This window comes from Erpetoichthys calabaricus, chromosome 7 (assembly GCF_900747795.2).
Source record: "Erpetoichthys calabaricus chromosome 7, fErpCal1.3, whole genome shotgun sequence".
Lineage (NCBI taxonomy): Eukaryota > Metazoa > Chordata > Cladistia > Polypteriformes > Polypteridae > Erpetoichthys > Erpetoichthys calabaricus.
The window spans coordinates 103,791,534-103,863,622 of record NC_041400.2 but is presented as its reverse complement, the minus strand read 5'-3'; positions in this window follow the sequence as shown (position 1 = coordinate 103,863,622).

Genomic DNA, 72,089 nt, shown 5'->3' with positions numbered 1-72,089 from the left:
GTGGTCCTGTGCCTTGACTTGACATGACCCTCTTGTGTCCCTGTCCTTCGGCATGGCTTTTAACAGCAGAAATGCCCATGTTGCCTACATCAAAAGCTTTCTTGCATATCTTGCAGTATGCCTGATGTACATTATCTGTCACATGTCCTATCCAGTCCCTGAACTCAGGATTTATCTTCCATTCCTCCTTAAATGTACACCTCCTTGACATGATTCTACTTTCCCTCACTTCTGTAATTAGAAATACATTCTCTAAATTAACCAATATAGACTACTATTTTTCCAGCAACACTGCCTATTAGTGTCAAAAACATTAAATACAGTAATGTACAAAAATGTAGGCTAAATAGAAATACTGATCCAGTACAGATTTTCTGTAGGCTAACTGTGGTAAACTTAATGTGAAAGCATACCCATATAATTCCTCTAGAGGGAGCTAACGTTCCGTGGAATAATGGAAGCAAGCTAGAATAAGAAGGTGAGCCAGGAGCTGTTAAGCGTGTTCAGTTGTGCAAATAAACGGCACAACCCAAGTAATAGTTATTGTGTGTCGATTGCTCGGCTGCAAGGATATCACACGAACCTACACAAACACACAAGAACAGGCATTTAGATGTAGGCTTCAAGTAGCCTAAGCCCTATTTGTTTTAAATGAAAGCAGTAGCTCTTAGTCTAATTCTTTTTAAGACTGTTATCGTGTTCGTGCTGTTTTAGGTTTGGTTCACTGAATTTATTTGCTTAACAGTGGGACCACGTAGGCCTACAAAATGATTTTAGATTGATTAAGCAATTTCCTCCGGGATCAATAAAGTATTCTGATTCTGATTACCGTCATTAGACAATTAGCACTATGCTAACACCTAATGGGAATTGCCATTAATAGGCTAACAGAAATTAGCATCGCCAATTTACTCGACATGTGTACTATGCGACCTGGGTCCACATCAGATGGTATGAAGTAACAAAACTGTCAGTTGCACCATATGCACTGTGGTCATACTTACAGTCATGCACTCAGCAGAAATTTCAAGTGATGAACTGATGTTCTGTTGTTCTCCTGTCAGCTACTGACAAGCTAGAGCAACGAGGGTCAAAACTCAAATATAATTGCCTATACATGTCTCAGTAGGTGGAGACATTGTGCAGCAGAGGCCACGACCTAGCTCAGCTGTCATCATATCTAGACTTACGAACAGCAAGCTGTTTCAAACAGAAAAATTAAAAAGCGAAAACAGAAATAAAATTTCAGGACAAGAAAGATTATTTCCAGGACATTTGGCCATTTTGATCAGTTTCCAGGTCATTTCAATGAAACATCTTGAATATTTTAAACGAGACAGATGCGCTCAATATATGATTTTAAGTTGGACTATTGTATGCTTTGCGCATATGGAGCTCAAGCTCCTTTTTTGAGATGTTGAGTGAGAGATCCTTTTCCCACTGTACTTGGGAATCTTTGAAAGGGAGGGACTTTAAAATGTTTGGATATATTACAGAAATGCTGGCTGAGTCCTCAAGACTGAACAATATTTTTTCCAGCATAGAGGTAGGTGGGAGGTGAGGGAAATTGGGCAGGTTTCGTTTAACAACGTTTCTAATTTGAAGGTAGTGAAAGAAATGTGTTGCTGAAAAGTTAACCTTGGAGTGTAATTGTTTGTAGGATACGAAGACGTTGTCTATGTACAGATCTCTAAGTGATTTAATTCCGAATGTTTCCTGACATTAAAAACTATGTATGTTTGAGAGGGTGGAAAAAGGTGGTTCTCGTGCAGAGGTGCCACAAATAAAAGTTTCTCTGTCTTAAAATACTTCTTACATTGGTTCCATATTCTGAGTGAGTGAAGCACAATTGGGTTGTTAGTATATTGGTAATAACTTGAACTTATTGGGGTACAAAGCAAGGAATATAAAGAAGTGGTGCAGGATTTTATTTCTATTGCTGAATAAGCCTATGTCTGTTCATCTATTTGTGTCAATGTCCAAGTTTTTCTAGCTTGTATATTCGCCATCAAGTAATAAAATTGAAAGTTAGGTACAGCCGTGCCACCTTCTACCTTAGGTTTTTGTAGGGTCGCCCTTTGAATACGTGGATGCTTTGAATTCCAAACATATTATGTTGTGTGATTGAGCCTAAGTTCTTAAAAAATGGTTATTGATGTATACTGGAATGTTCTGAAATAGAAAAAGAAGCTTAGGAAGGATATTCATCTTGACAATATTAATTCTTCCAGCTAAAGTGAGATGGAGGGTAGACCATTTATGCAAGTCTTGCTTAATTTATTCCATGCAGACAGTAAAATTTTGTTGATAAAGAGCTTAATGTTTATTTCTTATGTTTACCCCTATTTATTTAAACTAATCTGCGATGATAAAAGGGAAAATGTCCAATCTAATATTGTGTGCTTGAGAATTCACCGGAAAGAGCCCACATTTCTTCATATTAATTCTGAGACCAGAAATCTTTTGAAAATCTGTTAGTGCTGTTAGGACTGCAGGCACAATATTTTGTGGATTGGATATATACAGTACCACATCATCTGCATATAGAGAAATTTTCTGTTCAAATCCCCTATATCTCATAAACATTTCAACAGTGAGCTGCCAGTGGCTTGATGCGGACTGCAAAAAGCAGTGGTGACAAGGGACATCCTTGTCTAGTACCATGTCTTAGTTTGAAGTAGTCTGAATTAATGTTGTTAATATAAACTGAAGCTTCTGGACTGGTATACAGTATTTTGATCCATGCACAAATGTACGGGCCAAACCCAAATTTTTCCAATATGGTGAAAAGGTAGTTCCATTCAGCCATATCAAATACCTTTTTTTGCATCCAACGATAATACTATCTCCGGGGTGTTAGACTTTATGGGTGAATACATTACATTAAGCAGGCATCAAAGATTGGAAGCTGAGTGTCTGCCATTAATAAATCCAATTTGGTCTTGTGATATTACCAAAGGAAGCACTTTCACAATCCTTCTAGCTAGGACTTTGGAGAGTATCTTAACATCATTATTCAAAAGTGAGATTGATCTGTATGATGTGCATTGTAATAAGTCCTTATTTTCCATTAGGAAAGACAGTAATTAAGGCTTGATGAAAACTTTGAGATAGGATTTTATTGTCTTTCGCTTCTGTAAATGTTGCCTATAAAAGGGGAGCTAGCTTAATTGAGAATTTTTTAGAAAATTCGGCAGGGTAGCCATTAAGGTCTGCTGCTTTCCCACTCTGAAGTGAGTTTATAGCATCTAGTAATTCTGATAGTGTTTATCCAATTCCTCTACACTGAGAGTTGTGGTATCTGTAATAAATCCAGAAATGCATTAGGTTGTGTTTTGTCTTCTTTAAACTGAGTAGAATATAAGGACTTGTAGTAGTCTCTAAATGTGTATATTTTTATGGTCAATTATTTTATCCTGGTCTGTGTTGGTAATTGCTGGGATTGCATTGCAAACTTCCTGCTTGTGGATTTGTTGAGCTAAAATCTTATTAGCTTTCTCTCCGTGTTCATAGTAATGAAGTCTTGATTTAAAAATTAGTTGTTCTGTTTCTTTAGTGTAAAGAAGTTGAGTCCTGAACCTTTTGTTATGAAGTGCTTCATTTGGACACCTGGCAGTTTTCTGATTTATTCTGGTAATTTCACTGATTAGCTCTGACACCTTTTTTGTTTCCAATTTATTTTTTGGCTAAGGTATGAGATAATCTGGCCTCCTAAGAAAACCTTCAGAGTTTCCCAGAGTATTCCTGCAGAAACCTCAGAGGATGTATTTGTGTAAAAAAAATCGATTTGCTTGGATTTGTATTTTGTATATTTCTCATCTTCTAATAAAAGGGGATTAAGATGCCATCTGCGAGATGAATATGCGGGGCATAGAGATTTTAGCTCCATGATCAAAGGGGCGTGGTCGGAGATAACAATAGCGTCATACTTACAAGATTTAATCGCAGGCAAGAAATTATCTATAAAAAAATAAACAATTCTTGAGATAGCAGTGATGCTCTGATGAGTAGAAGGAATATGCTCTTGAGTTTGGGTTTAGAAATCCCCAGGGGTCTAATAAGTTGTGATCAGTTACAAACTGTGTAATTGTTTTTGCAGTGTTAGACTTCATCGCCCCTGTGGCAGGAGAACTATCTAGATCTGGATTTAAAACACAATTAAAGTCCCCAGCCATTATAATAGTATGCTTGTTCACATTGGGAATGAATGCAAATATGTTTTGAATGAAGTCCATATCATCCACGCTGGGTACGTAGGTATTTATCAAAATCACTTTACAATTAAATAGATTACCCATGACAATCACATATCTCCCTTCAGCATCAGATACTACATCTGTCGCTACAAATGAGTTTGTTCTATGTACAAGAATTCCCGAACCTCTAGTTTTCTTTGTAAAGCTGGAATGGAATATTTGGCCAGTCCAGTCTCTGTGAAAATGAAACTGATCCTTGCTTAATAAGTGGGTCTTCTGTAAAAATATTATTTCAGCATTTAGACCTGTTAGGTGAGAGAATGCTTTCTTTCTCTGTAATTCGTGATTCAGCCCATTAACATTCCAGCTCACAAAGTTAACTGTTTAGTCATGAAGATATTTCTTCTGTACTTTTGTTGTCATTTTGCAGTCTTAAAATAAGATAACTTTGACATTAATTTCCAGTTTTCCCAGGAGTTATTGCCCTGAAGCCTAATGTTACGTTGGCACTTATAATTATAAGGGTTAAAAGGATTGATTTGAAATAACTTGCTCTCTTTCTCCCCCCCCCCACCAGTCCCCCCATTTAGCCTACCACTGTGAAACTAGACCACACTTCACAATGTGGCCTTTATGCAAGTAACATATAAATGTTTTTCATATAAATACCATCACAAAACATAATTACAAACAAAACTTTGCACAATAACTTGGCGAGCATGGAATGCCCTGCTGTTTCGCTGAAGGACATGAGTGGCAGATTGACCAATAATATCCACTGGCAGAATGACGCCTGACCTCTTGCTGCATCCAAACGGTAACAGCTTTCGCCTCGTGCAGCTGTGTTGTTCTTATGTGTGAGTGGACGTTTCTTGCAGGGACGGCTTCTGTTCACTTTCTCCGATGTAGAACCCTCATCCTCATCTGAGTTCACCTCTATTATAGCATGTCTTTATTTGAAAACAGCACTGTCGGGGGGGGGGGGGGGGGGTGAATGTGACAGAGAGAATAAAACTGAAAAAATAGCTAACCTTTACAAGTACCATAAATTTACACTGGCTGTTAAAGGCTCAAATTAAATATATGTTTTTATTCTATAATAGCAACAATAAGAGCAGCTCACTACTCAAAACGGTAACTCTGGTTAGTGGTCAGACTCGAACCTGTGACCTCTTTAATATCAGTCAGCCGCTCTTACTGCTGCACCACCCAAGCCGTCATATCAACATCATACCCTAAGCTGATTTGGTTTTTTTGGTTATATTTTTGAATAAAAGTACACTTGTTTAGTTATACGTGTAAATTTTGTGAAAGTGTTTACTTGATAAATGGACTTCAGCCTTCACACATTATATACATTATGTTAAAATTTTGTCGTTAGTACTGTAACATGAAAAACATTTGTTTTAGGTATGTGTTCAACATTTCTTGCATTTCTCGCATTTCCTTTCATCCTTCATTTACATAGATTGTTGTAGACATGGAACACACATGAAATGCATGTGTTCCAAATAACAATATATTATTTACCCTATACAACTCCAGGAACCTCACACTGAGACAAACAAGACAAGCTTGGAGAACTTTTTGTCTGAATTGACTGTGGCGGTGGGGGGATGGGACAGTAGGCTGCTTGCTGCTTGTGCTGATGATCACATTTCCAAAACAAAAGACGCTAATGGAGAGTTGTTAAGGAATTTAAGGTGGTCCAGTATTACAAGTTTTTTTTTTTGTAGGCTTCAGGGATTCTAGTGTTAAATCATATTAAACTCTTTCAAAAGTGTTTCCAGCATTAGTCATATTTACCTGTTTGCATACACAGAACAGTATGTGTACCTGGTTTCCTTATTCAGTAGAAAAAGTAAGTTTACAATTACTATTCTAGTAGCTGTTATCATTAGAATATTCTAAGAAAGACGACTTAAATGTTTCTGGTGTGCCTCATTTAATGGCCAGAGAGTCCTTAGTACTGAATCCTTCATTAATTTAGGTAAGCAAATGCTATTGGAGGAGAATTGGAAGAACTATTCTCAAAATTATTTATTTCTACTTATATAATTATGAGATATCACTGGTTTCACAGTTTGCCATGTGAGAGGTTTTAATAGTTTCACTGCAACTTCAAAAAATATGAATCTCTAGGAAAACACCAAACACAACTTAAAAACTAATTATGTCAAAATTATATGCACATAGCTAGGATAAAAGGGAATTACAGCTAATTTTCTCTGTTTAATTCCCAAAATATTTAGCCACAAACCTTTAAGAGCAGGAAATATCAACTGTGTGTTAAACTACTCTTATGATAATTCCTTTTTTCTGCAGCACCATACTATTTTAATTATTTCACCAGTGTTCCTTTTTTTTAGAGAAACATAAACTATTAGACTTACTACCCATATTCAAGACAATGTTTTTTTTTAGTTGGTACATAAGTTACTCAGAATTCGCAAATCACTACCTTACATTGGATCTGACAGTTATGATGCAATTGTTTCTGAGGAATATGAAATAAGACAGGTTTAGCCTTTTTGAACCCACAGGTTCACAGAGCAGATCTGCAACCCACACTTTGTGAATGGAGGCACCAATGAGAAAGGATAATGATGGTTGACATTTTTACTTTCTAGGTAAAATACCCAACATTTTTACTTACAATTACCTGCCACAAATCTATCCAAGTATTTATTCTTTTTCAGGTCTCTATGTAATGATTTGGCTGATTGTAGATTATCTGCAAGTCCACCTAGTTTGATAGTACATACAAATCTTACCAACTTGTTGTTTATATTCTTACTGTAAGATCCAATCTAGGAAAGTTAATGTTAAATTCACATAAGTGTCTGCTTACTTAGAATACGGTATAGTCTTTTATCCCCTGTAAGTTAAGATGAAATAGAACATTCTTGGCTATTCCTGTAAAAACATTGTGCTTATTAAACCGGTTAGGAAATAGTTTCACTGCTAGCATGGACTGTTAGATTAGATTACAAATATAGCATTGGCATACAGTTTTGTAACCATGCTGACTGTTCTACATGTAATATGACTGTATGACCAAACATAGAGAGAAGTGAAACAAGATAAGTAAGCCTTAAACAGAATTTTCTATAAACAAGAACTTTCCTTTACCTTTTAATGTAATTTTTTTCTTTAGTTTTGTGTGAACAGTTTGCTTTGAATTTTACTAAAACTTTCAAACTGAAGATATTTGGGTTGTGAATTTATTTGAATCCGTGTCACACTTTTGCGTAAACTGTTCTATGAAGTAAAGTAAAAGCTGCAGAAATTTTGGACAAACACAGCTAAACTTGTCAATATCAATTATATACATTTAAAACAACAGCTGCTACAGAAATGATCTCAGGGAGGAACACTTCTTTTAAAATCACTTAATTCCAATAAAGTTTTCCACACATAACCCTTTACTTCATGTATTTAACACTAAAAACACCACACATTTTTTCAGTACTAAAACCACCAGGGCCAATCCACCTAGCATCTGGATACTTTTGTTCTCAATAATGGCCCATCAGCTCAGCATCCTGATAAAGCAGCCCTACTTACTCGACAGCCTAATACAGCTTGACTGAATATACATTTTTTTTTTCCATTTTTGTCAGACGTAACCCCGGCAGAATAGTTGGCTGTCCAGCAAAATGCCCATCAACTTGTTTCTGAGGGCATTCCAGGGGGAAGCTTCTCAGAACCAGTGGCAGGATGCAGTGGTCACTTCATTTCAAGTAAAGGATGGTCATTGCATATATTTGTCCTCAATGTGTGCCATAGGTATGTTCCATATAGCCCTCTTTTTTTTGTTGGGTCAGTTGCAGGGAATGTCATAACCCTAGAACTTGTGTCTGACCAACGAGCTATTGACGAAGGTCAAATCTTTGATGAAGACACTGTGTCTTGATTATTCATCAGGAGGAGAAGTACATTTTCCAAATAGTGTTTGATCAAACTCCACTCTGATCAGTCCCATGTGCCCCAATCACATTTGGAAATCCTGGGTAATAAGAATGTTAGGCTGATTGTGAGATTCTTCATGGAACTGTGGGTGTTTTTGCCTGTGTATTACCTACTTGTGAATTTCCCATTGGGATTAATAAAGTATCTATCTATCTATCTATCTATCTACCTGCAATCGCATGAAACACCTCTTTTATTGTCTGCACACGCAGGTGTCCAGGAAACACTATGAAAACCCGAAGGAAATATTTCAGAGCCTAACAGACTTTACGAATTGCCTGGCAAACTGCACTTTTAGACAGATTAAAGTATATAAAAAAGTGTCGCTTGCAAAAAACCTCAAAGCAATACATACTGTCTGTGTGGTTGTGAGAGCCCGACTTTGCCTAGTTTGACTTTGAATATAAGGTAGTAATAAATTTTTGAGGTACAACATTCCCCCTTGGCTAAAGCGGTATCTTTCGAAAAGAATTTCCTCCGGGAGCAATAAAGGATCTTGCCGATCATGCAAAACCTTCTCTATATGAAATTCTCTTCTTATAATTTGCGCACCGATATCAATTGGTTGCTCATTCATGAACGGTGAAGCCATGACTGAACGAATTCCATACACGGACACTGATTAAGTGTGTGAGCTAATCCTTGTTTACATAGAACAAACCTGATTTGGATGTGCTGCTATGACAACACATCCAGCAAGAGTTTTGAAAAACCAACAGATCCAGGATCATGCCAAATCGACAACAATTATATCCAGCTAAACGAGTAATCCACGTACGAAAAATATCCCCCAGGACTGTGACATGCATAATGAGGAAATAATTAAAGATTTAAAAACAACTCCAACTGGCATTGTCCGAAGTGTTTCTAGTGTTAAGCTAATTTTAACCCACATACATATTATACCTTGAGTTCCCACTTCTTTGAGTTTGATCGGTAGTTCTCATGGAGTACCTTCTGAAAATATACAGTTTTACAATAATGAACTTAAAATGTTATATGTACTTGGATTTTCTGGCTTGTTTTCTCAAAACAAATACAGTGGAACCTCGGTTCACGACCATAATTCGTTCCAAACCTCTAGTCGTAAACCGATTTGGTCGTGAACTGAAGCAATTTCCCCCATAGGATTGTATGTAAATACAATTAATCTGTTCCAACCATACGAACTGTATGTAAATATTTTTTTTAAAGATTTTTAAACACAAATATAGTTAATTATACCATAGAATGCACAGTGTAATAGTAAACTAATGTAAAAAACATTGAATAACACTGACACAAACACCCAGGCTCCCTGCTCAGCTGCATGTGCAGGCTCTCTCTCTCTCTCTCAGCAGCACGCGAGCCCCCCTCCCCCTCTCCCTCTCCCCTCTCCTCTCAGCTGCACACGCAGGCTCTCTCTGTCTCTCTCTCAGCAGCACGCACGCACGGAGAACAATGTAACATGTGCGGAAATCATCGGCACGCACAAACCGAAAGGGAAATTGGCTTGTTCGTATACCGAGTGTGTGGTCATGAACCAAGGCAAAAGTTTGGCGAAATTTTTGGTCGTAAACCGAGTTGTACGTGTACTGAGATGTTCGTGAACCGAAGTTCCACTGTAAATGCTTATAGTTCAAAAAGAAAAATAAAATCCTTCTTTATTACCTTTATGTGACCAAATTAAAGACATTCTATCATTACAACCTTTTAAGACTGGAGTAACACAAACATTTGTGTTATTTCCAGTGCTTGTTATAAATAAATCTTTCTTTAATAAAATTATTTTTTAATTTATAAAGAATAAAATGCATTTTAAGGCTTTTTTATTTTTTGGACAACCTTATCAGTGTTGAAAGTGCTGTATAGTCTTTTGTTTCATAGTCAAAGTGAACTTTATTGTCATTTCAACCATATACAAGTACACAGATAGACGAAATTGCGAAGCTCAGGGTTAACAGTGTAACAACCTGACATGCAAAAAATAAATTAAAAATAGAATTAAACATTTAAATTTAAGAATTAAAACACAAACAAGACAAGATATTGTGCAAAGACAAGACAAAGAAGTAGCAGCAATATTGACGTGTAGTTAGCAATATGAACATTGATGCAATGTATGGTGTTTGCAATCTAGAAACATAGATATAGTCAATAGACTTGTAATATAATAAATAAATAATAGATATACATAATACAGAAATAATCAGTGTATGATAATAGTTGTTTAAGATGTGTAAACAATGACAGGTCAGAATGTTTCACAATAGAAGGCTATCATAGTGCTAATTTACATTAGACTGGTTTGCTTTACAAAGTTCTTACTGATTTTGTTCTCTTTCAGAGGTTATTAAGTAAATTTTGAATAATTGTATTGGCAAGAATGGGCATTAACATTATACTACAAAATATCGGCAGTGTTTAGAATGTGATGGCTGTGTTTTTTTTATAGAAAAAAATTAAATAATGGAACAGAAAAGGGAGAGAAGCTTCACACTGCACAAATTTCTTACATCTGTTTCTACAAGTGTGATTTGAATATCAGCCTTCAGTGAAATATGTTTTTAGCAGCCTTTTCACAGGCTGTGACAATGAACCTATGCCCCTGCAGTTACTTAGTGAAAAACATCCTCATAACTCAGTTGTGCTGGTTTAAAGAAATACTCCACCCAAAAACTAACATTTTTTAATATGCTACTTACCCCATTCAGTTTGTAGTGATCTTTAAGAAAAACTCTTGCGCTTATGTTTCCTAACAGAATGAGGAAAATAATTTCATGATATAATGGATCCTAATGATGATGTGTGCTGTACAACTGTAAACAATGTGAAATAAATCCACCAAAAAAATAAAAAAATTCTCTCATGTTACGCGTGTCACTTAAGCCATGAGTATGTTATCCAGCCATATGCTCAAAACATGTAAAGTACATACATTTTTTCCTCAACTTCAAGACAGTACTCTTGACCAATGAATGAGGGGAAGAGGCAGAATAATGGGATTGTGTTTTTCGAGAAGTAACAGTTAATAATATTTTAGAAAAACATGCATTTCACACTTTGAGTGTATGACTGAATAACAACATGAGTAGGGTGTAAATTATTTTCTTTTTCTATGGACATTTTTCACATTGTCTGCTATTGTACAGCATAGGTCACCAATAGGATCCATTATATCATCTCGATCATCACTACAAACTACAGTACATGGAGTAAGTAACATATAAAAGAATGTATTTCTGAGTGGAGTATTCCTTTAACAGCCATTTTCAGCATCCATCACGTTGAATGGTTGTCGTCTGATGCAAGTAAAACAATAAACTAACATCAAAATTACTGTAGCCACTTTATGTAGCTAATCTAGCTTCCAAAGAAACAAACCCAGATGCTTCGGTGAATGTGGTTACTTAAATTAAGCCACTTAAAACAGGCTTGTACATTTTCTAAGTCATTACAAATTAGAAACACATTGCTGGCATGTGCATTTTATATTGCTTTTTACTCTTGAATATTCTCAGAGAAAATATAGATCAGAAAGTAATATTTGTATGGGGCAATATGCTTTACTTTGAAGAACAAATCATTGCCTTATGATATCTTCTACTACAGTTTATATTTTCAGAATTATTTTATTGAATGTAACTAATTGGACTCCTACATATTCAGTATGAAATGTAAAAAAGCAGATGATTTAACTTGGCATGAATTCCCTAAAAACAGTCAGAAACATGTTGAACCAACAATACCCAACATTAACTGTCTAGTTTCATCAGAAAATTTGCTGTAAATATGGAATAAATCCAATTATACTTGTATGATTCTTTTTTTTTTTACTACAATAAATACACACGTTATTCACTTGCCACTATAGGTTAAAGACATGCATAAGAAGCAATAAAATTGAAGGGCGGACTGGTGGCTCTGAGGCTAAGGATCTGTGCTGGTAATCAGAAGGTTGCCAGTTCGAATCCCTGTCACTGCCAAAAGAAATCCTACTCTGCTGGGCCCTTGAGCAAGACCGTTAACCTGTAATTGCTCCAGGGGCGCTGTACAATGGCTGACCCTGTGCTCTGACCCCAAGGGGTATGTGAAAACTAACAAATTCTTAATACAAGAAATTGTATAAGGCAAAATAAAGAACAAAAAAAAAAATCATTTTAGAATTCAAGTTTATATTTGTAGCAATTTAAAACCAATGTTGAATGAATCAACTTTATAACATTATTGGATGCTGCCATTGGTGCTGTCTTCTGTGATAATACAGAGACCTGCAGCACCCCTAAAATTTTACAGGCTTTTTGCAGTCCATGGATTTAATTATTCAACAAGCCATCCAGTTTATTAATGTGAGATTAAATGCATATTTGTGAAGACGTGTTAAACAAAGAAATACAAAGAAGTACTGTGTATGGTTTCAATCCAAAAAGAAGTTAGTGCAGAAATGGAATCAATTATATACAAAAAAAATTCTTGACTATTAAGAGCAAATACATTGACAGTTATCAGAGAGGTAGTGCAGATGATGGATGGAACACTTGAATTTAACCTAGCAATGAAAAATGTTTCAAAATTTAAAAACATAAATATTTGCTTTCTTACTTTAACCCGTTAAACAAGTATACCTGGGCAAAGCCTGGTACTTCGGCTCGTATTATATAAATAACAAAATTGTAAAGACAATGAAGTGCCTGATCAAAATGATGATCTAAAACAAAATTAGCCGCAAGGATATGTGGCCATAAAGGTTGGCTGTTGTGGCAGCCCTAGGACCTGTCAGTGGAAAGCTGATCTTAATAGATGACTGGGCAGCCAAAAAGCGGTTCTGGTAAACTTAGTGAATTCTTCATTTGATCAAACACCAGAATAATTAAGAAGAAGAGCTGATGTATTTTACCAGACAAAGTTATAAAATTTCAGAGGTGTAATATTATATTATTAAACAATTAGTTCTTGAGTATAATGTTCTGGTAATCATAAATATTTCAAGCCTACTTTTATTTTCCAGAAGTATTTATTAAACAATATTTTAGTGGAAAATACATGCATTTTGTATGCTGTAAACCTACAACTGGATGACTTGACATGTAGATTATGTGACACAAGTAACGTGAAATTTTTTTTTTTTGCTGTTTTTGGTATCATTTCCTGCTGTCCAGCCTTGACCACTATTAAGTGTCATTCTATAAAAAAACATTGTTATCTCCATTGCCCATGAAAACATGAGATTAAAAATCTTTTTCTCAGCCATCACTGCAAACCATATGGAGTGAGAAGCATATTAAAAGTGTAGTTTTTTGATAAAGCATTCCTTTTATCAAATACTAAATGATTTATTTGAGGTCAGTTCTGGAAATTAAAAAGAAATATACTTATGGCAAAAACAAGTAAGCAGTTCTTCATAAAATGGCCATGGAAAACGGCAACAAATTTCTTGTTCATATTAACACTAGAATAACCAGAGCCTACGAAAAAACTCGTAGATCCGTCCCACCTTAAATCGCTTCTTAAATCCGTTCACACCTCTCCGCCAGCGTTCTTTGTCCTCTAAATGTGCAGATAAAGACAAGCTGCAAACAGCCGACTATTCCATCCCCCCACCGGCTTAGAACGTTCACGAACTTCTCCCAGCTCATGCCTTGATTGATTATCTGGGAGTGAAGTGGAGTTTTAGAGTGGAAATAATAGATCATTATTTGGAACACACGCATTTCATGTGTGTTCCATTTTCTACAGTAGTCTGTGTAAACACATTTTTAAAACAGAAACGTTTTTCATATTCTAGTAGTAAATGACAAAATGTAGGCATAAACTATATAATGTATGAAGCCTGAAGTCCAAATATCAAAGAAACACTTTCACGAAAGCTACAAATATAACAGAACAAGTGCGCTTTTATTTAAAAATATAACTGCAGAAAAAAAAAGCCGCCTTAGTGTGCGACATTGACAGTCATTTACTATGATGGCCCCGTGGCACAACAGTATCAGTTGCTGACTGGGAATCAAAAGGTCACGAGTTCGATCCTGCTTGACTCCCTTTTGAGAAGTGAACTGCTCTTATTTTTACTATTTTAGATATAAAAAGATACATTTGATTTCAGTCTGTGACAGCCGGTGTAATTTATGATATTTGTAAAGGTTAGCTTTATTTCTGGTTTTTTTAATTCACTTTTCTCTCAGTCGCGTTCAGGGTCCTTCCCTATCCCATCTGACACTGCTGTTTTCACATAAAGGCACGCTATAGCTCTGCAGTGTATCACGATACATACGACCGCGTGTTTTTTTTTTCCCCCAATCTTGCCAGTCCCCACATATTGCTGTATGCTGTTTCTTTTGTACTCCAGGATATGCAGAGGAAAGCATAGTAAAGAGCAGTAACTTCAGCACTATATACGCGATCATCAGACACTCCTCATCTGACACTGCTGTTTTCACATAAAGACACGCTATAGCTCACCCAAGGAGCGCCCTTCCTACATTTACGACATGTGTACTTGTGTTGCAGTGTACACACCTCTCTGTGCTATGGTTCCTATTACACTGAACAAGCACCTGTAATTTGCAGCTCTATTCATTATCTTAAAACAAATATATGTGACGTTTTTAAGAAATCATTTTATGACGCGAATAGTACCAATCAGAAAACATCGTCGAAGTAATACAATAATATTTGAAAACGAACAGCGTCAGATTGGGTGTGATTTATACTGGTGCTGTTACTTAGAGTCAGATCAGAAGCTGAATAAGCTGAATAAGCTCCTGTTCTGACTCTAAATAAAAAAGCATGAATTAATCAACAGAAATAACCGCGATCGACATTTTAAACTTACCAACTTATAAATTTTACGTCCGTTTGAGGCTACAAAGAAAAAAAAAAAACACTTCCTCCCCAGCGGGGCATCAAACTCGGGTCTCTACGGCACGTCAAGGCTGCCATGCTCCAAGTCAGCAAATCTCAGCATTACACCACGGAAGGTGTTGTTACAGCCTTGAACCTTTTGTAAAAGTGTTTATTTGATGTTTGGCCATCAGGCTTCCCACATTCTATAGTTTATGCCTACATTTTGTAACATTTATTACTAAAATATGAAAAAGTTTCTGTTTTAACAATGTGTTTACACAGATTGCTGTAGAAACGGAACACACATGAAATGCGTGTGCTCCAAATAACGATCTATTATTTCCACTCTATAACTCCAGTTCAGTCACTCCCAGATAATCAAACAAGGCATGAGCTGGGAAAACTTAGTGAACATTTTGCGATGGTGGGGGATGGAATAGCCGGCTTCTTGATGCTTGTCTTAATCGGCACATTTAGAAGACAAAAAAGAGGTGAGAGCAGTTTTAAGGTAGGCCGGATCAATGAGTTTTTTCGTAGACTCTGGTAATTCTAGTGTTAAAAGTAACCTTTTAGCTATTCAAGCACATTGGGCTAGCTAATAGCCAAGATGTTCCTGTGACTAGCCCAAAAAAACATTCAAAATCATTATTTATTACTTACGTTAAGATTACCACAATCCTTGAAGTAGTGTTCCTAGGTTCTATCCTGAAGGCATGCTTCTTGAATTTCCACAGCTTTCCTTGAGAGCATGATTTAAGTGATAGATCTATTTTATTGCCTTTGAGACCTATCAAGTTCTTGATGAAGTCCTTACTGAAGAGATTTAATTCCATTACTCTTTCAATGCTGATCATATTTTGTTAATCCACAGATGCAGGACGGCTGTTTTTCTCTACAGCAGTTACAACTTTATTGTACTGCTCCAAACAAAAGTGCATACAGTATACTATTTATAGTGTTGCTAGTGCATTACATAAACTGAGCATATCCTTGGATTTATATTTACACTTTTTACAAAATGACAGAACTTTTTTGCCTTTTAACCATCCTCTACATATTACCTAAACGAATGACAATGTTGTGTAAATAAAACATCCTTTGGGTTCATGTTGCTTAGTACTTTCCAATGTTCTACTTATAAATAATGTTTCTTTTGGCAGTATGCAGCACTTTACACTGAACTATTCACCCAGGTTTTCAGCCACCTATGAGCTTCACAGGTTTACTGGTTCTATCAGAATCGTTGTATTTAATAGCAATCTGCCTTAATAAAAGGACAAGTGCTTTGGCGTATCTGTTCAGGGCTATGTCTCTGTTATATGCCATTTGGTATGGGAGTCATAAAAGTGTTGCTAAAGTTTGTGATTTGCCACCTGTTGGAATGAAAAATGCAAGTATTTTATTAGTAGATGCTTAAAAAGATGCATTCCAATAGATGTTGTACTGCAAATGTAAACGTTGAATATGCTGAGGTCTATGCTGATTATTTACATTTCAAACTGTCTTAGATAGGTAGCACAGCTAGTTAGTAAGTAAAACCTAAGCACAGATTCCTGAGGGATTCCATTGATGACTTTACCCCGGTTATTATGATTGAAACCCAAATGGAATGCCCAAAACTGCCAAAACACATTGCTATGCTGTATTTTTATTTCATTTATTAAATAAGTAATCCATATTGGAAAAAAAAACAAAACTGAATTCAAGATCAAACTGTTCCAATTTTTCAATAAACAAAACACTAAATTCAAAATATAAAAAATACAATATTAAATAAGGAACAAAAGAACTAACAATATGTTACTTACTCCATATAGTTTGTAGTCACTTCCAAGAAAAATTCATGTTTTATTGCAGAATGAGAGAACAAATTTCTTATTCCCCAATAGAGAAATAACAAATGCGAGTCTGTGACACAACCACATGTTTGCTTTTCCCATAGCAATTAAGGTTTCTCTCTTAAATTTATAAACTGTGTGTGTTAGATTGACTGGTAATTCAAAAATTGGTCCTGTGTGAATGTGTGTGCACGTGTGCACTGGAATTGTAGCCCATAAATAGTTGGTTCCTACCTTGCATCCAAATGCTGAAAGACTTTGGCCCCAGCAGCTTGAAAAATGGATGATAGTGTTTCTTTCTGCACTACTGATAAAAAAAAAAAATCTATTGAGGTTGTAAGTTTTATTATTCTTCAGCAGAACTACTCCTTGAATCATCTCACACTCTCTTGTTTTAAAATCTTTAAACACAGCCCTTTTTTGTTTCTGCCCAAGGCATTACTTTTTTATTCTTCTTTTGTAAGTGCTTGGGTAAGATTTTATACAGAAAATGCAGTTGTTGACTAAAAGAACATAATAAAATTCAGTCCTATAAGCATTGTTTGAGTTCATTTGAACTTGTGGAACCATTGGTGTGTATGCAGCATATGATCTGCGGCCACTGATTGCTGTTAGTAGTACATAATCAAATTGAATGTCTAGAGTGCATGCTATGAAGCAAATAATCCTCTCTTCAAACCACGACTGAAATCAGAATACCCCTGATTTTATTTGATTGTAAAAGTCAGTAGTTTTATAGGTTATTGTTTGTGTGTCAGCATGTGGGCAAGCATCCTAACATTCTTGTTTAAATAAACAGTTTTCTAATCTTAAAGAGTGGAATTTAGATAAATTAAAATATGGGTAGTTGATAACAGGTCTTCAAGTTGTAATCATGAGAAAATTTTTGCCAGTCTTCTTCAGTAAAGTAAAAACAAACATCCAGGCAAAACAAACTGATGAGAACACATAAGTCAGTTAAATGAGAAGAATGATCCTATTTTCAATTGCACTGTTTAGAATTTCTTACGCCTTGTTTAATTTTGATTCTTGCTGTTTTGCCTGCTCCTTGAATGTAATGAAGTGAATAATAAAATTGCTGGGTGTATGTATTTATGCTTTCCACTGCAATACAAATGTTTAAATGGCACCAAAAGTATAGGAAGGTAAGAGTGGAAAAGGTGGAAACCATTGAAATTAATTGATGGCGCTAGATGGTATGTCCTACAGGAAACCTCAGGAATGAAACTTCAATATTGTAATTTCTCACTAAACATTTCATGTTAAAATGCACAAAAAAAACGTTCAAGTCATTTACGCTAGTTATGTCAGCAAAAAACTTACTGAATGGTGGATGAAGATCTGTATTTTTTAAAGAGCAACACATATTGCATTTTAATATACAGAGAAAAAATGCAGAAACAGTTCACTCAAAAATATAATTAAACTAATAATATAGTAATGCCAACATTATGCACAAGAAAGATTCCAGCAACCTGAAAGCACAACATACTTTCTATTAGCAACTTACAGAACTATAGGAATAGAACCTAGTTTAACGTGGTTCTTCAAAGACACTGTCTTGCTTATTGTAGATGAAATGATTTAATTCCTGACAAAACCTTCAAAAAATTCTTGAACTGTTTCTCACAGAGAGAAGTTCATATCTCCCAGTTTAAGATAATATGCCTAATTAGTGGGTGGATTAGGATTCTTCTAGTTGAGCAATAGGAGTTTTAATGCAATCACTGTAGTGTAAGATACCACAATAGACTTTTCATTCCCTAATGCAATCCCATCTGGTATTCATTCGAATATTGCTATTAAAAGACTGTAAGTGATTTCAGATTCAAGGCTTTACATTCAAACTATTTTGATTTTGTAATAGTTTAAAGATACTTACAAAAACATTTCAGCAAAAAATGATGTAAAGCATTCTCAAAACATATGACTTAGTGAAATAGGCATGTGATGGTACAGTTCAGAATTTGTGTCTTGTCCTGAATACGTGTAGGAAATACAGATTTTTGCTGTATTTGGCATGATTTTCAAAGGTAACAGAAGAATTAGTTCTGTGGATGTTTGAATTACATTCCTTATCTACATCTCTGATTGAAAGATCCCTTTCTTATTATACTCCTAAGGTCATCTAAGGATATATTTAATGAACTTTTTTATTAGAGTTTAAAAATAATGCCTGTATCTCCATCAAAACTAGTCAGTTTTACTTCAGAAATGATTACTAGATGAATGTGGAGAGAGATAGACAGATTACTTTTGAGAAATTTTCTACATTGTGTATAAAAAAAACAGTGTATTGCTAGAAGATTATATTAAGATAAAGATGTTCTAAAGGCACATACACATTATATATAGAGATCTCCAAAAGACATGGATACTTATGTGATATCCATACTATATAGGTTAACAAAGGCTACAATATTTGATTGTCATACAGTGGGGTAAGGGCAGCACAGCAGTACAGTGTTACCGTTGTTGCCGTACAGTAAGGAGACTGGGTTTCACACTCCATGTCCATATCCTCCCTGCTTGGAGTTTGCATGTTCTTCCTGGATTTCCTCCAGTGCTCCAGTACCCTCCCACAGTAAGGTTAGATGAAATAACGATGCTCAATTGGCCCTAGTGTGTGTTTGATGTGTGGGTGTGTGTTCGCACTGAGATGGACTAGTCCCCTGTCCAAGGTTTGTTGCTGCCTTGCACCTTATGGTAGCTGGAATAGGTTCCAGCATTTCCTGTGACTCTGGTCTGGATTAAGCAGATTAGAAAATGACATGACTTTGGGGCAGCTGGTAAGCGCATCCTTGTCTTAAAGTATATCCTATAATGTTATAACAATTTAAGTGTGTGGACCACTGAGTTTATGATAAATTGATGGTAATTGGTGCTTACTAGAGTACAGAAAAATAATTTCAAACTCATATTTTTATGCAGATTGGAGTAAACAAAGTTTCTAATATGAAGGCCAGTTCTGGGCAACAACTAACGAGATCAAAAACTTCCATGAAAAAACTTCACGATACTCATGTTATATAATCAACATATCAAGCCAATTGTGTACATATGACTTATCAAATTAGTCATAGGCTCATAACGTCCCAAACATGTACTTTTGCTAAAATATAGCTAAATAAAGCACTTAAGATTAATATTGATACCTTTATTGTCACTGTGCAATACAATGAAATATCATTTGGAGCAAGCCTATAGATACCTTAGAGCAGTGGTCCCCAACCTTTTTGACAGCAAGGACCACTTTACTAGAAGCAAATTTTTCCAGGCAACGATGGGGTGGGGTGGGGTGGGGTGGGGGTATTGGGGGTTGAGGATTCGGGACAGGTTCGTAGGGCAGTTTTATACACAATTTACATTACATTTCTATTATTTTTATGTTATTAAGCAGTTCACATATGTTTTCAACCCGAGATTTTTCTTCTTTGTTTGCATATAACAAAGACATATGCGTTGCATTTGTCATTCCAAAAGATTGCACATCACAAACATTAACACTGTTATCGTTTTTTCATGTCTGCCGTTTCTATAGGAGGGTGACAATGAATTAAATTCCAGTAGATGTTTTTCAAATGTTGACAAGCAATAAGCAAAAGGTATAACTGAAAACTAAAGAAAACAAAAACAGCAAAAAAAAACAGTACGAGGAAAGTTCAAAGAAAGAATTTTTTTTACAATGTTTCTGTTTGGGGATTGTTGTGCAAATGTGCACAACTGAGCTGTGACCACAGATCTAACTGCTCTGTGGATGATTCATTCAAACATTTCAAGGTCACTTCATTGTAATGAAAGTATCTGCTGAATGTACTTTGTAGTAACGAGATTTCTATAGACTCGTGTCATATGGGGAAACTGTCGGGACCATAAAAATACTTTGTTGTAATACTCTCCCACCTTGGTCTCTCTCGTCTCTCTGCGCCGCCCACCAAGCGTTCTGAAAAGTCTGAGTGAGTCCCCGTTGCTGGCAGTTCTCTCGCTGCCCAGCTGTCAGATGGCTGCTGCCCGGTAGTGTGCCGCGGACTCGGGGTGTGGGGACCCCTGCCTTACATAACCTCAGATAAAGGTATATAAGAGTAGACATTAACACTAGAATTACCAGAGCCTACGAAAAAACTCGTATATCCGTCCCACCTTAAATCGCTTCTTAAAACCTTTCTCACCTCTCCGCCAGCGTCTTTTGTCATCTAAATGTACTGATAAAGACAAGCTGCCAGCAGCCGGCTATTCCATCCCCCCAACGACTTAGAACGTAAACAGGCTTTTCCCAGCTCTTGCCTTGATTGATTACCTGGGAGTGAAGTGGAGTTTTAGAGTAGAAATAATAAGATTGATATTTGAAACACACGCATTTCATATGTGTTGCATTTCTACAGTAATCTGTGTAAACACATTGTTAAAACAGAAACGTGTTATATATTCTAGTAGCAATTGACAAAATGTAGGCATAAACTATATAATGTATGAAGCCTGAAGTCCAAATATCAAAGAAACACTTTCACAAAAGGTACAAAAAAAAGCCACCGCCAAAAAAACCCGCCTTAGTGTCAGACATTGACACACATTAGCTATCACTGCTTCCGTGGCGCAACAGTATCAGTCACTGACTGGGAATCAGAAGCTCATAAGTTCGATCCTGCACAACTCCCATTTGAGAAGTGTTCTTATTTTCACTATTTTAGAATAAAAAGATACATTTGATTTCAGTCTGTAACAGCTGGTGTAATTTATGATATTTGTAAAGGTTAGCTTTATTTTTTTAAAATTCACTTTTCATTGTCTCAGTCGCGTTCAGGATCCATCCCTACCGCCCCCCACCTGACACTGCTGTTTTTACATAAAGACGCGCTGATTTAGTGTGCGCAAGAACATGCAGGTGGCCAGTTGCTGAGTGCTACAACGCACATTTTAAAAAAAGAAAGAGACAAATATATGTGACGTTTTGAAGAAATCATTTTATGACGTGAATAGTACCAATTAGAAAACATCGTCGAAGTAATGCAATATTATTTGAAAACGAACAGCGTCAGGTTGGGTGTGAAGTTATACTGGCGCTGTTTGAGTCAGATCAGAAGCTGAATAAGCTGAAAAAGCTCCTGTTCTGACTCTAAGTAAAAAAGCATGAATTAATCAACAGAAATAACCGCGATCGATATCACCAAGTGTGATCAAGAGTACTGGTTCGATCCCCACTCACTCCTATATTTGCCGTTTTCAGTAGTAAGCTGCTCTTTTGTTAATATTATACAGTACACACATGCACTTGATTTGTGTCTGTACTTGCGCTGTTACTTAGAGAGTCAGATCGGGGGAGGGGTGATATAGAGCGGGTGAGCTTATTCAGTGCTTTTTCTTTCAGTACATGTGCCTTCCCTGTTTTTTTGTATATCTCTGCCCCGTCTGTCTCTGTATTACGCAGTGCTCTGTCTGTCTGTGTGTTATGGATCTTGAAAAAAAATAAGTTATAAGGACGGTTTGCTGACTTGGAGCACCACTGCCTTACTGTGCCACAGAGACGCGAGTTCGATTCCCAGCTTTGAAGAAAGTTTTTTTTTTTTTCCTCAAACGGACATTGAATTTATAAATTGGTATGCACTGTAAATCGTTAACTTTAAAATGTCAATCGCGGTTATTTCTGTTGATTAATTCATGCTTTTTTACTTAGAGTCAGAACAGGAGCTTTTTCAGCTTATTCAGCTTCTGATCTGACTCAAACAGCGCCAGTATAACTTCACACCCAACCTGACGCTGTTCGTTTTCAAATAATATTGCATTACTTCGACGATGTTTTCTGATTGGTACTATTCGCGTCATAAAATGATTTCTTCAAAACGTCACATATATTTGTCTCTTTCTTTTTTTAAAATGTGCGTTGTAGCACTCAGCAACTGGCCACCTGCATGTTCTTGCGCACACTAAATCAGCGCGTCTTTATGTAAAAACAGCAGTGTCAGGTGGGGGGGGCGGTAGGGATGGATCCTGAACGCGACTGAGACAATGAAAAGTGAATTTTAAAAAAATAAAGCTAACCTTTACAAATATCATAAATTACACCAGCTGTTACAGACTGAAATCAAATGTATCTTTTTATTCTAAAATAGTGAAAATAAGAACACTTCTCAAATGGGAGTTGTGCAGGATCGAACTCATGAGCTTCTGATTCCCAGTCAGTGACTGATACTGTTGCGCCACAGAAGCAGTGATAGTTAATGTGTGTCAATGTCTGACACTAAGGCGGGTTTTTTTGGCGGTGGCTTTTTTTTGTACCTTTTGTGAAAGTGTTTCTTTGATATTTGGACTTCAGGCTTCATACATTATATAGTTTATGCCTACATTTTGTCAATTGCTACTAGAATATATAACACGTTTCTGTTTTAACAATGTGTTTACACAGATTACTGTAGAAATGCAACACATATGAAATGCGTGTGCTTCACATAACAATCTTATTATTTCTACTCTAAAACTCCACTTCACTCCCAGGTAATCAATCAAGGCAAGAGCTGGGAAAAGCCTGTTTACGTTCTAAGTCGTTGGGGGGATGGAATAGCCGGCTGCTGGCAGCTTGTCTTTATCAGTACATTTAGATGACAAAAGACGCTGGCGGAGAGGTGAGAAAGGTTTTAAGAAGCGATTTAAGGTGGGACGGATATACGAGTTTTTTCGTAGGCTCTGGTAATTCTAGTGTTAAACTACAAGAAGCACAAATTTACAAGTAAACATTAAGTATGAGAAGCACAATTACTATAAACAGTTCCAAATATGCACAGAATAAAAGTAAAGTTAAATATGTAGTAAAATAAAGGCAAATATGTAAGCATAAACAGATAATAATAAATGAAGTCACAGTGAGAATTACAGACAATGTAATGGTCATTATTTCCACATGAGTCACATATAAGCGTGTGATTATGTGTGGCTGATGCAGAATTTCAGTTTAATCAGTGGTGGTTTCTGTCATAGGAAGGGGCAGTGATTATTCTGCATTTAATAGGATGATTGCTTTGGGGTAGAAGCTGTAATGCAGGCGGGTATGCGGGGCTCTGAAATTCTACGGATTGGGTGAGTTGGATCCCTACAAATGATTTTTACTTTTTACTGCAGAAGGTAGTGATGATACAGTATCTTCCAGTGATGGTAGTGGACCACCACTAATTCTCTGGCCCGTTTTGATGATACAATACAGGACCTTCCTATTTTCAGAGGTGCAGCCAGAGTACCACACTATAATACAGTACATGATGACAGACTCTATGGAGCACCCGTAGAAGTTAAACAGCAGCTGTTTTGGGAGTTGTGCTTTCTTCAGGTTCCTCAGAAATTAAAGCCTCTGTAGACCTTTCTGGGCCATTGTTGTCGTGTTTGTTTGTTTTCCATGACAGGTCCTAGCTGATGTGGACTCCCAAGAATCTGAAACTCTGGACTGTTTCCATCATCTTGCCGTTAATGCTGATGTGGTAGTGACCACTGTAATTCAGTCAATTGAAGTCCAGAATCAGTTCCTATGATTTCTTAGAATTGAGTGCAAGGTTGTTGTAAAAAATGTTGCGTACTCCCGTTTCCATGCTCAAATCTCGATGTATAAAACCTAAACTTGGTGTAAAGCCACACACATTTTCACGCTAGCTCAAACCCTGGCATGCGCAAGTTCTGCACTCGGTTTTGCAAACTGGCGGCACCCAGCGTCAAAGCAGTGCTTTTGTTCCAGTGTGGTTTCCCTTTCTTTTTTAGATCCACATCCCTGACGTGGCTTTATCATATACACTGAAATTAACCGCCACAGCAGATCATCTTTTTTCCATATTACTCTCACTGCACCACTCGGAGTATTTATATCACTGTATCTGAGTGGGGAATCACAGCTCTACAGCAGCTGATCGGAAAGAGAATTATCAGTATACAGCATCAAGCACACGCTGCCTCAACCATGCTGCCTAAATGAACTGCTCTCATACAACAAACGTTTCAGAGTCTTTCCTGTAGGGACATCGCGGTTCAGAAACAGTTTCATCCCAAGAGCTCTAAACACACTCAATCAGTCCATCAAGTGGTCCTTGTGTAAATGCCGACCCCTTACTCAGCCGGCAGCTACACCTCCAAGACCTGTGGCCTGGATAATTTACTGAGGTTAAATCTAACTATCAAGCCGTACCTCTAACAAATTAAACTTTTCCCCCACAATCGACGGTGTAAATATAAGCACACAAAAGCAGATATGTAAAATTAAATGACTAATTATATTAAATGAAATAACAAGACAAGTGCAAAATAGAAATATATACATATATAAATATAAATATCCCTCCACCACAGCAACAACGAGACACCACTATATATACTGTAAATACAACAAACCCTCCCTTGCCCCTGTAACATATAACAGACAACGAACAACAACAATGAATGATATACGGAATGAAAGATCGTGAATTTGAGTCCGGTTATAAAACAGTCCTGAATACGGATGACTGAACTAGAGATAAATGAGTTGTTTGATTTTCCCGGCAATTGGAGCAACCTCACCGTGATTCCTCGGCGTGTGGTGGATGACGATCCGACCCCGGGGTCTCTGCAGATGAGGGATGGAAGACAGTCCGGCAAAATGAAAAACAAACTGGTGCAAAGGCACGATGTGAAAAAACAGCAGGTAAGTTGAATCCGTGGTTGAAAAAATGGTCTCCTTTCTCCTTTCTCCTCTCCTCTCCTCTCTCTCCTTCTCTTCTCTCCTGATTGCTTAAATAGTCCTGTGACGGCCGTAATTGATTAATAGTGAACAGGTGTTTTCCAGGTTTGGAGTTGCGGTCTCCTTCCATCATCATTCACTGATATACACATAAACAGCAAACGGGACAATGGAAACAAGACGCACTCAGTACTAACATTTGACAACACTATAAACTATGTAGCCCCGCTACATTCGTAGAACTGTTTGTACTTATAAGTTCAATCACCTCACTGTAAACTTAGCTGAGCCACTTTATAAAGTGCATATTTACATATGATGACAGTATCATTTTTAAGATGAACTGCAGCAAAATATGTTTATTACATTATGCAGATAAAATGTTAACATCATTTAAATAATCTATATTTTTAATAATTAAACATGTGAGGACATGGTGTCGCAGCACTAGCAAGGAGCTGGTGCCTCATTCAGGGATTGTTCCTGCCTTGTGCTGTATTCTTGTTGGGGTTGGCGCGACACTGGAAGGACACAGAGGATAGATGGACAGAATAATTAAACATGTACTACAAAGATATTTCAAAGTTCCTTAAGGGTTTTGAAGAATCTGAGTTCTAAGTTTACAGATGGCTTAACATCTATTACAGAGCTGATTGTGTGGCGATTGGGTACTTGCAGAAAGAAAAGGAAGGACAGGAATTGGGGGTTAGTACATTTGAAAGAGACAGTACTACTGCAATAAATTATTTCATCAAAGGTCACGCACGGCACAGCAAGCATCTTGTGGGAGGCAGGAACAATCTCTGGATGGGGCGCCAGTTCGTCACTATCACTGCACCACCGTGTTTCCATGTGTAATACATGCTTTAATTGATATGATATGAATACTGAAGTGGTATCATGTATACATCTCAGTATTTAAATTATTCAGAGAACTGTAATATTACAAATGTAATGGATTCTGTGTCCTGTCGGAGGAAGAGAAAGCCTTTTTAAGAAGCACGTGATTCACACACATAGAGCACATAGAAGAACACATACAAAACAAAGCATTTAACGTGCTACTTTAGTTACAATGGTATTTGAGAAACTAGTAAATTAAAGGATTTTAAGATTAAGTTTATGATGTTCTGCTTTAATAACCAAATAAACTACGTGATTAAAGTGTAAATTTCGAGATTAAAGTTGAAATTTTGAGCTTTTTTCCTACTGTGTCCCTATTTTTTTTTTTCTTTTCTCTGTACCCTAATAAGCTTTCATATGACACTCAGACAGTGGGCTGCGTGTTGCCTTTTCACGCCGACTTTGATATCTGACAACTTCTTTTTTATTTCAGGCACTGTGTGACTTTGTGAACTTGAGCTTTTCATGTTTCTCCGACACTCTATGTCATTCGATCAACTTCCTTTTGTTGTTAAACCAACAAATAGTATGTTTTTCCTTGCCTCCACTTGGTATTCTCTGAAATTCTTCTAATTTCTCCTGTGCTTTTGCCATTGCCTTTTCACAGAACACTGAGCTTAAGGGCTATTTATATTGATTTGCATATTCAAAGAGGCGTAATTCTGGGAGGAGTTGGGGAGTGGCAGAAGGCATGTGCACATGCGTTACTTTTCACGCTGACCGGGATTTATGTAGCGGAAGAACGTGGAAGTTGCCGTTCACACAGATTTATGCATCAGGATTTTTTTGTGCGTACGAACATTTCCGCACAGCGTTATGCATGAGGCCCCAGATCCTCATCCTCTTCTCTATAGGCTGCTTCATCATTATTGCACATCAGGCCTATCACAGTGGAATTGTTTACAAACATTATTATGATTTTAGTAGCATGGGTAGATTTGCAGTCATTTGTGAAGAGGGAGTAAAGGAGAGGGCTCAGCACACAGCCCTTTGGTACCCCAATGTTCCGTATCATGGATGAAGAGAAGTGCTTACCCATGAGCACAGTTTGTGGTCTGTTAGTGATAAAATCCAAAATCCAGTTGCATAGGTGTGGATTGAGACCCAAGATGTTTAGTTTAATAGCCAGCTTTTTGGGGAGGGGGGGTGTTAAAGGCAGAGCTGTAGTTGATGAACAGCATCCACACATAGTTGTTTCTCTGTTCCAAGTTAGACATGGCAGTGTGAAGGGCAAGTGAGACAACGTTAGTTGATCTGTTTGCCCTGTAAGCGAACTGGTATTGGTCCAGGGAGGAAGGGATGTTGCTATTAATGTGTGTAAGGACAAGTCGTTCAGAGCACTTTATAACAATAGGGGTCAGGGCCACCGGGTAAAAATTGCTTAGGGACCTCACCACTGCCTGTTTTGGAACAGAGTCAATTGTAGCGCTGCTGAGTCATGTGGGGACTGCTGTTCTAGAGAGATGTTAAACAGGCTGGAGAACACTGCTGTCAGCTGTTTCGCACAATGCTTTAGGACCCATCCTGGAACCCGATCATTTGCATTCTGGTGTCAAGTCAAAGAAGATTGATCAGACCGGCCCGGGTGAGAGGAGGGCAACACTGTGTATGCATTCACTACATTACAGTATACGTGATCCAGTGTATCATTCCCTCTGGTTGGGAAATCAACAAACTAAGAAAATTTGGGGAGCACAGTTTTAAGGCTGGCATGAATAAAATCGCCGCTAAGATAAACATATCATCTGAATGAATATTTTGCAGACTGTTTGTAGCATCATGCAATGTATTCAACACCACCTTAACATTAGCTTCTGGAGAGATGTAAAACGACTGTAAATTCACTCAGCAAATAGAAAGGGATGCACTTCAGCATTAAGAATTCTAATTCCAGGGAGCAATATGGTTCAGTGATGACCGTGGAGGTGCACCAAGCATTATTTACATATATGCACATACTTCCACCTTTGTCCTTACTGTATTTAGCAGTCTGATCCGAGCGGTAACCAATCTGGCCTGCAAGCTTAAACGCTGTATCAGGGATATTAGCATTCAGCCAGGTTTCAATGAAACAATGATGCGCAGCTCTTCATTCTATGAGAAGAAATCCTCAATCTCAGCTTATTGATCTTGTAGACTATAGACAAGGTTTTCGCGATGAACAGACTGGGTACATTTGGCTTGTTTGGGGAGTTTTTTAGTCTAGCATGGAAGCTGGCTCTCTTACCCTGCCTTCTTTTTCCTCTCCCGTCTCCACCTGCATCACCTCCTTGTTGGAGTAGAAATCCAGGCAGGCACTGATATGCTGAAAAGCACTTCCAGAAAATCCTTTTGTGAGCAAAAAATGTGCACAAGCATTTGAATTGGAAAACCACCTCCCATTGGTATATTTATATTCACAGAGGTGAGAGACAACTAGAGTACCTTGGGATTATTTAGCGAGTGTGTGACACTGCATGGGTGAATTGAACTTCTTCCTGTTGAAGCATTCCAGATATGCACAAGTACAGTCCATATTCAATTCCTGATAAAGTCTTCACTCATTCTTCTTTAACTGTAAGGTTTAGTTTTACAATTCTCTCAATGCAGTTTGCAATGTTATTAGGCTGGACACCTGACCAATGAATGAGGGAGAGGTGGATTCTCAATTCAAGTGCTTGATGTGTTGCATTTTGATTCTAGAAGTCATTTATTTAGTAATAACTTTGCAAAAATACAAGTGTTTGGCAGTTGTGAGTCTAGGCCTGGATGGTTTGACATATTGATTATTCAGCATGAGTATCATGAGATTTTTTTATAGTTGTTTTTGATATTGTTTGTTATTGTCCAGCATTGGTCTCTAATCCATCAGAAACTTTGTTTTTTTTAATATTTTGCATGAAAAATTGAGATTCCTTGAAAAAGAAATATGATTGATAGAAAACAAGGTTTATAAGGATGGCAGTATTATTAAGAGCTTGCTTCACCCCCTGACTGTGCATGCAATTTGGACACCTGCCTGATTTACCATGCTAATATAAGCAATAAAGAGAGCAGTTCCAAAAAAACTGAACAAACCATAACCTTAAACATAGATAGATAGATAGATAGATAGATAGATAGATAGATAGATAGATAGATAGATAGATAGATACTACTTTATTTATCCTCAAGGGGAAATAAAGACTTTACATTCAAACACTCATCCATCCATTATCCAACCTGTTATATCCTAACTACAGGCTCACGGGGGTCTGCTGGAGCCAATCCCAGCCAACACAGGACGCAAGGCAGGAAACAAACCCCGGGCAGGGCGCCAGCCCACCGCAGGGCGCACACACATACACAACCACACACCAAGCACACACGAAGGACAATTTAGAATCGCCAATCCACCTAACCTGCATGTCTTTGGACTGTGGGAGGAAACCGGAGCACCCGGAGGAAACCCACACAGACACGGGGAGAACATGCAAACTCCGCGCAGGGAGGACCCAGGAAGCGAACCCAGGTCTCCTAACTGCGAGGCAGCAGCGCTATCCACTGCGCCACTGTGCCGCCCACATTCAAACATTTTATATAAAAACAAAGAAATTGAAAAAGAAAAAGACATACTCAGAAATACAGAGGAAAAAAATATTTAAAAGCATAGGCATTCTTAGAAAAGGTGTCACTATTTTTGCATGCAGGACCTGCTCACAAAAGATGTCAAGATTTTGTACTGACTGCTGATGTGGACTGTTTTGTCTAAGCATTTGCTTACAACTGCTTTCATATCCACAGAAATATGTGTGCATGGATGTACATTTTAACTGTGCCTAGCTAATTGAAATATGTTGCTTTGCTTTTCACCAATAAATATTAATCCATAAATACAATTGTCAGCTATTTGTTTGTCTGTCTATTTGTTCACCAAGCATGAGAAAATGGCTGAATTGATTTCCATGAAAAATTGCATGTACATATCTGTTGGTCCAACATATAGGCTAAATACCTATAGGGGAAAGGAGCTGTAATGGGAGGGAGGTAACCCAAAAACTAGTGCCAATGCTGGGACTTTATTTCCCATCATGCAGCAGGAATGCACTTGGGCTGATGGGAGGATATCTTCATCAGCATGCACAATCTTTCCTAGCATCTAAGCCCACAAGTACTGATTTTACTTCTCAAATGATTTGGCTAACAATTTTATTGTCTCACTGGATTACATTTTTTGTCTAAGAGTACGTCTTTATGTCTCCTTTTGGGATGTGTATAGCCATGTGGAAATTGTAAAAGACAGTTTTTCCACATTTATTTGTACATGGGCAATGCTGGGTACTTCGGTTAGTAAAAACAAGTTTTATATCAAGCAGCATGATTATGGAATTTTTTTTTTAATTGAAAGTGTATGCTGACATTTTAAGTGAAAAAATATGCAAACAAGAGCCTGTATTTCAGGAAATACTTATGCTTACTCAAGCTGTGTCAGGCTACCTATGGTGTTTGGTGGAGGAGTAATAGGAATCCAGTCGCTATCTCTTATGAGTTTGCAAATAACTTGCAAGTGGCAGTTGACTGAAAAGCAAAAAAAAAAAAAAAAAATAAGACCAAAAGAAGAAACAAAATCCATGGAGCAGGCAGAGAAATGTCTTGAGCGATTAGCTAACATAAAAAGTTCCAAGAGGAAATCAAAAATACTCATAATCAAAAGTCAGGAAAAAATAGGTCATATTCACAGTTAGAAAAACAAAGCCAGTTATTCTAAACTATAAAGACAATGTAAATTGGGATATGCATGCTTTCTAAAAACAGAATTATGTGTAATGGCACAATTCATGTGATTGGTAAAGGGTGTCATTGCCACAAATGAGAGAATCACCCTCATAAAACCTTTCTGCAAAATGGTAGTGTCCATGACAAAAGAGAATAAAATGGTGCCAGGCCATCATTGCCATTATAATATTAAAAGTTGGTAGTAATAATAATAATAATAAACATTATTAACAGAATACTTAATTTAAGTCCTAGTACCCATGTCAACATTTACAAACTCCAAACATTGTCATTAAATAGGCAATAGTAGTGCAGTGGTGATATGGTAAAACTGTCTACTAAATAACTCTTCAATATAGTTGCCTACTTCTTATATACCATCTTATCAAATAACTATTTTCTCTTTTTATTAGGAACAAAAATTACATCCTAATGCAATATTTCTCATTTTTAAAATAGAAACACTAAAACAACCTCAATTCTTCATGTATGTTTCCAGGAACTTGATAGTCTCTCATGCACTATTGTATGACACATGTAAATGTCATGCAAATTACTCAAAGGTCTTCCTTCATGTATAAAATACACTAACTAGGCCTTCTAATTTTTTAACAACTTTTAGTTTCAGTGTCCTAATTCCTTTTTTACCACCACAAACATTACTTCTCTGAACACTGTTGATACTTATTTAAAGGACTCATACTTTTCCAACGTTTAGAGTATATCCATTTCTGGATTCTTTCAGTCATTAGAAAGGTATAATTGGTTCACACCCTTACTATTTTCTTCTTTCATAGCAGTTTTTACTGCAAAATCACCGGTGTTCACGTAGGGTACTAGGACTTTTAAGTGTTCTGACACCTAGGAGAAAGTGTATTTTTTCCTTCCACCAAGGCATTGTACTTGACGTGTACAAATGATAAATCAATGATTGTGTTTGTGCCTCCTCCTGCTCCAGAATTCTGCTTCAGCAACTTATCAACCACTTCATAAGTGTCAATTCATCTCTAAGGTTTAGACTCAATTTATTTTTAACCACTGTACCATTTCACAACATAAACCTTTCCCTTGACTTAGTAGGAGTAGCAGTATATTGTTTATTACAAACCCAATGACTCACACAACTTTCTTCATTTTTACTCCTTTTTAGCCTAGACACATTAAAATCTCTCATCTGTTATCATATTTCCTCAGTGTCAATTACTTCTGTATTATAAGGAAGCATTCAGAATAAAAACCTTCTTTAAACAACAGAGGCTAACTCCGTACATTGTGGATTGAGTACTCATTTAAGAGAGTAGAAGACCCCACGATATTCACTCAAAGAAGATTATCCTCAAATTCTTTCTCTTCCACCAATCAGTTTCCAAGTTTTACAGCCTACTTCTTGCATAGAAGGGAATATTCGTATATTCTTCTAATGGACAATTTTAACATCATGAAATTTGAATCATTCCTGTCAAAAAATTACATGTCTTGAATATAGTGTTTCAAAATTTACAGTGTACAGATTTATGGAACAGTTCAACTACTTTATGCATTTTTATAGTGATGTTCCCATTTTTATCCTTTCATTGTTTTACAAAACACCTTTTGAAAAAGCAGAAGAAGCTAAGCTAATTCTTACATTTTTATCAAACATTTCCCCAGGAATGAATGTCTTTCAAGTCTTTTCGTCTCAACTTTCATCAACCCTAATGTTTGCTTTTCACCCCCACACTGGCCTTTCTCAATTATCTCGCTCCTGTCTTGTTGCTTTCTCCTTTCCCCCTTTCCTCTTATGTATCTTATCTTGGTCCTTTTCAGTCACATACCTGACAAAGACTCAATAAATAAGTAGGAAAAGAAAAATGAATTTCAAATTGCCCCCTCAGGGGCAGTCATAATACTGTAGGAAAGGAGGAGAGATTTAACTCGGTTAATCAACTGTTGGTCTTGCCTTTGGTAATGCCAGTAATTGATTAAATTAGTTGTTAAGTCTTCTACTTTATTTACAGTGCATCTGGAAAGTATTCACAGCGCATCACTTTTTCCACATTTTGTTATGTTACAGCCTTATTCCAAAATGGATTAAATTTAATTTTTTTTCTCAGAATTCTACACACAACACCCCATAATGACAACATGAAAAAAGTTTACTTGAGATTTTCGCAAATTTATTAAAAATAAAAAAATTGAGAAAGCACATGTACATAAGTATTCACAGCCTTTGCCATGAAGCTCAGAATTGAGCTCAGGTGCATCCTGTTTCCCCTGATGATCCTTGAGATGTTTCTGCAGCTTAATTGGAGTCCACCTGTGGTAAATTCAGTTGGTTGGACATGATTTGGAAAGGCACACACCTGTCTATATAAGGTCCCACAGTTGACAGTTCATGTGAGAGCACAAACCAAGCATGAAGTCAAAGGAATTGTCTGTAGATCTCCGAGACAGGATTGTCTCGAGGCACAAATCTGCAGAAGGTTACAGAAAAATTTCTGCCGCTTTGAAGGTCCCAATGAGCACAGTGGCCTCCATCATCCGTAAGTGGAAGAAGTTCGAAACCACTAGGACTCTTCCTAGAGCTGGCCGGCCATCTAAACTGAGCGATCGGGGGAGAAGGGCCATAGTCAGGGAGGTGTCCAAGAACCTGATGGTCACTCTGTCAGAGCTCCAGCGGTCCTCTGTGGAGAGGGGAGAACCTTCCAGAAGGACAACCATCTCTGCAGCAATCCACCAATCAGGCCTGTATGGTAGAGTGGCCAGATGGAAGCCACTCCTTAGTAAAAGGCACATGGCAGCCCACCTGGAGTTTGCCAAAAGGCACCTGAAGGACTCTTAGACCATGAGAAAGAAAATTCTCTGGTCTGATGAGACAAAGATTGAACTCTTTGGTGTGAATGCCAGACGTCACGTTTGGAGGAAACCAGGCACCGCTCATCACCAGGCCAATACCATCCTTACAGTGAAGCATGGTGGTGGCAGCATCATGCTGTGGGGATGTTTTTCAGCAGCAGGGACTGGGTGACTAGTCAGGAAAAAGGGAAAGATGACTGCAGCAATGTACAGAGACATCCTGGATGAAAACCTGCTCCAGAGCGCTCTTGACCTCAGACTGGGGAGACAGTTCATCTTTCAGCAGGACAACGACCCTAAGCACACAGCCAAGATATCAAAGGAGTGGCTTCAGGACAACTCTGTGAATGTCCTTGAGTGGCCCAGCCAGAGCCCAGACTTGAATCCGATTGAACATCTCTGGAGAGATCTTAAAATGGCTGTGCACTGACGATTCCCATCCAACTTGATGGAGCTTGAGAGGTGCTGCAAAGAGGAATGGGCGAAACTGGCCAAGGATAGGTGTGCCAAGCTTGTGGCATTATATTCAAAAAGACTTGAGGCTGTAATTGCTGCCAAAGGTGCATCGACAAAGTATTGAGCAAAGGCTGTGAATACTTATGTACATGTGATTTCTCAGTTTTTTTATTTTTAATAAATTTGCAAAAACCTCAAACTTTTTTCATGTTGTCATTATGGGGTGTTGTGTGTAGAATTCTGAGGAAAAAAATGAATTTAATCCATTTTGGAATAAGGCTGTAACATAACAAAATGTGGAAAAAGTGAATACTTTCCAGATGCACTGTTTAAGTTACCTTTCTCTTTTGTGCGAGATGGGTCTCTGGCCATTAGATTTATATAAAAGTAACTCAAACTTAGTCATTTTAAGAAACAGAATAACACAATTTTTTGATAAACACAAGGATTATAGAAATATAATAACTGCATATATATGTTGACGTATATGACATGACACAGACTAGACAGACAAACGTATAATACAGAGAGGCTGGATTTATTTTGGCAGAGATAAATAGTCTTTAAAGGTGATGTCTGTCTAGGGTTGGTGCTTTGTTGTTGTTTCAATTGGAGGATTCTTCTTGCATTGCAGTGTACTCCTTCTCTTTGGTGTGTGATCCCTTTGTCCATGGTGTGCTGATGATTTTTTCAGTTAAGGTCTTTAGAGTGTCATCTGCAGCTTTATAGTGAATAGCATTACTCCTTCTGGCACAAGAGTTTAAATGCTGAAGTTTCCTTCTTGAAGCAACACCTGCTTCTAAGACCTTTTCAGACTGGGTTTAGTGCTTGGTTTGGCAGATTGGATGTCAGCATTAAGCTCCTCAAAGGTGCAGCTGTTCATCAACTTTCTGGTTGCAGAGAGCGGGGTTGTTTCATAGATTTTCAGTCATTTTTGGAGAGTGTGCTCAGAAGTAACCCTTGGGTAAAGTGCCCCTGGTCACTTCCAGTTACAAAATCAGTGTCTCATAGGCAAATCCTTATGTCCATCCCTGTTGTCATTCCTTGAATTATAGGTCTTTGCTCTTCCTTGAGCCCATTTTGCTACTTCTGGCTCAAGACGTCTGCAGTGTATCTGCAAAAGTGTCAGTTCAGCTGTGATTTTCAACTTTGTTATCAGATGAAGTACAGTGTGGATCCTGGTACAAGTTGGTGTTCAGTCACTTAGTTTGTAATGTAAGTGGTTGCGCAGCTGAATGTTTGCTTAACCTGCTGCCTTAAGCTTATATAGGCCTGGTGTGCCACTAACGCCTAGTAGAATAGGCAATGCCCACTTTGTCCTACGGCAGATACAACTTTGTATCTGTAACCCTTTTATTTTTCGGCATGATAGTGATCATTTGCAAAAACAGTTTTGGTCTTTATTGCCAGCCACTATATATTTTCACTGTTTTCTCTGTCTGTGATAAACCACCATTTCTATGATTAAATCAACATTCATTTGATTAAGACATTGATTATTCTCTGATGAGATTAGTTGAAGGCATTTTGAACACCTTTTATAGGCATTTCATATCATGTATGCAAATAAAGCAGAATCTGCAGCTTTAAATAAATGTCAAGATTTCCCTAACTTGGTGCAGTTTTTTTCTGCAGCTGTGCATTTGGCAATTTTGGAGTTTTGTCTCCAACAGAGATATAAAAATCCAGTAGACTGCTATTGTTTATCTTCAGTTACAATAAATGATGTTCTAATGGACTATTTTTAAAATAAAAGCAACACAAAAGTTTAAAATCATGCCAACATAAATATACTTAGAATGTTTTGTTATAAAATGTAATTTTACTTTATAAATAGTGATTAGAAAAAGAGTGTATGTTATTCACATTTATTATATATCTTGTTCTTTTTAGTAATGATCAACAGATATGGGTATATGGAAGAAAAAGAACTCCTATAGTCAGGAAGGTGTGGCAACAGGGGGGAGAATTCATGTCATACCGGTGCAGAAAGAGAATTCACACTGGGGTGGTAAACCTCGTTACTGTGTTTGATTCACAAGAAGGTCAATAGATGGGGGCACCTGAGAACCAGAGAATGAGAAACATCTTAGATAAAAATAACATTCTTCTATCACTAGACGACTGGCCATTCAGAAGTTTTGAAGAGGGCCTGATTTTCTTTATAGAAAAGGAATGAGGCTGCGAAGATGAAAGGACTTTTTAGGAGATGGAGTGTAGCACATGGTGGTCCCACCCTGGCGAAAAACAGGTCTGACTCTTTTAAAGGTCAGGCTAAGAGAGAACTCTCCTTTTAAAAGGACTGGGGTGGTGAGGCACTATATGCTCATAAAGATTGCTGCCCATGCTACAGAATTAGTGCTGCCCCGCCTCTGTAAGAAGTTCCAAAGCATAGCCAGATCTGACCATTGGACAGCTATAAAAAAGAGAAGCCACCATGTCCCACTAGGAAAAGCTTTGCCTAATAAATAAACTGGAGCCACACAAGGCTTAAAAATAAAGGAAACTTTGATTGTTCAACTGCTTTGAAAAATGAGTAAGAAAGCTAAGTTGGGGTGAAAAAAAAAGTGAAAAACCTCTAACAGTTTGAGCAAAGTCTCCAAAACCACAGGTTTGACTTCCAGTTTTTTGGGCTGTAGTTTAAGTGAGGGTTTCAATTGATGTGGCCTAACCGAGATTTCCAGTCTGAAATATTTAATCAATTAAAACAATAGGTTTGCTTTTCATAGTCATTATATAGTAAACTTTGGATAGTTTATGGATTCTGTATAAAATTAAAATGAAAAGTAAATAATTACAATGGTTAACCATATAAGGAGATGTATTTTTATATATTTCATGTTAAATAAATATATTTAAATATATATATAGGGATGTATTGAAGTTAGATAGAAAACACGCAGTCTCTAGTCAAACAAGATCAGGATCAGCTACCCTCATGCACAAGTCTCATTTCTCACAGTGATAAAAATTTTTGTAAGTGATTGATTGTCTGTTGCAATTGGCTTTACCCATCTGAGGTGCTTGCATCTTCGAATGTCACCATGCAGCTTGTTGTCCTGCCCCTCTACAGGGGGACATCTCTTTAGAGTTTGCCTTTAAATTCTTAAAATTTCCGGTTGTGACAAAAGGACTGAAATTGCATTGAAAATTAATTAGGTTTGACTTTTGTTTTGAAATAGAGTTTAAGTTTTATTTGTTCAACATGACCCATTACGTAACAATATATATATTATAATTAGGGGTATGGATAAAAGGAAGGACTAAAATTATTACAAAATCACCCCAGAAGAGAATGCCCATTTAAGGCTAAAGATAGTTGAAACCAAAAAAAAAACTTGGCCATAACTTAGGATTAAAAAAGGGTATGGGAATGGTTAAGTCAAGCATTCTATTTTTGAAAATGCATGAGAATTACAGATACTCTGTCAGTAACATGTTAGTAAATAAAAAGGTAGCTCCAGCACAGATTCTGGAAAAGTACCTTTCACATAACTCATGTTTAAGCCAATTTTGCACCCATATATACACTGCCTTGAATTCCCACTTGTTTTAATTTGAGCACAAACCTCTCGTGTGGGTCTTATGAAAAGATTTCTCAAAATTCAGGTAAATAATATCATTTGCACCTCTTAGCTAGTATATTTTTTTGCTGCTTTCTCCTAGAATTCCACCATATTGGTGATCTCCTCCGTCTGAACCCATGCTGACTGTTTACCATCATGTCTGTTTTTGACATGCAATGCTCAATCTTGTTTTTAATAATTGCTTCCATTTTAGAAATTGTTTAATTACTATTTAATAATTGCTTCCAATTTACCTGTAATACTAGTTACTTGGATCAACACAGCCACCTGTTTAGAAGCTAGCAAATTTTATTCCATTATTTAATCAATAGGAATTTCCCCTGTGTGCAGTGATTTTTTAAGGTGCCAATGGTTTATATATCCTCTCACTAATGTCTTTAAATACTGTAAGATAAATGTTACCTCATCCTGGTGATTTACTGCATTTAAGGCTGTTTAATCTTTGCAGCCCTTCTCCTTCTCTAATTTCCAAATCATTAAGTACTTCCTTGATAGTCCTCTTTACTATGAGGACTATTAGATCAGATTCTTCACACATATAGTATACACTTTGCTGTTTCTGTTACACATTGCATCGTCATTGATTGTTCTTTTTCTGTTAAAATAATGAAAGAATCTCTTTGAATCATCTTTTGTCTTTTTCAATAAATTTTCTCTCTTAACTGCCTTTAAGCTTTCCAGACATTCCTTTTAATCATTGCTTTTGTAAGTCGTATAGGTGGTGGTGGAATTATTTCCCTTGTACACTTTATACAGCTGTTTTCTTCCTTTGTAAATTCCCTTTTGGCTTCTTATTTATCAACCATGACGTTTTCTTTTCTATTACTGCTTTTAAATATCATGGTTAACTTGTCCCATGTTGTATGTAAAAATCCACCCCTGGACTGACTCCATGCTCAAATGTTTATCCTAGTATATCCTTTTTTAGACTTTACCACATCTAATTAAAAATTACCCAATTAAAATTAAACTTGAACAGTTTTTATTTTTGAATTTGCACTCGTCCAAAACACTATTAAATGTATTATACAATGTTGACTAAATCATAATGGTTTAATTACATAGGCCTTCTGAATTCTGTCCTGATTATTGCAAAATAATAAAGCTAGACTGGCTTCCCAAGTTATAGTTGCTGAAAAACAGTCACTGATTACCTCTAAAATGTGCTCTGTTATTTGTGAGGTTCACTCAGTTAATATTGTGTTTTTAAACTACCCCAGGACTATAATATCCATGTCCAAACTTTCCTTTTAGAGTTAAAAACATCCATAATGACCCTATGATCTGCACTGGGGGCTCAATAACACACTCGCAATATCAACCCTCTGTCCCTATTCATTTCTAGTTGAATCTAATTATCCTCACCAAGAAGTGGCTCATCCAGTTGAAGAAGACATGCATTCAAATTCTGTTATTAATGAAAGGCAACCCCCTCCTTTTCAGTTTTCCCTATCTTTTCTACCATATGCATAACCATCTTTATTATAGTCATCTTCGTTTTATATTATTTATTCAGGTTCCTGTTATTGCAATATTTTAATCTAAAACTCATATTATTTTATTCCTGATACTCTTAGCATCAAGCAGTTTTTAAATGTATGTGTTATCCCAGTTACAAAACCACAAAATGACCCAAAACGTCTGCAGCTTGGACATCTGCCACCTGTCTTTTTCCCAAGCTGTCTGTCCTAGGTTGACTGCTGGTACTGTGTTTTATTACACTGACCAGATGTTAAAAGCTGTTAATGAGAAGATTAGTGTTTCCATCAGAAATAACAACAAAGACTTATTTTTTGCAAACTAAGAATAAAATCTAAAACAAAAAGTAGACTTTTCTGAACACTTAAATTTGTTTATCTAGAGCTAAACCGTAATTGTTATGAGGAGAGGACTGCAAGGAGTAATTCATCAGAAATCTATAATACAGCCTGAATCGAAACACAAAAAACGGAGTTGAAACAGAACAGCAAAAGTCAAAAGCAGAATATGGAAAACTTTACTTTCTAAGATGACTTGTTTACTAAGCGAATCTATATCTCAGATAAAGGAGCAGTTTATCAGCTTTGAACAGGAAGGTGGACCCTAGCAACAGGAAGGATCTCACAGCATCCATTATCTGCCTCTATCTGCTTTCAAAATAGTAACATGACACATCTAAAAGTTGAATGAAAACAATTATAAGTTTTCTTGAGCAAATAAATTAAATTCAAACTCTGTATTTTAAAATGAAGCTCCAAAATTAAACTTCAAAATGTACACTGTAAAATTCTCATAAACTAAAAGAAATATACAGTACATGGAACAAAAGATGTTGTAAACAGTCAAAATAAGTTTCCCAGTTCTCAACAGTATTGTTAATTTTACATAGACTTTTTAACTGTGGGATAGACACTTCAAAGTTATCTTGTATGTTTGTATTTTTTCAACTATTTGTCCTTTTATTATCCACTGGTATAATCAATCCTTGACTAATCTACTCATACACCCTCCCCATACACTGGTGCTCCTCTGGTTCAAATGTAACCTGTCACAGTGCAGCAAGTCTCATCTGTTCCTGAAGAAATCCCAATGTTCCATGGAGCTATGCCCCTCTATCCTACTCCAATTGAGCCACAAGTTAAATTTTTAATTCTCCCCAGCTTTACATTGACTAGTGTGTGGCACAAGCAGAACTTAATACTTTGTTAGTTCTATTCCTTAACTTAATTTTTAAAATTTTGATTGCATAACTGCCATCCTGCCCTTACATATCTCATTGCTCCAACATGGTCAATAACAACTGGATCCATTTATGTGCTGGTCAGGAGCCTATCCCCCCTTCGAGGGATGTCCTCCACCTGTGAGCCTGAATTATGGTTCTGTTAGGATTGTTACCCTGGCTCAAGTATATTCTTTGTTTATTTCATCTTTTCCTTATATTGTTAAAGGTTTTTTTATATTCTGTTATTAATTATCTTTCTGGCTTTGTTCTTTCTATGTGTTATTTATCTAACAGTGTGTTGTTTATTGATTATTTTAATATTTTAGATTATATTAATAATATAGAGCAAGGGTGAGCAACATTGGTCCTGGAGGGCTGCAGTGGCTGCAAGTTTTTTGTTCCAACCCAATTTCTTAATGAGAAGTCAAGTATTGCTGATGAAGCACTTACTGCTCATGCAGTATTTTTATGCTTCATTTTAGTTGTCTAGCTTGTTAACATTTCAAACTCTTAACTGATTATTTTAGTCTTAAACAGATGTATTCACTGTTTTCAATTGCTCTCTACTAGCAATAAGATATAAGTAATAATAATGATAATAATACATTTTATTTATACAGCACCCAAATGACAAAGGAACTAGCAGTTCTCCTTCTAAATTGTCTCTATTAACACCTGTCTGTATTCATCATGAATTATCTGGTTTAATAAAGTATTTGGAGGGAAGAAGCGAAAAAAGTGAAATAGTGAGAATTACATGTCCATTTTAGGCTTCAAATTATCTGGATGATATCGTTAGAAAAGAAAACATTTACAATGTAAGAATGACCTGATATTGCAGAGTTAAAACACTAACAAGCCATGAAATGAAATAAGATATGTTATTGGCAAGGATTGGTTTCTAATTAAGTGACTGGGTTAGAACAAAAACCTGCAGCCACTGTGGCTCTCCATGACTGATGTTGCTCACCACTGCTATCTATATACAATGGCATACTGTATGTACTTTTTTTTTTGTGTGTGTGTTCCCTGTCACCTTCATGCAGAGGTGTGAGGTCACCTGATAATGCAAGTGGTGGATTGCCCCCAGCAGTTTATATGACAATGCGTTTTTGTTTTTGATTCCTGTCTTTTGGTTGGTGATTCTTTTTGATTTTTGTATTTCCTAGCTTATTTTAAGGTACTATTTCTGGCTTGTGATTAATTGAATTTGTTTGCTTTTAGGTATTTGCATTTTAAGCAAAACTTATTTTGCACCTTTTTGTTCCTGCTTTAATTTTCTTGTTTACATTTTGCATTTCCTTTTGATAAATCTTTAAATATAAATGATCATTGTTTTGTTTGTCCAGAGATTTCACTTTTTACCTCTCCAACTTTTGTGGACACTTTGTCTCATTTTTGGGCCTGTGCAGATCACAAGCCTACAGTTAAGTTTACAGGTAGGCTGTCTGGGTGAGGCACACTAGTTCTAGTTTTGAGGCCTGCACCCCATTTTGATATTTTTGAGTAGCACAATCACAATACATCATCAATCATTTTCTCTTTAAAGGAAGTGGTTTTGAGGTGACCTTTTGGGGCTTCTCATGCCTGTCTCCATCCAGCTCTGCATACTCTTGAATGCATTTGGACATCTCTAGCTCTGGGTTTGATGTTCCTGGAGAGAGCGTACCTTTCGCCTCGTGCTTACACCCAATCATAAGCCACTTGCTTTTGCCCCTCTGGCCTTGAGTCTCCTCTCGCGCTTCTTTAGGGGTATATTCTATCTCCCTAAAGGACACTTGAGAAAGATATGCCATTTAATTACTGTGATACATTACCTGTTTAAAGCCCACCCAATGTTCGATTAAAAATAATCCTTCAAAAAAAAGGATTCTAAAATATAGCCTCAAAAAAGACAAATTAAAATAATCGGTTTTTAGCAGTTTTTTTTTTAAATATTCCACCATATTAGCCTGGCGAATTTCTGCTGTATTATAGATTATTGGTGCATAATAGCAAAAGGCCATTCTTGGAATCATAAGCACACCACCATTAGAAGATTTGTAATGTTACAATTTTGAGTGTAGGGGAACAAGCATTTCAAAATGTAGGAAGGGGCAAGATTATTTAAGGCTTTATACACCATTAGTAGTATTTTATAGTCAATTCTAAATGACACGGGTAACCATTGTTATGATGATAAAACTGGTGAGATGTGCTCAGATTTACTTTTTCTAGTTAAGATTCTTGGTGCACTAATTGCAGCCAATAAATGTCTTTCTTAGGTAGATTTGTTAGGAATCCATTATAATAATCTAGTCAACCAAAAACAAAAGTGTGAATTCATTTTTTAGAGTCTTGTAATGTCATAAGAGGTCTAATGTTTGCTATATTCCTTAAGTGAAACAATGCAGTCTTAATAATATGGTTAACTTATGATTTAAAGTTTAGTTTAGAGTCAATGATTACCCCTAAATTCTTTATCTCCAACTTGAATTTTAAACCTAAGGATCAAGTTTATTTCTAATACCCTCACTATTTCCATATTTTCCTATCACTAAGATTTCTGTTTTCTCCTTATTTAGTTTAAGAAAGTTACTACTCCCTGCGGTGGGTTGGCACCCTGCCCAGGATTGGTTCTGCCTTGTGCCCTGTGTTGGCTGGGATTGGCTCCAGCAGACCCCCGTGACCCTGTGTTCGGATTCAGCGGGTTGGAAAATGGATGGATGGGTGGAAGTTACTACTCATCCATTTGGAAATACTGCTAAGACACTGGATCAGAGAGCCAAAAGTGTCAGGGTGATCAGGTGCTATCAATATATACAGCTGTGTGTCGTTTGCATAGATGTGGTAGCTAAGTTTGTGCTTTGAGATAATCTGACCTAATGGAAGCTTGTAGATTATAAATATCAGCAGATCCAGTATACATCCTTGTGGTCCACCATATACAATTTCATGTATCTCCAAAGTACAATTACCACAAATAACAAAGACTATTCTACCTGTTAAATAAGACTGAAATCAATTTAAGACACTGCCAGAGAGGCCTGCCCATTGTCTAAGGTGATTTATAACAATACTGTGGTCTTTGGTGTCAAATGTTGCACTCAAGTCTAAAAGAGCAAGAACAGATATACAGCCTCTGTCCAAGTTAACCTGCAATTCATTTACTACTTTAACCAGTGCAGTTTCTGTACTATGATTTGTTCTAAAACCTGACTGAAACTTGTCAAGAATAGAATATTTATTCAAGTAATTAATCATTTAATTTCTTGAAAACTGACAGTCTTCTAGAATTTTACTTAAGAAAGGCAGGTTAGAAATTGGTCTAAAGTTGTCAAGGACAGAGCAGTTGAGATTATTTTTCTTGAGCAGGGCTTTAACAGCTTTGTTGTAAAGAAGAAGCCTGACTGCATTCTCAGCACCAACTGTGGTCATCGCTGCTCTTGTGAAAAAAATGGAGATAAATGGTATCAATTCAGAGAGGGAGAGGCAAGTTCATAGTACCACATGAACATCACTGACAGAATAAAATTGAGTAATTAAAAAAAGCACTAATTTTAACAAGTAGCCAAAATTTACACCGGGTGTTACAGACTCAAATCAAATGTATGTTTTTTATTATATTATAGTAATAATAATAGCAGCTCACTACTCAAAATGAGGAGCACCCGGACTCGAACCCACAACCTTTTGATTATGAGACAGCAGTTCTTATATCTGCACCATCCAAGAAGACCTATCTTTCTGTCAATTGGCATTTGAGTTTGGGTTTTTAACTCATTGACAGCAACATGTAAATTGAATGATTTTTTTTCTTTGGTTATATTCGTGAATAAAAGCGGACATTTATTTATTATTTGGACTAAAGTCTTCACACATTATACATTTCACATCATTATTACTATAATATGGAAAAGTTTCTGTTTTAGGTATGTGTTCAGCATTTCTTGCCTCGTATTTGCTGTCAATCCTGCATTTACCCAAATTGTTGTAGACACAGAACACACATGAAATGTATGTGTTCCAAACAACAATATATTTAATACCCTATACCATTCAAGGCACCTCACACCTAGATAAACAGACTAGAGCTGGGAGAACTTTAGTTGCATTGGTAGGGGGATGGGATAGCAGGCTGCTTGCTACTTGTGCTGATTGACACATTTGCAAAGTAAAGACATTGATGGAGAGGTGCGAATGAATTTAAAGTGGCCAGGAATTCCGACGTTTTTTTGTAGGCTTCAGGGATTCTAGTGTTAATAACAACCACCACAGTGTAGTGAAGCTACAACTTATTTGCTCCCCAGAGTGAGGGCAGGATGGCATGGGGTTCTCATCGGGTACAACTGAATGTTCCGTCTTGTGGCGAATAGGCTTAGATATAGCGACACATCCCATCTGTAGCTTAGGGCAATGAGCAGACCGTTCCGACTGCTCGACTTTCGATGCCTCTCGGTGTTGCTCGAGGGCTGTGATGAGACTTTCTGTGGCTATGATTTCAAGTTGTTGGAACCAGGCATGGAGGGCGTTCAGGAGGGAGTTTCAAGCCAAGCCCACGACAACCTTCTTGGTATCGTTCACACTGACTTAAGCCAAGGCCCAAGTGTGCCCTATAGACTGAATGCCTAGGAGCGGGTTGGATGCTCTGGGTCAAATTTTCACTCCCTACAAGCCCTTGCCCGCTGTTCTGAACTTACCCCATACCTCTGCAGTACCTCTGGTTTAAGTTGGTCATAGTCCATCAGCGACCTGCTCCACAAGGATGTAATAAGCCTGCTGAGCCAACCCCCCTTGGAACTGTGCCAGTATGTGTGCCTATTCTGCTTGCTCCCAGTGATGATGGGTATAGGTATACTCAGATATAAGGAAATAAGTGTCAACTTCGTCATCACACTGTAAAGACAACAGTACCTGGGAAAGTCCCATCAGCCATTCCGGCTGAATGGCCCTAAATGCCCGGCAAGCTGAGTCTGTTGCTTTCCTACCTGGATTCTGAGTACCTGTTAGGTCGCTGCCATGGACTCCATAATAATTGTGGCATCTTGGGACTCGCTCATCTTGTGACTCTTCGTAAATCCTGCTGAGTATGCCACTCTAACCAGCAGGGGCACCACTGAGCTCCAAACAACAGACACAGTAATGCCCAACATGCTTCTGGATTTAAATAAAATATATTTATTTTTAACACCTTTTAACAATTACTTTTGCAAAGAACTATAAGCAATACACAGTCCAAATCTATTTCTTCCTCCTTCTGTCCTCTGAAAATGTTGCTTGCTGCCTCAGCGGGCTACTTTTTGAGCCAGACTCAGGAATGCTTCTGGTGCCACAATGCATCCTCCTGGAAGCACTTCCAGGTCATATGGAAAGCAGGAAGGTCCCCAACATCGTTGTGCTTCCAGACTCTAACTCCCAATCACCCTTGGCAGATGTCCAAACTAGGATGCCACCAGAGGGACCACTGTCACCTGCCATGTGAGAGATAGAACTGCTCCTGGCCTCTGGCTTCCACTGGTCCATCAATTATATCACTCCAGCCAGGCACAAAACCGCTTCCTTGTCCAGCCAGCAAGCTTGTCTAGCTTCCATTCTGGCCTCACTTCATATATACATCATAAATAGTATGTGTCAACATAAGTGGCTGTTGAATAACCATAGGACCTGAGAATACCATTTACAGAGTACAGAAGGGAAAGAAAAGTGAATTGGCAAGATGGCTGCAGTCTTTAATGATACTGTTTGCCTTTCTGAGGCAGTGTGAGTTATGTATATATTGAACAGAAGGCAGCTCTGTGCCAGTAATATTATATGCAAATGTCACTCTTTGCAGTATGTTGTGGTCCTGAATTGAGCTATAAATAATGATTAGAGTAAGTTTAAAAAGTGAAACAAATAAAATAAAAAACGTATTAAAATGTCAAAAGACCCAGAAATGTAAACAATATATGCATGCAAATAATATTTTTGAAACCTTAAGAGTAGAATGAAGCTGAGGTGGTGTGGTGGGTGGTGTATTTTGTTACTTTATTGTAAATTAAGCATGTACAAAAATTTGGCAGTATAAAAAACTGAATAAATGATACCAGCGGGGCCAGAAAAACAGCATATAAATGATTCATATAAATTCACAAGAATAAAAGGAAGCCAATAAAGCCAAGTTTTATTACCTCAAATGCTTACTCTATACATTTCAAAAAGCATCAAAAGCAGACCACCAGTTCATTCAGAACTCCACAGAATTCCTTTAATCCTTAATGATGTTTTCTAGAGAAATGCCGGTCTACATCTGTAAATGATTTAAATATATTGAAGAACTCTTCATGTTGTTCGCATTTGAAAAGATTTGAGAAAGCCATATAATATCAGCTCAGCTGCACATAATAATAGACTTAAAATCTCTCATGAGTAGCAATACAAAATTCTGTTAAATAAGTGCCTTTGTAAATGCATCTTTCTTCTATGTAAAAGTCCTTTAATTTGGTGGGAATCAAGTGTAATATATTTAGGATTTGCAGTTATCTAGAGGGACCCAAGCAAAAAGTAATGAGATATTTTATTACAGAATGTGATTTTTTTAAGAAATCATTGTAAAATCAGTAGTTCTGTGTCAAAAAAGAATGAATTGCTTGAATATGTATGTACTTTGCATACACCAGTGATATTTATAGTTCCATACAACAAGAAGGATTAAAAAATATTGTACTGGAGCATATTTGCATCTTTAATAATGTCCCCCCATTTATGTGTTACTTATATAAAAGCCAGATCGAATGTTATTTACTTTGATTTATTTTTTTATCTTCCTACAGCGTAAAGTAGACTGCAGAGCTTCCTCTGTTTGATCGACAAGGGCATGCTCACAAATTACACGTGTAATGCCACGAAAAATGCCTGCTGACACTTCAGTATGCAAGCAGTGGTACAAGAATGCAGTTAGACTTCTTTTTTGGGCACATACACCATCCAGATCTAAACACTAGCGTGGAGAGTTGCTTGCGTACTGAAGAGTCTATAACACATCAATATTTCTTATGTAAAGACCATCACAAAACATAATCACAAACAGGACTTTGCACAATATGTTGGCAAGCTCTGTAAACCATGGTGTTTCGTTGAAGGACATGCATGTGGGGCAGACTGACTGGCAGGATGACACCCGACCTCTTGCTGCATCCAAATAGTGCCATCTTTCGCCTTTACACTTGGTGCAGCTGCATTGTTCTTATATGTGAGTGGATGTTTCTTGTGGGGAGGGCTTCTGTTCTCTCTGTCCGATGCAGAACCCTCGTCCTCATCTGAGTTCACCTTTGTTATAGGAAGTTGTTTATTTGAAAACAGCAGTTTCAGATCGGGGTGAGCGTGAATGCGACTGAGAGAATAAAACTGAATTAAAAAAAAATGCTAACCTTTACAAGTACTATACATTTAGACTGGCTGTTACAGACTCAAATCAATTGTATGTTTTTATTATATAATAGTAACAATAAGAGCAGCTCACTACTCAAAACATTTATTTTGGGACACGGGAATGCTTGAACCCACAACCTTTTGAATAGTAGTCAGCAGTTCTTACCGCTGTAGTACCAAAGCAGTCGTGACAACAAACTACACTAACCCAATTTATTTTTCTTTGGTTATAGTCTTGAATAAAAGCGCACTTGTTTAGTTTGTAGCTTTTGTGAAAGTGCTTATTTGCTATTTGGACTCAGTCTTCACACATTATACACTTCATGTCAAAATTTTGTTGTTAGAATTAAAACATGAAAAAAGTTTGTCTTTCAGGTATGTGTTCAATATTTCTTGCATTTCCTGGCATCTTACACTTACATACTGTAGATCTTTGTAGACACGAAACACACATGAAATGTATTTGTTCCCAATAATAATATATTTTTTAGCCTATACAGCTCTAGGTACTACCTCACTCCCTGGTAAACAAGACTTGAGCTGGGAAAGGTTTTTGCCATTTCTGCGGCAGTGGAAGGATGGGATAGCAGGCTGCTTGCTGTTTGTGCTTATTCGACACATTTACAACACAAAAGATGCTGAATGGAGAGGTGCGAACGGATTTAAGGTGGGCTGGGTTTACAAGTTTTTTCGTAGGCTTTGGTAATTCTAGTGTTAATGTACATAATATAAAAATATAATCATTATCTTACAGTGTACTCCTTAAATATCCATCCCCATATCTGAGAATTCGAGAAAGTCTACATGAGATCACTCCCGATTTTGCAACCACAGCCACTCTGGGATAACAATTTCATTGTCTCGCTGGATTACAGCATTTCTGTCATAGCAGTGTTTCTCAGCCTTTATGGCCTTGGGACTCAGTTTTATTTTTAAGTTCCTTGACAGCCCACAGACAGCATTTAAAGATGCTGTCTTTAAGTTTTTTCCCTTTCCTTAACTGAGCACGATTAGAAAAGTTGGGGAATGAACACAGTTTGAAACAGGTAAAAATATTGCACAGTGCTTTCCATCACTGCAGCAGACCAGGAGTTTTGTCACATATGACAATAAATTGGAGATAAACTGATTATAGTAATTTTTTTATCAGTGCATAGCCTTTCCTTTTTGAAAAAGCCAGCACTGTTGTCCACCTGCATATCATCATTAATCTCTCAGTACCAATCAATGATCACTGTTAAGCACATTTTGAAGTAAAAAAAAAAAACAAAGAGGAAATAAAAAAGAAAAAAATCTCAAATTAACTGAGACAGCCAAGCCATAATTGAACAGAATGAAACACATTTTTTTTTTCTAATTGATGAAGATGCTGTTTTTCAGAATGTGACGAGAAGAGAGCAGGATAGTACTCTTGAGTTAGTTAAAGTAATTAGTAACTTTTTTTTGTTGATAGACATCTATTGAAATCCATTGTATACTGAAGTATGCTAAGTCTAATGTTATGCTTTGATACTAATGGAGCGTTGAGATTTTTAGCATGTTTTTAGCTCTGAATGAATCAACTTTAAATCACCTTTGTAACTTTACCGAAAAGCATTTTAATACAAACTTCTACTGCAATCTCATTTACACCAGCACCAGCAAGGAGTGTATGTTACATTTTCAACAGTAAGCACATCAAGTGAACTAATAATATTAACCCCTAGTAAAAATAATACAAGAAAAGTACTTAGTTACATAGAACTTCTTATACATCTGATTAACCAATGGCATTATAACTGAGGGCCACTGACTCAGAAAATTTCCCAGTTGAAGCCTGGAAACACAACTGATTTGTTAAAAAGGAGCACAGGTTACATAGTAAATGTCTCTATATCAGTTAATCTTCATTCTCTTTTTCTTTACTTCTCATTTATTTTCTTTATGTAAGGTGCGTATTTAACAACTAGTACTCTATTTGTTTTCCAGTGACTAAATTCACACTTACTTTACTATGCAAGAGCAGTAAAGTTAGGTTCATAAGAAGTGGCGAAAATCTGCAGACATTGGTGGTTACTTTTAACAGGGGAATGAATCTTTGTTTTTATTGTATTCATATGCGAAAAGCTCAACTCACATGTAAACATTTTAGCAAATGCTGTAAGATGAAAAACTGACATTTTTAGTGTTTTGGAACTGGAACTGGTTCATTTCTGTTGAGGACCACCAGGGGGCATATCAGCCACCCTGCCCAACACAGACAGAAGCGAGACACAAGTTCTTTCCAGTACACATGTTTATTCCAGTGGTGGAGCCTTTTTTCTTTGTTTCCCTCAGCTAAATTGAGCGTCTAAGCTCCAAATCCATGGCCCTGCTGTAAGCCAGAGGGGTTGCCCTCTCATGTTTTGGGAGAAGTAGTGCCTCTGAATATGCTCTCTCCTCTGGTTCTTCCATCACAAGAATGTCCCGTCACACTGTATAAAAGTGCACATATCACACAGATCGAAGTGCCTGCTTCAATTCTGATGGTGTCCAGATGTCCAAAAGTTCTAAGTGCAGAGAGCAATAATCAAGTGACATGAGCTCCTGCTGAGTTTTTGATGTAACCTGTATCCCACATCATAAACAGGTCCTTCAAAAATTGCATCACCTAAGAAGGGATGTTAAAGTTGTTAAACCGCGCAGTGAATTCATCCTTAATTTGTCTAAAAATGTTGCTATCATTGTAGTAATCTATGCAGATGATGAGTTATTTGTTAAACTACATAGTGTTGGAAAATGCATCATTTTCTCAGTAGTCAAATCGTTAAAAAAATGTTCATTTTCTTTTTCAATCCATTAAGTTATTCCACAAGATTGTTTTGTCTTTTCCTTGCAAACCAAGGTTAGGTTCAATTAAATGATGGAAGATGTCACTTAAGAAGAATACTTCTTCAATGAGCTTCTCCCTAGCATTTCTGATATAAATGTTTTCACTTTTTTAGGCCAATAGCCAGAGAGAAAAGCAGCAATGTCTTACCTAAGTTCACAAACCGTTACAAATGTATTGCTTTTATTTAGCCATCAAACATTAAAATGCAGAAGTAAACTGTTGTCCTAAACTGACATATCTGATAGGAGGTTGTGAAAGAAACATTTTGATAGGTTTCAAGTTGCATTGATGAAATTGATCAACATAACACTATTCATTGTGTTTTTAACTCATCACTCATTACAGATGCTTGCATGTAGAATGCTTTGATGTACCAGGCAATGCAAAGATTGTATCTGCAAATGAAAGTGTAGCCAGGTGTGCTGACAGACTGTGTATCCTTCCCACTATAAAAAGGGGCACCATCTGTTACTAGCAGTCATACAAGTTGCAAATTTAGACCATTCTTATTGGAAAATGAACCAATTTTCTGAAAATGATTTTCTCTGTTGTTTGTCCCTAAAATGAAATTAGACTGAAAAAGTTATTTCAGAAAGCAGCCCTTTCAAAAAAATCTTAGTTACGTTATTGTTGTGTAATATTACCGCCATCAGTGGACTGATTTTTAAACATCACTTGCTAGTATACTAATCTAGCCACTGAAAATACCAAGAATTAATGATACACATTTCAATATTAAGTTGTTTAATCCAAATATGCTACGCCTGAGATAACTCATACCACTAGTTACATGCATGCCCGCCATCATCTCCGAGTTTACATGTTTCCAGTGAACTTTAGGTAGTAATAAAGGGCGATGGTGGAAAGTATTTGCAGTAGCAAAGCTGAATACGATCTCTAAGAATGGAAAGTGCATGCAGAAGAAAATGATTTGACGTGTTACTATGACAGTTTTGACAGTTCTTCAGCAATGACAAGGGACAACATTATAGGTTATAGTTCTAGTCATAGTGAAGCATACGAAGATGATGATTTTGCATAAATGATAAACTCTGATGCTACCTCTGAATATGTGTGGTGTAACAACTTTTGGGAAACATTCAAAGCTGCAGTTCACAGATCTCCAGGGTGCCAGGAAGATGTGTCATGTATAGATGATCTCTTACAGAATTTCAATCTGTTTGTAAATGACAGCATGTTAAATTTAGTAGTGACTGAGCTGAATAGACAAGCACAGAAGCTTGTCTTGTACTGTACACTGAAACAAAATTGCAGGGTGCTCGTGTGGTCCGAGGTCAGTGCTGCTGCCTGCTGCCTTTCACTACTCTTATTGTCTATAGTAATTTGAAAGACTTATGTTAAAATGTAATAATCAACTAAACCTTTTCTTCAGATGAATTATAGACAACAGATCATAAGTAAAAAAACATTTCAGCTTACTTGTCAGGTCTTTGAATTTTGTTGACAACAACTTGTCAGTTTGCAAAAATTCTTTTTGAAAATAAAATCCTACTCTACTCTTTACAAACCTGAGCAGAATGTTTTTGTTGACAAACCACAAACTGTACCTTGTATAGTTACTCAGTTGGGCCTATCCTTGTATACTTAACAACAGGTGAAGTTTATTGGTATCTGGACAGAAGTGTTCTGTTGGATAGAACTTCTTTGCTGTTTTGCCATTTTTTAAAAGGGACTTGTATTTTGCCAATAAAACGGTTATTTCTTCCAGTTTTATACCAGACCTTGGTGAAGAGTATTTCCATATAAAGTTAATACAACTATTCAATGTTAATTAGATTGCATCAGAGTGTTCTTTTATTGCATCAAACTGTTCTTACATATACAGTATTGAAGTTCATGTTTGAAATAAAGCTGTTGTCAATTAGACTTGTCTCTGGACTCCTATTATCTTTGTTGTGAGTGCAGCTCTGCATAGAGTTACTTACCTGAGACAGAGCATGCCCAGAGTCTGAATTTTTACTTTTTTTTAATATTTTCTTTGTTTAATCTTAACAGCTAAAATACCTGATATTGTGAAAATAACTAGCTGCCACAGTAATGCTTTATAATATTATATCCTCCCTGTCTCCTTCACTCTCTATTTCTCTCTTGAGGCTGTCTTTGTTTCTGAAATTTGATGTGGCTTACTGTGCTCTGATGGCTATCAAGTATAATTCTAAGCTTTGACATTGTATACTTTGTCCCCCTCTCTCTATTATACATTTTTCATAACTTCAGATGAAAGTTCTGTGTTTTTCCCTGCTATCTATATGTTTATTGAATAATCACATATACAAGCTGTTCGCGTGTAGTGCCTATTCAAGTGTAGATGTCTTCTAAGTTCTGACATTACAAACCATTTTCTCATGGTTCCCTCAGAACACTTATGAGGGACCCGAACAATGAGTTAAACCAAGGGCCACCTCACTCCTAAGTTCATCCCTGCTAATCCTTTTTTTCATAGTCATGGTTCTCCTCCTTTTTATTATAGATTAGCTGTCCTTATGAGTAGTGAAACAGGACAAACTTTAAAAATCAAAATGTAATAATGTATATTATAGGTATGCTCCAACGTTAAATGTTGCCACTGTATTTGATCGTGTTCAGCTCTGACAGTAGAGTGTCCCCCTTGTGGGGAGAAGAGAATGTGGCTGTGATATCTTTGGCAATCAGCAGTAACCCCCTAAAACACACATAGCTGTGATCTCTCTCTCAAAAACTTCAAATGTTACTCTTTAACAATCTCTAGCTGATAATATCTGCTGAACAAACAGGTATCGCTTGCTAAGCAGAGGCAAGGTACACTCCAAAACGTGGGAGAGATACAGCAACTCGAATGGAGGCTGGCGCATAAGTGAGGATGGCCTCGCCTCTGGCACCCCTTGGCCCACAGCCTGTCTTTCAGATTTGTGTGAATAAATTGGTGCTGCAACAAAACAATAATACTTATAGTAGTATGATGAGAGAGGTCATAAAATCAACCAGAATGTTCAAGCAAATTAAAGAAAACAACTCTATTTCAAACCGTTAAATAGTTCTCTTGTGAAAAGTGGACAGACATACAGACACACATACAGACAGACATTTAATTTCATATACTGTATATATAGAGATGATGATCTGCAGTGTGAGATGCAGAAAATTCTACACTCCCAACATAATGGTGCTTGAGTCTAGTATTTAGTGCATTGGAAGGACTATGATCCTGAGGACTGGCCATGGATCCTGCAAAGGATGTACAGTATATACTCAATATTTGCTAAAAAGGGTACCTAGGAATACCTGTCCTCAGGAGGGAGTTCTGTTAGAAATTCATAGGAGCTATCTTTCTTTAGTTTTGTTTAAGTTAGTGTGGTTCTACTTCATCTTCCCACTACACTAATATACTGTCTTTCTATTTACATTATTCTAAAATTCAACAAAATTGATTGGTTTATGATTCAGCATCTAATCTCATTTTACTGTCACAATTGGAGTACAATACCTGTCCAATCCATTCTTTCTTCAACCTTGGATGATAACTAATATTTAAATATGAATTTTGTAAGAAGATTATGTCTGAATTCAGTGAGTTATGATGTTTTTCCTTTCCAATTCATGGATGAGTCCCTTAACCTTACAGCCAACAATGTTTAATGAATGAATATGGTTTTACAGTCTTATTTTTCACACTTCACATTTTCCTGTGTGTTTCCTCCCACAGTCCAAAGACATGCAGGTTAGGTGGATTGGCGATTCTAAATTGGCCCTAGTGTGTGCTTGGTGTGTGGGTGTGTTTGTGTGTGTCCTGCGGTGGGTTGGCACCCTGCCCGGGATTGGTTCCTGCCTTGTGCCCTGTGTTGGCTGGGATTGGCTCCAGCAGACCCCCGTGACCCTGTGTTCGGATTCAGCGGGTTGGAAAATGGATGGATGGACATTTTCCTGTTACACATTATACTTTTTAGTTAAATTTGTACATTCTTGTATTTTACTGTTGAAACCATTAAATGGAACCCACTAGCCTTTAAATAATTAAATTAAAAAGGAAGAAAGAACAGCTCCTCTACTTCCCATTCCATCCTGCCCCTTCTTGCCAATAAAATTAGGCTAAGTTCCCACACATTATTATTATTATTATTATTATTATTATTATTATTATTATTATTATTATTATTATAGACCGTTTGCAAAGTCACAGTCAAAATTGCATCTATTGGGGCAAGTGCAAGGAGTTCTTTTAAGGATAGCGAGCTACCTAAAAGTGCCATGTAAAGAGCAAAAGGATCCATTCTGGCTTTTGGCACCAGCATTACATTGGTGTTAGAAGCAGGATGAAAATAAGACCTTCCATCTGATTTTAGCAAGTGCTGAGTGCTGTGGAAACTGCAATGAACAGGTTTGACTCTTCTAAGGAGTTGCTGGAGAGCCTATAAGCTGAGATCTGGGATCTTGAATATCATTTCCAGCATCAGCATAGAGAGGAAGACAGCTCAAGGACTTCTAGCTCTGCAGCTCCACCAACATTTCTCCGTCTGCTAATGTGCATTGGTCTGATGTACAGACGCCAGCTCATGAAGCTATGAAAAAGTTTGGCAGATCAAATTTGCACTGACCTCAAGTTAGCCTTGTGAAGCAGAGATGGTGGTAAAACTGTGCAGGCAAAGAACAAGGTAGAGGTGTTGCTAATCAGTCATGGAGGGCACAGCATTCAGCTTCCATTCTGCATCATCTAATAGAGAAGCACTCAAAACCCCTGATGATGTGATTTTGTAACTGTCCACATGCCAATACAGTCCCGCTGTTTTGAAGAGTTATGCACCATCTCAACAAGCTAGAAGTGGTTGTTGTGGACAGCGACTTGGATAGGAAAGGCTATGTAGTGGTGCAGACAAATTGTCACCCATAGTATAAGCTGGCATTGCATCATCAGGGGCAGGCCAGAATTCATTCTAGAGCAACAACAGTGAGCAGTCCTTTTAAGGATAGCAAGCCACCTGAAAGAACCAAGTAAAGAACTGAAAGGATCCATTCCAGCACTGGTGCTACAGTATTAATAACATCAGTGGTCCTAGATGAAATAATGCCATTATTTAGCAGACTGTGACTATGGTGTTATTTCCAAAATTAAAGAGCTAAACTATAATATTGTTAGTAATTTCAACCAGGCTCATTAATATTATTATTATTATGGTATTAATAAATTCTACATATTAACTGAAATAGCATTTTTCATCACAGGAAAAAAAGTCCTGTTCTTTTTCTTTCTGCTAGTAAAAGTATGGCTACATTTTATCTGTATATATCCAATCAAACTTAATGCATAATCAGTCCATGAGATGAGTTTTCAAGGTATTGTCAGCAAACTCTGACATGTAAAAGGTATGGATTTGATCTCAATCTAGCTGGATACAAATGGCCATAGCATATTCCTCACTTATCCAGACACTGCTTAATGTCAGTATTTTTTTTCCCAGCGATCTCAGCTGGAATCAGAAAACATGCTGACCTGTATGAGTTAATACAAGAGTATGTGTTTTTTTCTGCTGATGCAGTGAATTGCATTCTCTAAAATTGTCAATTGTCAGGAATTTAACAATGAAAGTTTTCAGAAGATGTTAGCTAGGTAGATAATGTGCTATTTCCATTTCTGGATTCCTGTTAATAGCATTGTCTAGGATTTTGGTGAAGAAGCTCAACTCAGCTGATGTTAATAGGATTTCCACCTTACATTCCCTCAGAAACTGTTTTTATTCTTTTGACAGAAGAGATATATTTGAAACTCTTATAATTTAAAAATATATTTGGACCTAAGTATATTTATTTTCTTTTTATTAGAGTAAAGTTCTGAAAAAGGCTTTTCCTTTTTTTGTTTCAACTGGATTTCATTTTAGAAATCGATTTCTTGTTCACTTATTAATTTAACATTGCACAGATAAGCCATGTAATGCCAGAGGAGGACTGCAGAAATTTGTGCATTAAGTTTCTCTACTGGATTTATCCATTATTAACAGACTAACAAGTTCTAACTGCCACTTCTTTCGGTCACTGCAGCTCCCAAAGCTCCATTCCCTTACCTGGTTGCCAATGCGTCAAAACTCCGCCAGCTCTTCCTCTCACCAGGTCTTTGTTTCTGCTGATACTAGTGCATCCATCTTGTAGCATTCTCAACCAGCCCCCGTCCTGCACTTCTCTGACTAATCACCCTGATGGATGCCGCCCAACCTGTCCTCCTCCGATACCTCTCCAAAGCCAGCAATTGCTTTCTTTAAACAAAATTATCTCAACAGAGATTTATTTTTTCTTTCTCCCCTGCACAGACTCACTCCTTTTTTACAAAGTTACCTGCAGCCAATGACTACTGATTAGCAGGTTGTGCAGCAACCACTGCATTAAGTGGAGGATGTGCACCGGCACAAGCTAAATGTCAATCAATTAAAACACCCCCAGCCTTCTTCTCACAACAAACAGATTGTGGATATTCACATTATCAGAACCACAATACAGATTGTGGGGCATGGAGTGAGTTTTGTGAATTCTGCAAAGAAATAGGCAGTTAGGAGACAAACATTCAAAAAACCAAGCAGAAAATAAGAAAAAAAAAAGATAACGTACAGAAGTAGAACCTGCTATATATGTTGGTATCCTTTTCTAAAATTACAGAAACTGTTATAATATGCTTGGTAATTGCTCTTTGTGTTCCCATTTCTAATGGATTATTATCATATCAAAAAGAACATGCTGCTTTCTAAAAGCAAAAATACATTTTCATAAAGACTATATCAGGAAGGATTCAGAAGCAATACTGACATCAAAGAAGCATCTCATTGTACCTCAGGGTTAGAGAAAGCAGAAAATAAAATATGTTATTCCTTCTCTCTGTTTCATAGAACACTTTTTGTAAACATTTTGCAAACTAAAGTGGTGAGATGTTACCTGGGAGGATCTAAAACACTTGCGATTAACAGGACCGTGAGGTTTGGGGGGGCTAATAAAGGTTCACAAAAACAATGCTCAAAAGAGAGTGGCTCTCTGTCTGTGTACTACCTTCTCTAAGAAATGTTATTTTCTTATGTTAATGTGGCTGTACAGCCAATTTAAAAATGGCATATATGGCAATCTTAGCCCATTACCTCACAAAGCTCAGACAGGAAGAGCAATGTTCTGGTACAGAAGAACAAATAAAACACCAGAAAAGACAGAGGAGCAATGCTTTCAAAATATTAAAAGACCGAGGTAGCTTTGACAGTCACAGCGAATCGGATAAGTGCCTGTAGAAGGTACTACAACACATACAAGTAAAATGCTTCTCCCCAAAGCTCTGTCAATTACAGTATGCCATTCACAAACCCAAAAATGCTGTAACAACCACAAAAAACTGCTCATCAAATGCAACTTCATTACATTAAAATTCGAGAAACAACATTTTATTTTACTGTCACCATTTCTGATGGATATTTTATAAGCATTTAATAATAAAAATGTAAGAGTCCCTTCAATGTTTATATTTAGAAGATTTTTTTGGGGGGGGGGGGCTGATTTTAATTTAGTTTTGTCAAGTTTGACTTGCTTGTATAGAATGTTAATAAATTCAGGAAAATGTAGAAAAAATAGATTTGGCTGTTTCTGCTTTTCTAGAATGTGGCATCAAAACAATGAGGAATTACTTTAGAACATTTATGGTTTCTAGAATGTCAAGTGCAGACTGGACAGTCTTTTGCCCTTGGAATATTTGGACGTTTATTTTTTCCAGTATTTTGCCGGCTGGAGTTTTTGTTTTCTCTGGCCATTTGAGTGAACTCTGTTTTATTACCACAATAATCATCAGAGACTTAGAGTTTAGTTAATGGTAATTTAAGTCATGCTTAGGGACATTATTATTACTTTTTTGTTTACTTGTATTGTGTAATTTTTTTTTTAAGTTTATTTTTGTTCTTTGTTACAAATATTTTTCTCTTTTACTCCTTGTGAAATACATTAAGCTTCACTTTATGTATGAAACTGTGCCATATAAATAAATATTTTTCCCACATTGACGGCCGTAATATTGTGTGTCCCGTAACACACAGTATAACACTGTGCTAAACTTTGTGCGTCTGATCATATTATCATTGTGCAATGGTGCCAGTATCAGAAAATAATGAAACAGGCATGGACATTACAAAAAAGTTATTTAATCACATTGAAATGTCTCCTGTTCCCAAGAGTTAATACTTGTTTCTACTTCAAAATTTCCTGTTTGATTAAAAAACTGCCTACATACAGTATATTATATATTTAGTCATGCACGTGTTCATGGGTAAATAAGTAGAAAATAGCCTTGAAGGACAAAGGATAGCCATTCCATGGCATTTGTCTTGGTTAGGAGGGAGCTCTCTCCTGTGTTCAGCTCAGCCCAACAGTGGACACCCTCTTCCAGTCAGTTGTCCTCACAGTGCATCTTCTCTGAGCTGTAGTGGGAAAGGGAGAAGACACTCTTGTCACGGAGTGGTATTAAATACCTCTAATGAGTCCAGAAGGTGGTCTACCAATCACACACACAAACAGATAGACACACACACATATATAAATATATTTATTTGTCCCCAGGGAGAAATTTGGCTTTTTATGGAAGCTCTTTAAATAAATAAATGCATAAATAGGTAGATAAGTAAGTAAATAAATAAATATACATACATACTTTGGTCTGAATACACACCACAATGACTATAAAGCAAGAAAATTAAAAATAAACAAAAGTTCTGACTTTGCAGTCACAAAGGCATTATGTAGACATATTACTGTTGGTATCAAGGCGCTCTAGTAGCATTTCTTGACACACGTCTGCTGAATAATTCTTTGCCTGAAAGTACTGAGTTAGTGTGTCAGAGAGAGGATGTGCTGCGTTGTTTTTAATGGCATTCAATTTTGTTTTAATCCTCTCCTTTGCTACTATCTCCAGGGGGTCCAGAGTGCATCCTATAACTGAGCTGGCCCTTTTAATTAGTTTGTTGATTAGGTAGATATCTTGAAGTGATGTTACCAGCACAGCACAACACAGTGTAGAAAATTGCACTGACCATCGCATACTTATACAAGATGTGAGGGAAGTCACTTCCCACGTTAAAGGAACAGAGTCTCCTAAGGAAAAAGAGCCTGCTCTGCCCTTTCTTATACAGTTCCTCTGTTTGCCGAGACCAGTCCAACCTTTCATTAATGTGGACACCCAAGTACTTGTAGGAGTGGACAACCTCTACATGCACTCCTTGAATAGTGACCGTACATAAAGGCTGTTAGTGTGTCGAAAGTCAATAACTAATTCCTTGGTTTTGCTGATGCTAAGATACAGACAATTCTCTTTGCAACCAGAAACACACTTCTCCCTGTGACTCCTGAATGCTGTCTCATCCCATTCATCAATACACCCCATAAGTGCAGAATCATCTGAGGATTTCTGAAAATTACATGTTATGTTTATAGTCTGAGGTGTACAAAGTGAAGAGAAAAAGAGACAGGACTGTTCCTTGTGGTGCTCCGGTGTTGCTCACAACTCTATCAGAAGCACAGTTTTTTAATCTCACAAACTGTGGTCTGACTGACAGATAGCTTTATTCAGGACACCAGAGGCTCGTCCATCTGCATTCTGAGTTTACCCCTTAACAGGGATGGCTGGATGGTATAGAAGGCACTGGAGAATTCACAAAACATATTCCTCATAGTGCTGCCAGCTTTGTTCAGGTGAGAATAAGCCTTGTGAAGCAGAAAGAAAATTGCATTCTCCACCCCAATCTTTGTCCGATAGGCAAACTGCAGTGGTTCCAGGTGGTTTACCATTCATATAATCCAGGACCAGTCTCTCAAAGGTCTTCATTATGTGAGACATAAGTGCCACTCTTCTAAAGTCATTAAGTGAACAGGCACCTGTCTTCTTTGGAACAGCAGCAATGCAGGATGTTTTCTACAGTAGTGGCATTTTCTGAAGCCTTAGGAACAGACTGAACAGGTGACAGAGGATACCACAAAGGTGGTCAGCACAGACCATAAGAACTCAAGGACTGACTACATCTGGTCCTGCTTGTCTCCTTACTTGGTCTTCAGTTATGGACAGTCCACACTGATAGCCAGGGGTGGCTTGTCATTGACCATTCCAGTTCACGTGGTAGAAGTTCTTGATGTAGTAGGGATGGTGGAGGAGACAGGTCATTGGAAGAAGGTGGCAGTGGCAGGGAAAATCTATTAAAAATTGGTTCAGAGTGTTAGCTTTGTCCACCTCTCATTGTAGCACCTGAGCCCTGGGTTGCTTGAGTTCCGTAATTATACCTAGTCCATTCCAGACATCCTTCATGTTATTCTGAGTGTTTGCTTTTTAAGCATCCTTTCCTTCATTCACCTTTATATATATATATATATATATATATATATATATATATATATATATATATATACAGTCTATACAGTATTTGATTACATTAAGTTATTTTTTGACTTGTGCTTGTTAATTACATACAACTGTTTAAAGTGGTATGCTGATTTTAATTATACAGTATACTATTAGCACACCTATCTCCTGGATGAATTCCCAATGAAGTTAATTACTGCATCCACATACAAAGTGTTTTGTAATGGTTAAATGTCCTTCGACTATACTGTCAAGTCCTTTGCGCAGATATTCATCATAAGATGCATTGCTAAAAATAATAATTGAGTAATCATATATTTATACAAGGAATTCAAACAAAATATATCCTTTTCCTTGCGGGTTTCTCTGTCTAACTCTTTAGATTTAAAAAAAAAAAAGAGATTACCTATTGAAACAAGAATTTGGTTCTGCTGGCAGCCTTTATAAGATGTTTCAGTTGTCAGTTGTATTCTAGACAGTTAATCTCCTCTGCCTACACACATCCATTTCAGACCTAATAATAGCAGAAAACCTAATAAGATAAAGGTACACTCTCCAGCTTATCTTGTTAATAGTGATTGTGTCTGGTCAGCACATGGTTTATTATGTTACTTTCCTTCACAGTTATTTTCTATGTGACATTTGGCAATCAACAATCACAAGTTAATACATACATGTCCAACTAAAAGAAAATATTGTATGAAAGTAATACCTATTCTGTTCTGTAAATCATCTAAAATCTGGATTTATTTCTGTAACATTGCATTTAAACTGTATATGTATATCATGACATTTATAGAAAGGATTCCAATTAATTTTTTTTTTAATTAATAATAATTAATTTATATTGCAAACTCTGTGGAATGCAATATTATTTGACAAAATATTTCAAACGTAGTCTTTCCCCTTCAGTATATACTGATTTGTTCAGGAATGCAGAGTAAGCCAGCAGCCAGACTTGAATCTGTAACTTTGTGATTTTAAGTCCATTGCCTTAGCTTTTAAGCTCCATGTTTGCATAGCTAGTACAATAATATTATGTTTAGCAATTATTAGTGGCAGCAGTGAAGGATATGCTTTGAATATAAATTTAATTGAGTCATAATGAGGTTTAATACTGATAAGCAGACACAACTAAATGCAGGTAACAAGAATGTAGATAACGCTCCTTGAATAAGTTTAAATGAATAGGAGAAACCATTCACTTCATGCTATTTTGTTTATTTAATTTGGGGCCATTAATATTATCTCCTCAAAAGAGCAGGCACACAATATAATTAGAAATACCAAGATATGCAGTACAAGTGTATTAATAACTTTAGAATTAATTAAGTTGGAACATGAAGCTTACATTGTAAAGAAACTGATTAGTCATTAGTGTTTTTCCTTTCAGGTGGCATTTTTATTCTATCTTATGATGCATAACATGTTCTATATTGGAAAATAATTGATGATATATACACCAGCAAGTATGTGACCAGGAATTAGACAAAAAATATTGGTGTCACTATAGTATAATGACTGCAAAATACATTTTTCTTGGAGAATTGCAAAATTATGATTACCCAAGCTTGGGCGATAAAACAGATAGACACTTGAGATTAGGAGATTCATGGAATGCAGTCCCACTTCTTTAGATCTGTAACATCAAGCACGAAGAGTAGAAGACCTCCAAAGGCACATGCATTTCAATGTCACAGTGCTAAACATTTTTTTCTGCTCATTCAGCAGCAGGTGAACTCTGGATGAGATGCTTTTTGTGGAAACTTTATAATTTCTGATTTGTTAGAGCTGGTAGGAAACATCTTCCATGTGAGTGTTCCATCTCGATTATCATTCACATAATTTACTCATTCAGCATCATTGAAGTTTCACATTGTTTTTATTACATTTTTCTTTAGCTTTGATTCTTTGTTTGTGTGTCGTCCATGCTTGTTTATTTGTCCATATATGTGTATCCGCATACCTCTTCTGTGATCATTTTTGAGTCAAGCACAATAGAGGCAGATGGCTCCACAGCAGTAGAGTCTGTAAGAAAGAAAAATGTTGGCTTAGAAAATCTCTCAATTTAACTTTCAAGAATGTCACAACCAGAAACCTGAACATTTACTACAAAAATGTTCATGTTATTTTTAGAACAGACCATTTTAGCACAATTATCTTGGAAATTCTGTGAGAGGAGCAGCTGAATCATCTGCAGCCCACTTGTATTCTGAAAATAAGGCTGGCTTATGCTAACTGAAGATGAGGATTGAAGTGCGCTGGTCACAACAATGGGTTTGCACTGACATGTGCCATCTTGGATTGATCAGCCAGCTTCAGAAGTACCAGAAGCTAAGACTTAATCTTTCAGAACTTGTAATAACCTATTCAATAACATACTGTAATGAATGAAGCGTGCTTCACCAGTAGGAGGAGAGCTGTGGATGGCAGCTTAGTAATTGCCATCCCAGTGCATTAACTAGCTTCTTTTCTCAGAGGTAAGCAAGAATTATTTGTGGTTGTAACTAAGATCCACTTTTAATGGAAAATAATCTTAGCACAGGAGGGAGTTTAGTCTAAACTAATCGTAGGCCAAGCCAAACATATGGTAACATGGGAATGTGCTCAGCATAATACAGACACTCCATTGACTTTGCACCTCCCTGATCATAATACCAACAGTGACCATCATGGGTCCTGTAGTGCTTAAAATGATTGACACTGGACTTATTTTGAATTTTTACAGTCTCGCTGTATTTTAAAATTTAGAAAGGGGTGGAGAAGGCAGTGAAAGGTCAATGTTCAGAAAGACAGAAATGTCACCACGATACAGAAGAATTCAGTTCAGGTACTTCTGAGGAAAATAGCCTTCCTATAATCAGATTAGAGTAAAACTCAAACACATTGAATTAAGGACTTATTGTGACTTGGTCCAAACATGAACCAATGAATTGATGTAGTGTAAAAGCTGCAAAGACAATCCTCTTTTTGAACATAAGGCAAATTTCTGATTGAGGGGGCCCCTTTTCATTGAACAGAATTTCTAGTTACTTATGACCCACATGAGGATGAGGACAGCAGAGCAATGTTGGCAGCTGCTGTATCAGATGTATTGTTAGGGCTGAGATGCTTGGTCCAGGAGAACAAGATGTGGAGATTGTTCGTCTTCTCTGTCTCTCTTTCTCTATCCTTATATATCTATATATATATATATATGTTATGGCCAAAACCCGAAGTTCAGCCAGTTCCCGAATTGACCAGCCATTTCGCATTTTGGCCGCGAGGTGTGGCCAAAGTCCGAAGTACTAGAAATGACCAGCATATATGCTACTTTGGCCAGCCATTTCGCGAAGTGACGAGAACTCCCTGGTCAAAATCCGATGTGCTGATGTAAGACTGTCCGCTCAAGGTGCGAAGATGCTTAAAAATTTTCAGATGCAGATTCAGAAGTGAGTTTTCCATTCTGCACGAGAAACTGCTCAAGGCGGTTCTTGTTCAGCAAAGCGGACGCCACTTGAGACGGCCTTTCCCCTCGCCCAAACACTAACCTTAAGGTCAATAAAATAGGTTCCTGATGTTAAGTCACTATTTTATTGCTAAAATGATAACAGAAATGTGAAATCTACTTATATACCTGATCTTAATTATTGTGAAACAACCAAGTGGCGTCCGCTTTCTGAACATGAGCCGCCAAGGCTACACTCAACGCAATTGCACTACTAAGTGCGCAACAAATCGCTGCTCATGCCTTTTTCCTTCCGACTTTGGCCGATCGGCCCAGGCCATTTCGCAAACTGGCTGGCCAGATCCCGAAATCGAGGAAAAGATCGGACATTGGCCGGTCAATTTACAGCGACATTGGCCATTTCCCGATTTGGCCGGACATTTCCCGCTTTGGCCAATTTCAGGTTTTGGCCGTAACATATGTATATATATGTATACTGTATATATATATATATATATATATATATATATATATATATATATATATATATATATATATAGTACTGAGAAAAGTGCTATATAAATGTAATGAATTATTATTATTATTATTATATATATGTATGTAAGTGTGTGTGCATGTGTGTGTATGTGGTGTGTATTACAATATGTATAAACTGCATGCCTACCCTAAACTAAAATATAGTGAAAAGCAAATAAAATATGTGAATATGCAACATGACATATGCCAGGTGTTGAATTTGTGCCTGTCATTTCTGGAACAAATATTCAGATGTTTGACAGCCTTCAAAGTAAAAACCAAGTATAATATATCCTGCTGTTTAAAAGAAAATCAAAGAAATTGAAAGTAAGACAAATGTTTTCTGTACTCCAACACAAATATGACTTGTGAATTATCCTGATGCAGCTTAAAATTTTACAGATACTATAAAGATTTAGTTTTAATTCAACACTATAACTGCAGTATAAATGCTGAATTATTTCTTGATGCTAGATCCCTCTGTGAGCTGACAGCTGTGAGTACTTCAGATTTCAAAGTAGACAGATATTTCAGTTCATTCCTTTTAGATGTTTGAAATACCTTTGAAGGGAAATAAAAGCAGGTCAAACAGTCACAGTTCTGGCCGAGGTTATTTTGAGAATAAGGGAAGAAAGAGTGGATAGGCTTCTCATTTTACAAAGGTCTTGTTGACAGATATTTAAGTGTTAAGACAATGTAATCTAAGATATACCCCTGCATGCTGGGGGTTTTAAAAACAGAATCTTGATAAGTACAAATGTAAACCTCAGATTTATCAAGCAAGTGAGCTAAAAGATATACAACATAAAAGAGAAGTTATGATTCTGTAACCATAAATCACTGAGGCATTAAAAACAACTGGAAACCATGAAAGTTATTCTCAGTGGAACAGCCAGGGAAGCAGGATACAATTGTGTCTGGTGAGTGTTAAGAAATATGCTAACTTAACACCAGATCACATATCCAAATGCCTTAGAGGAGAATTAAGGTGTGAAATAATGAAATATTATGGGGGTATTAGAAGGGTGTGAGAAATTCTATCTTTTGTAGAATTTGTTTATTTATGTATAAATAGTATTCCCTGTCAATCTAACCCTAACCTTCTTGACAACAATAAACAGGAGTTATTTTAAATTATTAAACATGGTAAATAGAATTAACCTACCTGTACAGAGAGTGAACAGCAGGTGCCCTTAGAAACAATGGAACTAAACGAATACACTCAATCAAAAAGACAAATATTTGGCATAATGCATGTCACTTCTTCAGATGATAATCTTCCTGCAGCAATCAAGCAACCACAAGACAAAATATCTACAACAGTGTATGTTTTCTATGTGATCCTTCTACTTATAATTAATTATTTTTTTATTTATATGGGATGATGAAGTCATAACTACAAAACCTGTAATTTACCTGTTATGATCTACAACATTCAGCCTTTATTGTGGTGTTTTTTTCATATAATTATTAAAAGTTGCCTCTCTGGGTTTTGTAACTGAAAATGTCTCCTACAGCCATTCAAATCTGGAAATGTTATTTGTTTCCATGTGTATTTCATTTTCTCACATTTCTTTTTATAATTGTAGGGTAAGTGTCTGCAATTCACATGTTTTGTGTGCTTTGTGCTTTCCATTACGAGCAGCACTATAAGTCTGCTTGAGTTGATTCATGAACTCAGGAAGCTAAGTTTAACTTTACATAGCTGTTGAAGAGATACTAAACTAGGAGATATCCTTTGACTAGATAACATGTTTATTCTTCAAAATTCATTTAAGCTCTGGCACTAGTTTTTGAGTTATCTTTTTATAACACCTTCATTCCTCCCACTTGTGGGGAAAAAGCCCAAAAGACCACAAGAAGAGCGTGCACCTCAGCTAGGAGTGAGGGCTTCTCTCACTGTAGCTCCTTGGAGAAGATAAACTGATTTATTTATAAAACTAAACAAGGAAAAACAACTGCCTGTTATTTTTCATTTTGGTCTTCTCTGTTAATAAAAGACACTTGTTTATGCTGTTGAAACATATGGGTAAATCAAATGCGGTGTCATCATCTTGTCAGAATTAAAATAATTCTTTAATTTAAAAGTTGTTGGCGTTGATTACCAAAACATAGCAGAGCTGCAGGCAGCAAAGCTAACTACAATAACATTTCAAATTGGTATTGTATTGCCTGAACAAGACAGACAGATTTATTTAAAAAGGACCAGAAGAAAAAAAAGTAAGTCAAAGATGAGCAAAGTTTGTTAACCACAAGGCAATCCTATCTTACATCAAAACAAAAAGTGCAAAACCGAAAAAGTCATCTAAAACCAGAAGGAAAGAGTTTGTTTCAAACCAGAACACTCAAAGAAATGGCAACGATTTCAAAGGTTTTATCCAATATATGGATAAATCAGAAGTAAAGGAAATGACCTTTTAAAAAGTTACATTGCCTGGGTAACAAGCGAAGCAACATCCACAACGTAGTAGCACCCATTGCCCATAGAGGGATAAAATTAAAAATATTGAACTTTATAATAAAGCCTTTGGGTAAAAAATAAAATCCAGAAATTGATTCCTTGGTCCAAAAATCCCTAAAAAGATACTTAGAACACCGTGATCACATTAGAAAAGAGTATAAAAAAATTAGAGAAGAATCCAGTCTTAGGCATTAGGTATGTTAGTATTCACTGAATTTTTTGCTTAATTTTATAGTGTTCACTTCTGGGTACTTTGCAGGCAGCAGCCTTTCACAAATGCTTGTGTTGTCTTTTATAGAGGCTTGTTCTGCAGATATAAAGATCTGAAGGATACCTTACATCTGCAACACTTGGAAACACTTGGAGGAACTAAAAAACTAAACGTGGGGATATATTAAATAGTCCAATCAGCTGTTGAACATATGGCATTTGTGCATCATTTCCTTATGTGTATGATCTGTGTGTTCATGCATGGTTATTCAAGGTCCACAATTTATTTCCACTGCAACAGTCATATCTTAATTTAAAGGTAAAATGTGAATTTATTTTACATACCCCTTAAATATTTTAAATAAGTTTAAAAGTTCCAAAACTTGATCTTGTTGGGCAGGGGCTCATAAAACAGAGAAGGGGCACTTTACAAGACAGAGTTTCTTGCATTTTAATCCTGGACCATGGACACTAATTAGTGCTCACGTTTATTTCTGTGATTTTAGTTTCATGGGACTTTTAGATGTAATTTGTGGAATATAATAATATTCACAAACTTCAAAAAAAATGTTTGCTGATGGTTATATTAGCATAAAAGACACTATACATTGTCTACTGTACATATTCTTTATTTTCCTAATATGACACATCTTAAGACTACAGAGCAAATAAAGGAATGGCCATCTAGTCTCATGAAATACTAAATGGGCCATAAAAGCTTTCATTTTATGCTGGATCATTTTTAACTTAAATGCAAAATTAACGTGATGTTTTGGAACACCGTCATTGTGTGATTCTATAGACTAAACACCATTTTCTGTTGCCACATTACTTTACAGAATTTCAGAAATGCATTATTTCAGGGCATTATGCTATTATGCCAAGACAATTCTTTCGTTACTATGAACTTTAGCAAACGTGTTTACTGCTTTGTTCACATGCAGCCCCTGTGTGTGGCCCTCACTGGTAGAAACAAAATACACAACAAGTGCCATCTTCATCCATGCCTTCATTTTTAAAATGAACCTTTAATAGTTCTTTAATAAGTTCTTTAATAATCTTGTCAGTATACCAGAGTTTTTCATGAGGAGTTTTTCAGTCTGACATTCCTGATCATGAAAGAAACCAATAAAGCACTGAATTAAGCCAGCAATATCCACATATCTCAATTATAACGGACATTACTGCATATTATGAAATGCCTTTAGTCACATCTACTTGCCAAGACAAAAAAATATATATATGTATATTTATATATATATATATATATTGTCACACACGTGCGCTTAGGAGACTGTCAACAAGCCCAGAGGTGAGTGAAGGTGTAAAGGATGAAGGGTTGTTTGATGGTATTGATATCTCTTACCCTAACTTTTCAGAACCAAAGAAGACAAATAAACATTCACCCATCCACATTCCAGAAAATGGCGGTCCATCCGTTATTCCATTCTCCCTGTCACCTCCGGCTCCCATTGATGACATCACTTCCGGTCTCCCTTTGATGACATCACTTCCGGCTTCCGATGATGATGCCAATCCTGTCCTCCCCTGATGACATCACTTCCTCCTTAATTACTCAACAACCATTTTGTATAAAAGCACCTTCAAACCTTCTGTATATTGTCGAATACCTGCATTTAAACAGTTTATTGACCAAATTGCTATCTGTTCTAGACAATATAAGGGGCCAATCCCCAACTCTTTATACTTGTTTTGTGACTTTTTATCACAATTGGCGTAGTCGGCAGGATCGAACGTTGTTCCAGGATGTCAGAGGGACAAGATATCAACACAGTTCTGACCACCCTAGTATTCGAAATTCAAACCTTGAAACTGGAGCTTGGAGACACCAGGACCAGATTGGCGGAATCGGAAGCTCGGGAAGCGGCAGCAGTAAGAGCGGAAACATCGCAGTCGGTACCTCCTTTACTTACTCATTTAACAGAAGGGGATGATGTAGAAACATATTTTCTAGTTTTTGAGCGTACCGCTAAACGTAATGCATGGCCGAAGACGGAGTGGGCATACATTCTGGCACCCTATCTGAAGGGGGAAGCGCAGAGGGCTTATTATGACCTAACTGAAGAGCAGGCTGCCAATTATGATGTTCTAAAAAATGAGGTTTTTAAACGCTACGGCGTATCTGTGGCACAGCAGGCGAGAGTATGGGGTAAAGTGGGCAGATGGCTACGGCCTGAAGTAAACAGTGCCCAGCGGATGGGCGAATTATTAACGGTAGAAACGTTTATTAGTGCTCTCCCCGAAAATGTCGCCCAGCAAGTCCGTAAACAAGAAATAACATCTATGGATAACCTCGTAGAAATAGTAGAGCGTCATTGGGCGGTCTGTAAAACAGAAGGGTCAGAACGGTTCTCGCATCCAACCCGACAGGTTCGTGTACCTTATTCTGAGCCCACCCGCCCTAACCCCAATGTTTCCGTGAGGAAGAAAGAAAAACCGGCTTACCTTCCTCGCTGTTTCAAGTGTGGGGGGGTAGGCCATGTCTTTACTGCTTGTCCAAACCCGGAGCCGATGAATTGTTCACTCATCAAGGGAGAGAGGTATTGTGCCGTCATCAACCCTTTATCTTGTCCTTATACGGGAGTCATTCTCCTTAATGGATTTCAAGTTACTGCGATGTTTGATTCCGGGAGTAACATTTCTATTGTTGCTCGCTGCTATGTTTTACCGCGACAATGGACACATACGCAGATCAGTCTTCGCTGCATACATGGGGATATCCGTTATTACAGTGCTGCCCGCTGTACCATTACAGTGGGAAATGTTATGCGGTCCACTTTAGTGGCTGTTATGACAGATCCACCTTTCCCGGCAATTTTAGGGCGTGACTGGTCTTACAGTAATGTCGGTAAAACTTCTACTCCTGTATTACAAGAGGGCTTGCTCATGGATGGTGAACGCAATAATCCGACAGTCTCCACGCCGTGTTTACAATCTCTAGTTTCTGTTAGTTCAGTTACCGGTGGCGCAGGCCCTTCAGGCACTACGGGGGTCAGCCAGTCTCCCGGAGGACCTGAGGCACCTGTAGCCCCGCCCCTTGAGGTTAGCGCAGATCCCATTACTGAATTGGCTTTTCAGTTTAAATTTACCCTTTCCTTATTCAAAAGAGAACAGTGGAACGATGATTCCCTGAAGTTTGCTAGAAATGCTGTGGTTTCAGTTAACGGACATTTGTCTGGTGATTCCTTACCACGACTGCCTTACTTTGTCATACAAAATGATTTATTGTATCGTGTAGCAGATCACAATGGTGATACTCGTACTTTGTTGTTAATTCCACGCACTTTTTGCCGTCAAGTGTGTGAATTAGCACACGCCCATTTACTCGGAGCCCATTTGGGGACCGAGAAAACTTTAGAACGTATTAAGTTCAGATTTTATTGGCCTGGGATAAACGAGGAGGTCCGACGTTTTTGTGCTTCCTGTCCGGAGTATCAGATTCGTCAGATTCCTAGACGGGACCGTGCTCCTCTTATTCCTTTACCCCTGATTGATATCCCTTTTGAGCGAGTCGGTATCGACCTCGTAGGTCCCCTTGAACCCTCGTTAAGGGGTCATAAATATATTTTGGTTTTAGTTGATTATGCTACACGGTTTCCTGAAGCTGTTCCCTTGCGCTCAGCCACCTTTAAAATAATCGCACGGGAACTAGTAGGGATTTTCGCTCGTGTTGGGATTCCCAAAGAGGTTTTGACTGACCAAGGAACTCCCTTCACTTTGGAGACGTTCAGGGAGGTGGCTAAGTTACTACATATTAAACATCTTAAGACATCCGTTTATCACCCTCAGACTGATGGGTTGGTTGAACGTTTTAATCAAACTCTTAAACAGGTGTTACGCAAGGTAGTTAGCGAGGATGGTAGAAACTGGGATCAGTTACTACCCCTCGTTCTTTTCGCCTATCGGGAAGTCCCTCAAACCTCCACAGGGTTTTCTCCTTTTGAGCTTCTTTATGGCAGACAGCCCCGTGGTCTTTTGGACATGCTAAAGGAAGGTTGGGAGGAGGAGGTCCTCCCTTCCTCTAATATTTTGGAATATATTGCACAGTTACGCGATAGATTGGACAAAATTCGACCTGTTCTAAAGGATCATCTTGAAAAAGCTCA